This window comes from Mus musculus, chromosome 13, assembly GCF_000001635.26.
Source record: "Mus musculus strain C57BL/6J chromosome 13, GRCm38.p6 C57BL/6J".
NCBI classification, from domain to species: Eukaryota; Metazoa; Chordata; class Mammalia; order Rodentia; family Muridae; genus Mus; species Mus musculus.
In genome coordinates, this window is record NC_000079.6 from 3462305 (window position 1) to 3534393 (window position 72089).

General features: G+C 41.4%; 2 long non-coding RNA genes across 3 annotated transcripts; one reads left to right on the forward strand and one right to left on the reverse strand.

Moving 5' to 3' along the window:
• The first annotated feature begins 15927 nt into the window (after positions 1 to 15927).
• Positions 15928 to 39089, forward strand: 2810429I04Rik (RIKEN cDNA 2810429I04 gene). 2 transcript variants are annotated; one of them, NR_045363.2, is made up of 7 exons: positions 15928 to 16048; positions 17218 to 17270; positions 17605 to 17697; positions 22745 to 22916; positions 35656 to 35852; positions 35971 to 36054; positions 38612 to 39089. It is a non-coding gene; the product is annotated as an RIKEN cDNA 2810429I04 gene (long non-coding RNA). The 2 variants fall into 2 exon arrangements; NR_015522.2 differs by lacking the exons at positions 35656 to 35852; positions 35971 to 36054; positions 38612 to 39089 and adding exons at positions 29878 to 30178; positions 32177 to 32417.
• Positions 39090 to 52609: 13520 nt separating this feature from the next.
• Gm40654 lies at positions 52610 to 57228 on the reverse strand. Its single transcript, XR_873101.3, has 3 exons — positions 57123 to 57228; positions 53885 to 53944; positions 52610 to 52656 (listed from the first exon to the last, which is right to left on the reverse strand). It is a non-coding gene; the product is annotated as a predicted gene, 40654 (long non-coding RNA).
• Between the last annotated feature and the right edge of the window lie 14861 nt (positions 57229 to 72089).

Consider the following 72089-nt stretch of genomic DNA (forward strand, 5'->3'; position numbering starts at 1 on the left):
TGCTATTGTTAGGAGCTCTTAGAAGCTGTCTTGAGAGTTAACAATTACCAGGTATTCCTTGTGACTCTTGTAACTTTGCACTTCCTGTGACTCTTAACTGGTATCTTTGGTATCTTCCAACAACGCCCTCCCCACTTCCTTGAGTTGTGGTTTCTTCCTTTAAATACCTCCTTACCCAGCTACTCGGGGCGCCACGGTCCTCTACCCCTGCGTGGTGTATGACCGTGGGCCCGAGAGTGCTCTTGAATAAAAATCCTCTGGCAGTTTGCAACAAGACTGTTTCTTGTGGGTGATTTTGGGGTGTCGCCTCTCCTGAGTCAGAACGTGGGGGAGTCCTCACGTTGAGGGTCTTTCACGCCACCATGCCTGGTGACAGAGATCTTAAATAAATAATTTAGGCCTTGATCTCATGGAGGTTGTGGCAGGGGACAGTACAAACACTGTACTGGATATTTTCTTTATTTACATTTCTTTTGGTTTTTTTTATTTAAGATTTATTTATTTATTTATTTATTTATTTATTTATTTATTACATGTAAGTACATGGTAGCTGTCTTCAGACACCAGAAGAGGGTGTGAGGCAGAAATGCCAAAAAGCTGCTCATGAGAAATGAATTTCTAGGACTCTCCTCCTGGATGTCTGGCGAAAGCCAACTCTCCAGTTTGGATCGGTTTGTCAGGCTAAAAGCCTGGAAGCTGTTTCACGAGGATAAGAGTTCCATGGAAATTTTCCTCCCAGAGTTATGGCATTTCTTTCCCTAACCCATAATATTCAAATTTCCACCACATTAGTCTAGTGCATAGATTCACGTGCACTCTATTAAGCATTACCTTATAGTAAATGCCTTTTAAGATTGTATTCTAACATAGCTAAAGCCTTTTCCCAGTGTTCTTAGATTCCAGATAGCAGCAAGGAGTTTAACCTATTCAGTAACTAATTAAGCTCTACCATATAACAATAAAGCATTTGCCATTAACTCAGCAGTCTGCAAAAAGAGACTAAAAGTCTCACTGAGATAGAAATCTTTTACTACAGGCTACATTCCATGTCAAGAATAAGTTGATATGCTACCCTGATAAGGGGGAACTCTCCAGACAGGATAAGTTTTACTAGACCTAAGAATTTAGAGCTCCGTGATAACACATTACTCTTAAGGCCTATCAAGAATTAACAACCCCCTGATGCTTTTAGGATGATCCTAGGCAGGGCTTGTTATCCCTAATGTAAACATTTAATTAGTCCCTGCAAATTCCTTTTTGCTGTAACTGGTGAATTTCAGTGTATCTTGTCTTTTTGTGATTTGTATCCTCTGATAATTCGTTGTAATATAAGTCTGAAGCTCAACCAGAACATTACATTCAGATTCAACATCTCTCTTGTGTGTGCCTGATTGTCACTTCATCCGACTCTTTTGCGCATCTGCCTAAGAAATCCCATTCCTCGCAGACCAGGGACCCAGAGGGTCTGTGGCAAGTTGGTGCTCTTAACCACTGAGCCATGGGTCCCTCCCTGTGTACTATTTGGTTGGTGTTGTAGTTCCTGGGACCTCTGGGGTGGGGGGGGGGAGTCTGATTGGTTGACATTGTTGTTCTTCCTATGGGGTTGCAAATCCCTTAAGCTTCATCAGGCCTTTCTCTAACTCCTCCATTGGGAACCCCATGCTCAGTCCAATGTTTGGCTGCAAGCATCTGCCTCTGTATTTGTCAGACTCTCACAGAGCCTCTCAGGAGTCAACTATATCAGGCTCCTTTCAGCAAGCACTTCTTGGCATCCACAATAGTGTCTGGGTTTGGTGACAGTATATAGGATGAATTCCCAGGTGGGGCAGTCTCTGGATGACCTTTCCTTCAGTCTCTGCTCCACACTTTGTCTCTGTATTTTGTTATCCCTTCTAAGAAGAACTGAAGTATCCATACTTTGCTTTTCCTTCTTGAGCTTCATTTGGTCTGTAAATTGTATCTTGGGTATTCTGAGATGTTGGGCTAATATCCACTTATCATTGAGTATATACCATTTGTGGTTCTTTGTGATTGGGTTACCTCACTCAAGATAACATTTTCTAGTTCCACTCATTTGCCTAAGAATTTCATGAAGTCATTGTTTTTAATAGCTGAGTAGTACTCCATTGTGTAAATGTTATCACATTTTCTGTATCCATTCCTCTGTTGAAGAACATCTGGGTTCTTTCCAGCTTCTGGCTATTATAAATAAGGCTGCTATGAACTTAGTGGAGCATGTGTTCTTATTACATGTTGGAGCATCTTTTGGGTATATACCCAGGAGTGGTATAGCTGGGTCCTCAGGTAATAGTATGTCCAGTTTTCTGAGGAACCACCAGACTGACTTCCAGAGTGGTTGTACCAACTTGTAATCCCACATGCAATGGAGGAGTGTTCCTCTTTCTCCACATCCTGGCCAGCATCTGCTGTCACCTGAGTTTTTGATTTTAGCCATTCTGACTGTTGCGAGGTGGTATCTTAGGATTGTTTTGATTTGCATTTCCCTGATGACTAAGGATGTTGAACATTTCTTTAGGTGCTTCTCGGCCATTCAATATTCCTCAGTTGAGAATTCTTTGTTTAGCTCTGTACCCCATTTTAAATAGGATTATTTTATTCTCTAGAATTTAACTTCTCGAGTTCTTTGTATATATTGGATATTTATTAGCCCTATATTGGATGGAGGATTGATAAAGATGTTTTCCCAATGCTGGTTGACGTTTTGTCCTATTGATGGTGTCCTTTGCCTTATAGAAGCTTTGCAAGTTTATGAGGACCCATTTGTGAATTCTTGATCTTAGAGCATAAGCCACTGGTGTTCTGTTCAGGAAAATTTTCCCTGTTCCCATGTGTTCTAGGCTCTTCCCCACTTTCTCTTCTATTAGTTTCAGTGTATCTGGTTTTATGTGGAGGTCCTTGATCCACTTGGTCTTAAGCTTTGTACAAGGAGATAAGATTGGATAGATGTGCATTCTTCTACATGCTGACTGCCAGCTGAACCAGCATCATGTGTTGAAAATGCTTCCTTTTTTCCACTGGATAGTTTTTAACTCCTTTGTCGAAGATCAAGTGACCACAGGTTTGTGGGTTCATTTCAGACCCAGTCCTTCTAATAACTTCGATTACAAACTGATTTTAGATGATTCATCAATACAAGCTAAGGGTCAGAAAACAACCTTATGTTTATGTTAGATTCTGATTTACTTATAAAAGGGTGTTTTCTTATATATTTCAATTAGAAATAGCTAAGAGTAGACAAGGTTTAACAGTTCAGATTACTATATGTATACATACATATGTATATATTTATTTTTCAAAAACATCAGAAACCCACAAAATGTGACATTTAATGTCATTTAATCATTTGACAATGAGAGATAGTTGCTCCTGACAGTATGCCTTTCTTGATTCAAAGAAGATATTGGGCATCTTTACCTCCAGGCGAGGTTGCTTATCATGGCAGGGTGGCCACTGGGTAGAAATTGCCTGTTTCATCTTCAGACAGGATGCTGTCCAGGGAAAGGATACATTATGCAGAATAGTAGACTGCTGGCTCTACCAAGTCAGGGTAAGCAGTCCTTAATAATTCTGCTCTGCAAAGGTCTATCAGATGATCCTGGGCCAGAAGGCTGAAGACTGATGCTCCAGCATTTTGAGGAATTGGGGGCTGTCAAGGTAGTCAGCAGTCTCTACAGTTGTTTAAGTTTGAGTAGCTATGTCTGTTGCTTCCTATATATACAGGTAACGTTTAAATCATTCTCATATTTCTGACTGGGTTAAAGAGTAATTTTGGTCTTATAATCAAACTCAAGTTGTTTATCATTGAGAGAGACGTTATAGAGTGGAGCACATGGTTTTCAGGTGGCATTACAGGCTAAAATCTAATCATAATCTAGCGATAGGATCATAATTCCTTCAGTTACAAATGATGGTAAAGTACTTTATCTGATTAACATATATGATGGACTGGGTGTTATTTGTATATCATACTGTGTAATTTCATGATTATTATGGTTTTTGTTTTTGTTTCTTGACAGAAAAGATGAGGTATAGGGGTTTTTTTGATGCCAAGTTCCTGTTCCCCGATTGGTTTGTGATTTGTCGGTAAAGAAAGCCATGGGCCAATTGAATGGAAAGTACAGGTGAGAATTCCAGGTTCCTGGAGGCAGGCCAGGAGACAGAAGGATGAAGAAGGAGTTTTGCCAGGCTTTGGAAGGTGAAGAACCCAGTAGGCATGTGATGTTTTGAGAGAACCCGGGGCCTGTGGCTACTACTACAATGCTGGAGGTCAGGGAGTAGATGGGACTAGTTACTGAAGTTTAGGGCAGATTCAAGAAGCAGAGCTAAGAGCAATGATAAGGGCATATTTTCCAGGCGAGAGATAGTAGAACCCAGGAATAGTGTTCAAAGGCAAGTTGAAGAGGAATAATTGTGTATGTGTCTTTTATCTGCATATTCAAGTGAAGTTGAGTGGGGGCTGGTAGTGCAGCCACTTCCCAGAGCAAAAGTGGGTAGTTCAAAACTACTCACAACAGCATGCTACATTGGATCTGTTCCTAGGGAAATCTCTAATATATCCTTCCTCTGATATCTCTGACTTCAGAGAACATTGTTACCTGCTTGAGGACAGGTCTTAGAATCATGTAATACTCAACCTATCCTTAGCATAGAACAGGCATTTGGTGCATGGGGTCTAGATGGAATCAAGTTCACATCACTGAATTTTGTTATAAACCCATGCACAAATTTCTCTTTTTATCATCAGTGTGTTGGTCATCTTAACATGGTTTTCCCACAAGATAATGTTAACAAAAATTCTTCATAAATGAAAGGTTTGGACATTAAAAAATATGCTAACATATAATACTTAACTTCCAGAAAATTAGTATTATGCGAAGGAAAGTGGTTGCTGTACTGTCCATTCAACAATTTAGTATCATATACTAGCTTTTCTGCTCCTGTAGGAAGTAGTAATGGACCCAAAAATAGCTTAATAAATTCTTTCTTCCTGGTTCTATTATAACTCTTGAAATGCACTTTTTTCACAGTCATCATTTTAGTATGTAAGCCTGCTCAACATCCAGGAGTTGCCTTGTGCCCATAACATGAGTTTTATTTTCCCTTGGAGGAAGTGATTTAGCTTCTTGAGTCACTTTATTGTCATGGATTGCCTTCATTTCTCTCTGTCCTACCACTGAATTACGGCATGAATCCAGTTGACAACTGAGTGTGACATCATCTAGAGTACAGTTTCTTCGACTGTGTTTTCAACTACATATGGCAAACAAACATAAGTGTGGTGGAAAAGTAGATGATACCAAAACATACCTGTAAGTGCAAGAGACAGTAACACAAGATTCCTGCCTAAGAAAATTAATTCAAGATCACATGTATGATGAGTCTCAGGTGTCTGAGAAGCACTCAGAACCATGTGACAGAACTTTGCTTACCAGCAGCTGTGGCTCTGAAATCTTTCTGTACCGTACATGCCATCACTCTATGTAGCACCAGCACACACTGTCTAGAACTCCTCTGATCAGGCCCAAGCTGTTGTTTCCACAGAGCATGCATGGTTTACTGACTCTATAGAAATGTAATGGAAAACTAAGAATTTGTATTTTCCTACCATCAGGCCTCAGCATACATCAAACTAGTGAATATCTTGGTTATATTTAACATTTTAAATTTGTTTGAGTTACTGGTTTGCACTTCATGGAAAAATGAAATCAGGCAGTGAACCTTGGCTGGAGAGTAAGACGGATTATCCAGCAACATTTAAGTTGGGCTTACGTGTTGTTCCTCCATTTTGTACCATATTTTTCAGTATTAAACATTATGAAATCTAAGTATTAATCAATTATGAAAGTGGTGAAGGTGGTCCATGTCCTCTTATATCAAAAATTGAGCCAAGAATTAAGTCTTCCTGTAAAAATAAATGAATTGCTTTAAGATAAATTTGCTTCCAGTTTACCAAGGAATGTTTGAATTGTTGCTTATTTTGTATTCCTGTATGTCAGAGATTGTATAAAATTTTCTTTGTCACAAGGGGAAAGAGCTTAAGCAGTGCATGTGTACATGATGACTAGGAAGAAAACAACTGATAAGAACACTGAATGAAGAAACCACCTGACCTCAAACACTGGACATGGGGCTGATCTGAGTTCTGTTCATGGTCCATACTCTATGATACTCACAGCATTACATGCTTGTGGGACCAGCCACTTGTCTTTGTACATTCTCCAGAACACATCTGGAGCTATTCAGAGGAGTCAGTTTCCTATTTGTGGAGAGTCTCAAGTCTCCTAGGCACAGCACCTCTGGGCAACCCTGGGAACTACCCCTCTCTGCTAACCAGCACCTGCTTATACATTTTTTTTGCCTCCCTTTTCAGCAACAGCTGCCCCTTCAGAGCATCCTTTGCCTCCCTTGCTTTCTAGTGTGCCATGTTGGTATCTCCCAGGGCTGGCTATGTCTGAATGCTTGGCTTCTGGTTGCATCTGGATATGGAAATAGCAACTGACTGTGTTGCCCAATCTGGTCTCACATTCCTAGTGTCAGGAGAATCTCCTGCCTCAGCCTCCCAAGTGCTGTGACGATATGTGAGTGCCATCATGTTGGTTAGAAAATAGGTTTGTACTCTGGAAATCAGTCTGGCGGTTCCTCAGAAAATTGGACATAGTACTACCGGAGGATCCAGAAATACCTCTCCTGGGCATATATACAGAAGATGCCCCAACTGGTAAGAAGGACACATGCTCCACTATGTTCATAGCAGCCTTATTTATAATAGCCAGAAGCTGGAAAGAACCCAGATGCCCCTCAACAGAGGAATGGATACAGAAAATGTGGTACATCTACACAATGGAGTACTACTCAGCTATTAAAAAGAATGAATTTATGAAATTCCTAGCCAAATGGATGGACCTGGAGGGCATCATCCTGAGTGAGGTAACACATTCACAAAGGAACTCACACAATATGTACTCACTGATAAGTGGATATTAGCCCAAAACCTAGGATACCCAAAATATAAGATACAATTTCCTAAACACATGAAACTCAAGAAAAATGAAGACTGAAGTATGGACACTATGCCCCTCCTTAGAAGTGGGAACAAAACACCTTTGGAAGGAGTTACAGAGACAAAGTTTGGAGCTGAGATGAAAGGATGGTCCATGTAAAGACTTCCATATCCAGGGATCCACCCCATAATCAGCATCCAAACGCTGACACCATTGCATACACTAGCAAGATTTTATCGAAAGGACCCAGATGTAGCTGTCTCTTGTGAGACTATGCCAGGGCCTAGCAAACACAGAAGTGGATGCTCACAGTCAGCTAATGGATGGATCACAGGGCTCCCAATTGAGGAGCTAGAGAAAGTAGCCAAGGAGCTAAAGGGATCTGCAACCCTATAGGCGGAACAACATTATGAACTAACCAGTACCCCGGAGCTCTTGACTCTAGCTGCATATGTATCAAAAGATGGCCTAGTCGGCCATCACTGGAAAGAGAGGCCCATTGGACACGCAAACTTTATATGCCCCAGTACAGGGGAACGCCAGGGCCAAGAAGGGGGAGTGGGTGGGTAGGGGATTGGGGGTGGGTGGGTATGGGGAACTTTTGGTATAGCATTGGAAATATAAATGAGCTAAATACCTAATAAAAAATGGAAAAAAAATAGTGCTCTGTGCACCAGGGAAAAGAGTCCAAACATGGATAACTAATACCTCTCAGACCAAGCTCAGTGGTTCAGTGGCTAAGAGCACTTGACTGTTCTTCCAGGTCCTGAATTCAATTCCCAACAACCACATGGTGGCTCACAACCATCTGTAATGGGGATCAGGTGTGTTCTGATTGTGTCTGAAGACAGCTACAGTGTGATGACATACATAAAATAAATGAGTAAATCTAATACCTCTCAAAAAAAAAAAAAAAGAAAATAGGTTTGTTCAAGTCCAGTGATGGTCCTGGCTACATCCAACAATGGGGACACCAAAATTCTGAGCTTCCAGTCATCTTGGCCTATGTCTAACAGAGGGGTCTCCATGAAGACACTGTCACTCTGGCTGTGGCTGTGTTAAGAGAAAAAAAAAGACAAAAACCCCCCAAAAAACTAGGCAGCATGTAAATTTCTCAGAGGTTATAAACAATACTGCTGGGCTGAGGTCATTCAATGATAAGGTACTTGGCATGGTGAAAGCCCATGTTCCATGCCATTACACAGATTGGACAACAAAGTCCAGGAAGATCCCAGGCTTTCTCTCCAACTCCCAAGGAAGTAATTTGAAAAAATGTGTAAGCACACAGGCCAGCCTGCCTCCTTGAATTGCAGGCAAGAGGATGCCACTACCATAAACAATTATGTGGTAGAGAAATGGAAGAGAAGGAGAAGTGGAGAGGTCTGCATGGTGTGGAGATGCCATGGCAGTGAGGACCAGGCAGATGTGAATGGCCTGTGCTGCCACCTGAAGCCATGTTGATGTATGAGGGCCCAGCTACCACTGGGGGCCATACTGATCTGGCTGTCCTGCACTGCTCTAAGGGTAATGTCTTGGTACTGTCCCTGTTGACAGTCAGGTCTGGTTCTTCCACAGTTGGGGGCTGTGAAGATGTCCACAGTCTATGCTGTGGCCTCAGGCCAAGTTGATTTTGTGGGCAGTGTTTCTACTTGAAGCCATGATGATATCTGAATCAGGTCTGAGTAGATGTCCATGGCCCCTTATAACACCAAGGGATATGTGGATGTCCATGGTCTGACTGCAGTCTAAAAGCACGTTGATGTCAGTGGGCTGTGCTGACTCTGGGGGCCATATTGATATGAGTGCTTTGCACTACCACTTGAGGTCAAGCTGATGTGCAGGCTGCCTCCAAGGGTCTTGTCTGGTTCTATGGTCCTACAGCAGCTGGGGTCTATGCCAGAAAGCATGTAGAAGCCCCTTTTTTCCCATTATCTGTAAAGAACAAGGAAGCTACTTTTGCAGTGATAGTGACAATTGATGATGTACTGTTGAGAGGGAGGGACATAAATTGCTTCTGTGATACCTTTCTCCATTCCAACCACTTTCCCAGGAATGGATAACAGCCTAAACAGGAAGCCATCAAAGAGAACTCGTAGAAAGTATGATAAGAGCCAGGCGTGGTGGATCACGCCTTTAATCCCAGCACTTGGGAGGCAGAGGCAGGAGGATTTCTGAGTTCGAGGCCAGCCTGGTCTACAGAGTGAGTTCCAGGACAGCCAGGGCTTTAAAGAGAAACCCTGTCTAGAAAAACAAAACAAAATGAAAAAGAAAAGAAAAGAAAAGAAAGTATGATAAGAATGCTGAGGTTGGCTTTGCACAAATTGATGGCTTCTGGAAGAGGAGAGGAAGGGGAATGACTCAGTTCTATTCCAGGGGTATTCAGGGGTTCTATTCCACTGAGAGTCTGCCTATGCTCCAGAGAGTGTTTGGATAGCACAAAGTAGACATTTTTGTTGAGAGGAGAGCATTACAAGGGGAGGCAGACATGGAAGGACTGGGAAATGATTGTGATTGGGATGCATAATGTGAAATTATAAAAAAAATCAATTCTATCTATCTATCTATCTATCATCTATCTATCATTTATATGTCTATATACTATATCTATCTGTCTATCATCTATATGTCTATATACTATATTTATCTGTCTGTTTATCATCTATCATCTATATGTCTATATACTATATCTATCTGTCTATCATCTATATGTCTATATACTATATTTATCTGTCTGTTTATCATCTATCATCTATATGTCTATATACTATATCTGTCTGTCTATCATCTATCTATATGTCTATATACTATATCTATCTGTCTGTCTACTCTTTTTTTTTTAAGGGAAAAACATCTGATCTGTAGGAGAAAAGAACTGGACATAGAGTCTCACTGAATACAGGATGAGACTAGACACAGGAACCAGCTGGATTTGTGTTCTGTTCTCTCTGCCCCATCTCTATGCGCAGCAGCTCCCTTTTTCTGGTTGTTTTTGTAATAAGAATGTAATCCTTTATCCACCTAAAACACTACAAATGGCCCATTAGCAAACCTTACTGGCTCTGTTTTAAAGCTATCTTCGAAGTGTGTCTAGTCCTATCAGCCTTAACAGCTAGACATTTACACTGTTACTTCTTGCCTGGCTTTACTTATTTTTTATTATTTAAAATTTCTTTTCAAACATTATATAGTTTGACCATTTTTTTCTCTCTGTCAATTCCATACAGATCCTCTCTACATCCCTACTCACTCACCTTTATATTCTTTCATTCTCTTTAAACACACATGTAAATAAACCAAGAAACACACACACACACTCACAAATGGTAGTAAAAATAAACAAGCAAAACACCAAAAGACAAGGTTGGCCAAACAAATCAAAATGAGAACAAAAAGTGTACAAAAATACCATTGAGTTAGTTTTGTGTTGTCTACCTGCTCTTGAGAATGGGGCCTGCCAAAAGAGGCCTTAATATAATCACCTGAGTTTACTTTTTTGTTTCTCATTTTCTATAGTTTCAATCCAGAATTTGTCATGCTTCTCTACAGGATCTATCCAATTAGTAACCACATATTGTCAAGTGATTTGGCCATTTCCAGTCCTTACTTTGAGTTAACTGTAGTAAATGATTCTGTTGGTCCTTCATCCTTGAAACATTACCTCCTTTTGTAGAACTGTGTTGTTGTTGTTGTTGTTGTGGTTGTTTTCCTGTTTTCTATGACTTTAACAGTTCAACCTTTTAACTCTGCTTCGCTGGTCCTTCATCATCTTGACAACATCTGTACAGGGTGCTTCAAATTTCATCATGTCTTTTTTTCTCTGTTATTCTTCTATCAACTTTTATGAGTATTAACTTCTATTAAATCTACATGTCTTTAAGAATAATGTGCTGTCTCTAGCCAGAACTCAGGTATACATAGTCTACAGAACCCTCAAAATTCATCTCTGTACTTTTTTGATATGGCATGAATGAAGATGTATTACCATTTGGTTGTTGATCAAGTTAACTCATCAAAAAGGCAGTTGTCTTATACCTGCTCAAACAAGAAGCAAAAATTCGTCCTTAACTGATCTGTGTACCATGCACATTCCATACAAATATCTTTATAGAACTAAATATTGGTTGTAAGGTTTATATATTACAGACTAAAACAACAAGAGGGCAGCCCTGACAAGATTCACCTTCAGGAATGCTGAGGTGACCTGCTGTTCCAGCTTCAGGAATGCTGAGGTGACCTGCTGTTCCAGCTTCAGGGATGCTGAGGTGACCAGCTGTTCCAGCTTCAGGAATGCTGAGGTGACCTGCTGTTCCAGCTTCAGGAATGCTGAGCTGCCTGCCTGATTCTGCCTCAGCTGAGGCTGTTTCCAGAGACTTGCTTCAGAAAGGGCTGCTAATTCCTGATGACATCAGTCCATATGGCTTTTCAGATGGTTCCATTCAGGACTTCAGTAAAGCCCTGGACTTTATCAACACATGAAAAGTGACAGCAAATAAAGACAGTGAGCTTTATTTTGACTTATGGACTTATTTTCCCAATGTCCTTTTGGGTCCCCAGAATGAATTCTTTATCCCAAGTCATCAGGAATCAATCCTAAGAAGACCACTGTCCCAGTTCCTAAAGTTGGGGTGGATAGTTTTGGTCATTTTATGGATTATAGATATGCTGTCACTTTTAGGGATAATTTAAAAATAATTATAGTTTTGTGCAGGGAGGAAACTAAATAGAGAGCTCAGACTCAGAAATTGTTATCTTTCCTTTGCTCTTCTCTATCTTTCTTTTCTTTTTCTTCCTTTCTTTTTTGTTCTTTGTTTTCTGCTTTTTGTTTTTGTTTGTTTGTTTGTTTGTTTGTTTGTTTTTTCCGAGACCAGGTTTCTCTGTGTAGTCCTGGTTGTCCTGGAATTCACTCTGTAGACCAGGCTGGCCTCAAACTCAGAAATCTGCCTGCCTCTGCCTCCCAAGTGCTGGGATTAAAGGCGTGCACCACCACACCTGGCTTCTAACCTTCTTTCTTATGAAGAGGGAAGGGGGTTGAAAAGAAAGAAGGGGCATAGAGTAATAGTAAAAGAAATTACACATAAAGGGATAGATGATTAAATTTACTCTTAAACAAAACATTTTACAGTCATAATCTTACATTGGTAGAAACCTTTATATTTTGGTGCAGAATTGAAGTTATATTTTTCTTACATTGGTAAAGAATTTAAATATTGATATAGGTTTAAGGTTTCATTGGTATAAATCTTTGTATACTGATACAAAATTTAAATTAATTTTGTTACCTTAGATAGGTACTTAGATAGGCAAATGATTTAAGAATAAAAGGTTTAATCCCAGTCCTTTTATTTATTATTATTTTGTTTGTTTGTTTGCTTTTTCGAGACAGGGTTTCTCTGTATAGCCCTGACTGTCCTGGAACTCACTTTGTATTCCAGGCTGGCCTCGAACTCAGAAATATGCCTGCCTCTGTCTCCCAAGTGCTGGGATTAAAGGTGTGTGCCATCACCGCCCAGCCCTATCCCAGTCCTTTTAATAGCAGTTATTGCAAACTGTTTAGGATAAACAGTCAAACTCATGGTCACATCAGATTCTCATTTAGTTAATTATAATAACATGTTTTCAAGGTTATTCAAATAGTAAATAGTGAAAAACAATTGTTTAATAATTCAGTTATGCTATATGTAGATAGCTTCAAAAGCATCAGAGATCCACAGAATATGGCATTTAAGGTTATTTCAGTATTAAAAGATCGTGTGACTATAATTTTCATAACTGCTGTAATTGTATTCAATTTATATTTGAATAGGAAGTTTGGTCTTTCTGTCCATTGAATTGCTAAGTGTAGGCCCCTAAGCCCTGGAGTCAGCACAGAGACCTGTGACCCTGCCCCCAAGTTATTTCTGATTGATAAATAAAGATGTGAACAGCCAATAGTTGAGCAGAAGAGACACAGGTGGGTTCGGGCTTCCCAGATTTGGGGTCCAAGGTAAACCATGAGGAGAAGAAAGTGGTACATGAGGGAGAAGAAGAAGCTGCCATGGGTTAGGTGAGGGATAATCACATAGTTCTGAGGGCTGACAAATTAGAGTTAAGAGCAGCCCAGATGAAACTGAACAAATAGTAAGTAATAATTGGTGTTATCAATAGGAAGTATTTTCTAATAACAAAGAGGTTAGGTATCATCCCAGCTTTTGTGCTGTTTGAGTCTTATTGTAAATATAAAGGCTGTGTGTTTATTTTATCAAGAAGCTAAAGGTTTGTAGGTGGGTTAGAAGCCCGGTTCGGGATTAAAAATTTCTACAACAATCTGCTTTCGGAGTGCTGACATTAAAAGTGTGCTCTACTATGAAATTTCATTAAAGAGGAATAGCAGCCAACAACCACAAAAGGAATGTGTAACTAGAAAAGTATCATTTGCAGCTCAGTAAAATAGTTGATTGAAAACAAGATTATCATTAGAGGCTGAAATATTAGATGACAAGTTGTTGGTGAGAACATAAGGTTGGTCAAAGCATTGTCAACTTATGGCCAATATAGAGGAAAATATATTTTATACTTCAGTAAGGAAAATATCTGGCTGCCACCACTCAACTAGGTAAGACCACTTGTAGTGAGGAACATATCCTTTTCACTATGATAGAATAGTGTAGAGCAGTGTGCCTGACAGTTTCCTGCCCATGTAGAGCTGGAAACAATAGTGATATCGTTCTAAGGTCCTAAGTTTGAGAAGTGGTACATTGACCAGGGGCTACAGATATCCCATTACTAAATACATATCTTAGTCTTGTTTTTGAGTTAAGTATTTTATTTATTTATTTATTTATTTTGGTTTTTCAAGGCAGGGTTTCTCTGTATAGCCCTGGCTGTCCTGGAACTCATGCTGTAGACCAGGCTGGCTTCAAACTCAGAAATCCACCTGCCTCTGCCTCCCGAGTGCTGGGATTAAAGGCGTGCGCCACCACGCCCGGCTGAGTATATTTATTTTTTGCCTGTTGAGTTACCAACCTGTTAATTTATAAATACTTAAGTTACGAGGCCTTATTTAGTTGTAATAACAGAGTTATATATTTATTTTGGCTCATGGATAATATTTAAAAAATTATTGAGCCATTATTGCTAATAACAGAAGGCGTTTGTGAACCCCAGTTAGTAGGGTAATCACTGTATTAGAATTTAGCACGTTGGATGATATTCATACTTCTGACTTGATGTCATCAAAATGACTTCTTGAGTCACTGTCTCCTGTCCTAGAGTTCACTTATTTAGCAATTTGATTGTTCGGCTTCTCTGGAAATCCTGTTTCTACTTCATGAGAGCTGGGATTACAGGCTGCATTTATGTGGTTGTTACAGATCTGAGTTCAGTTGCTCACGGTTGTGTAGCAAATACTTGACCCACTAAGCCTTCCAGCCAGCCCTAATAACTGATGGCTTCAATATGTACAGAGATGAACCATCTCTGCTCTGAACTTTCATCTATTTAAACTTCTCCTTTAAAATGACTTTGTCCTCCATTTTATTATATCTCATGGCTGCAGCCAGAGTGAATTTCTAAAGTTACTTTTATTGTTTAGCCCTTTCATTGATTTCTTACCCAGTAGCAGAGTCAAAACAGGTCTCCAAACTTTGCAGGACCTTATTCTCCCACCCTCCTTTTGCCTCCCAAGCTTCCTTTGTCTGGATACACTGATCTTTGCAGCCTAAGTCACTCTCTGCTTCATGCTTCACAGTTGAATGACCTTCATTCTCCCACCCTCCCTTTGCCTCCTAAGCTTCCTTTGTCTGGATACACTGGTCCCTGCAGCCTACCTCACTCTCTGCTTCATGCTTCACAGTTCCTAGGATGTTCCCTGGCCTCCATTCTCTGCCCATGTACATGCTGCTCTGGTGTTTCCCTACCTAACAGAACTAATTATTCAGCCTGGATTATTACTTTCTTGACATGGTATAGCTATGCCCCTCAAGGATTATACCCTCAGATGGTAGCTCTGAAATTATCCTGCAGCTGTTGCCTCTCTCACCATACTAAACGTGTTTTGAACACAGGAAATCAGTGTGTTTGTCCATTGGCACAAAGGATGAGTTATAGTGAGTGATGGACAGGATGCATGCTATGACTAATTATTGGGTTACAATGAATTTTGTGAACTGTGTTGGAACATATGCATTTTTCAATCTCAAAAGCAAAGTTTTGTCAGTTTTCTTAGTGGAAATAACTGCTGTGTAGAGATAATTTGTCAAATAACATTCTCCCAGATCTTCAGTTTCTTCCTTTCTTTGTTTCTTCGCAGTGGTATTTCAGGTCATGACCTGCTGGTGGTGTGCCTAAGAGCTGTCTGTAACTCCTGAAACTAAGCCCTACCTATGTTTTCAGTTGTGGGTCCAGAGAAACATGTAGCTTTCTAGGGATAGACTGAAGTTGAATTTATGAAGGAGAGTGAGAAAGGGAGAATGAGAGCGATTTTATTTGAATATCTATCTCCTGTCTTTCTGGGAGAAAAACCTCAGGTTTGCAAAGCCAGTTTTGAAAAGAGTACTGATTATTTGTTTGCAAACTCTTTTCAAATGTCTAAGGTGGAGGAACGAAACTGTTGTACTTCGGGAGAGAAGTTGTTTGGCTTCCTGTTTGAGCATTCCAACAATAGACTATTGTAATAACAATGGAGTCTCAGATTGGATACCACAGAGGCCTCTTTTGCCAGCCTGCAATGTACCACCAAGGCTATGCCACCCGCAACTGGGCAGGAGGACCAGGACTGGGTCACCTTGCCCTCTGCCCTTGCAACCCTCTTGCATGGTGCCTACTAACTGTGAGCAGCTCACAGCCCGCTCAGGAGTAGGATGGGGGCTGGGCGTGCACTAGAGGGGCGTGGCGGAGGCGAGGAGTGGGGCGGAGCCATCCTGGAAGCGCGAATCTGGTACCGGGACTTGGGGAGCGAGGGATGCAACATGGTGCATCTGGGAGGCCTGCTAACTGGCTAACTTCTCCGGCGTTCCTCCCGGCCGAGGCGTGGGCACAGAATAGCGCAGGTGAGGCCCAGATATGGTGTCTCGATACGGCGCGGAAGGTAAGCGACCCCCGGGCCGGCGGGTCGGGGAATGGTGCTGACCTTGGAGGCCTCGGTCCGCCACGCCGCCCTTGAGCCTAAGGTCGCCGAACGACCGCCGCCCCCCACCCCTCCACTTCCGCCTCAGCATGGCCACCCTGACTCGACTACCTGCACTGCATGGTTCACCGACCTGTGAGCCCACGGATCTGGCTGTGAGCCCAGCCTTCGGCATCACAACTCATTCCTTCCTCCAGCGCCGGTGCATCTCGGGCCATTCATTCCCTGCGCCTTCCAGCATCTGCTCCTCCAGCTTTTGCAGATCATGGCAGGGGCGCCTGCCCAGCCCCCCCCCCCCCCCCCACCACCACCACCACCACCGGGATGCGGTTCTCCAGCTTCCTCTCGCTGCTCATCCCAGGTGCACCGGTTTCTGCCTCTGCCTTGTTCTCAGACATTCGGAGTCAGTATCCCAAGGCAATGTTTTCCTCGCTTCTTTTTCCTCGTTACTTTTCCTTTATATGCAGGGCACCTCTCCTCACGTGTAGGTGCTCTGTTCACACTTCTGAGTGCTGTTAAAATAGCAGTCCGGGTAGACAGAGAGGGGCACTTCTCTCAGTTTGGAAGCACTTTCTTCCTGGGGCTGGTTTGGAAAGCTCAGACCATCCTGTAAGAAGTTCCTTTATTGTTTACAAAACATGTCTAGGATTTTACTGCTTTCTTTCGACCAGGTATAATGTAGAATGGTATGTAGATAAAAATAGGGACACATAATATAAAGGATTTGTAACTTTTAAGGAGTATGTAATAACTCTTAGTTTTTGCCTGGAGAATGCGTGTTCCTCCTTTGCGTAGAATAAGACATACCTTAATCTAGTTCCTATGGAGTGCACATTAGCTCAGTTTAACGTTACCTCGATGGGCTTTCTAAATGTTTGAGTCTGTTATCTCACACTGACTGGGCTTTGCCCAGGGAAATACTGCTAGAATCTGCCCTTCCTGTGCGGCCTGTCCTGGACACTTGGAAGGTTACCTGAATGAAGCCCTCCATCCAAGAATTCAGTCTACTAGAGTGCACTCAGCTTACTGCTTAGCCTAGTTATTTGCCATTTTTCCTGAATTACTCTTGTTTTCTTTTTTTGTGTCTTTTAGGTCAGTATGTACCTCGTTTTGTATATTGTCTTGAAACTTTACTCCTTTGTATGGTAATTAATGCATATTTGTTCACTTTTTAAAAGGTGGGATTCACCTTAAAGATTAATTTCTATGATTCTCAGGTAGAAAAATACAAATTTTCAAAGCTAATGTGCTTAAATATGTAACTTCATTCCTTTCATCCCAATTGAAAACTAACATTCTAAATAGTGAGAAAAAACTTCTCAACAACCAATCACTGCTAATAAGTTCCAATGACGACATATACCTATAGAGTCAAACATACACCCTTCAATAGCTTTTGAAGTGGAAAGATCAAAGACTTAGATATGGGTTTGAATTATGTCTCTGCTGGTTGTATGACTTTGAGCTTTTCATTCATAGTTTGAAGACATCATTTTCCAGTTTTGGAGCCGACTAATGAACTAGTTCTTAAGTGAAAGGCATTTAACACGACTGTGCATCTACAGGTACTAGGTAAGTGTTTTCTGTGGCATACTCTTGTAGCTATGTACTAAATAGGGCCTGGTATGCTAGAGAGAAGAATACAATGAGAAGAAGACTAATCACGGGAAACCTTAGGTACCTGCTATCTACAAGTGAACAGATCCTGAAGGCTGGTATGATTCTTAGTGTTTTATTAGAATATAAAAGACTGTAAATCATAGTATAAACTGGGCTTGGTTAATCTCAGCACTAGGGGGCAGAGGCAGGAGGATCTCTGATAGTTTGAAGCCAACCTGATCTACATAGTGAGGTGCAGACCAGTTAGAGCTTGCATAGTTAGACCCCATCACAAATAAAAACTAAAATAAATCATAGGGGAACAGAATATTGAAAAACAAACAACCAAAAATACTTTTCACTTCTTTTCTAGTAAGAACAGTGTCAACTGAAACATCAATGTAGATATTAGTAGATTTTTAAAATTTAAATTTCCTTGAACACAACTTAAGAGTATGAGAAGAATGATAATTCAGAAACAAGTAGTAGGTTCCTTTAGTATCTCATCTCCTTGTAAACCATGCACAGATTCAAGTCTTAAGTTCTAGTGTTATCTTCCTTAGATTGTTGGATTAGTGCCCTCACTGGTGCCCTTAATTTGCTTGCTGGTCCTCACATAAGAATAAGAATGGTCTTTTGAAAAAGAACTTGGATTGCACTTTTTGTGCTCAGAATCCTCGAAACGCTCTGGGTTACATACAGAATTGAATCTAAGCTCCTTCTCCCTGCCACCAGGCAGCCGCCAACTTAACCTAAGCTTTATCCCATGACTCTCACTATTGGGCTTCAGGATGTTACCCAGGCAGATAGATGTAGTGACTTCTGGTTGGTGGTAGTTGCTCTTGTCTTCAATTGCTGTTCTTTACTTGTGAGAACTTCTGGTTCCTAAAATAGAAGCAAGTCTCTCTTTTCCTGTTGTTTGACTCTTTTGTTTGGTATTAAATTACATATTTTTTCTTTTTCTCATTTGTATTTATTATTAGATATACTTTTCACTTGTTAGTTATTCCCATTGGACTTTTTGGCCCTCTCTTTCTAACTACAGGTAGAGATCGCATTAGATTTATTCATAATTTTATCCCTAGTACTTAGAATTGTGCCTTGTACCTAGTAGGCTCTTTGTAAAAATTGCTAACTAAATAAATGCTGTAGTTGATTTGGATATTTGGTATCTTCAGTCCAGATTCCGCCTGCTCCCATTTACTGATTGCATGACCCTGGAACGGTTAATGACTTCTGGTGCTTCATTTTATTCAGCTGTATATGATGACTATAGTATTACCTACTTCATAGCATTACAATGAGTTATTGAGTTAATACATGTTAAAGAACACAGGTCTGAGTTTCCCAAGCTTTGTGTAGAGGTCAGATGTCTATGTCTGATATCTTCCAGTTGCTCGTTACCTTAATTTTGAGTCAAAATTTTTCACTGTACCTGGAGCTTGCTATTTTGGCTGCACTGATTGGCTCCTAGGATCTGTCTCTTGTGAGACAAAGTGTTGGAGTTAGAAAGAAATGTGCAGCACTGCACCAGATTTTATGTGGATAAGAATCTGAACTTAGGTCCTCATGCTTGCAGAGCAGGTACTTCATTTATTGAGCATCTTCCTAACACTTAGAAAACAACTACCCAACCAACCCAAACGTCTAAAAATTTTATTTCTTCTCCCTCTCCGTTCTCTTTTTCCTCCTCCTCCTCCTCCTCCTCCTCCTCCTCCTCCTCCTCCTCCTCCTTCTTCTTCTTCTCTCTCTCTCTCTCTCTCTCTCTCTCTCTCTCTCTCTCTCTCTCTCTCTCTCTGTCTTTTTTTTATGCAGGGTTTTTCTGTGAAACCCTGGCTTTTTCTGAGTAGCCTATATATCAGGCTGGTTTCTAAGTCATGTGATCTGCCTAACTACTTCTGTTTCCAGAGTGCTGGGATTAAAGGTGTGTTACCATTGCCTGTCTTCTGACAACATTTTTTATTGTTGTCATAAGATAAAATAGAATTCATTTTTATATTTGTTTTGTAAGTGAAATATTGTTGCCTACCAAAATTTATTTATTTAACTTTCTAAATAGTTTCTCTGTATGTATAGAATAAAATAAAAATAAAGTGCTGAGAGCGAGAAAGCCACCAGAGTGGCTTTCCTAGGTTTTGCTTTGATGTTCTACTGGAAATACGATTGTGGTGATGAAAGAAGTTACTGGGGCTTCTTGTTTCCAGCCAGGAAAACTCAAAGATCTCAGGGAAGTCTGTTTTTTGAAGTGTTCAGGGAGGAGAGGTGTTTTATCATCTTTAGTGTGATGGTTTCTATCATTTTTGTACAAGGAGTTTTCCCTACATATTGTATTTTGGTTCTCAAGTTGGAGTGTAAAGCAACCTAGTAATATTCTACATACCTACCTTTGCTCTCTTTTTTTAATGTTATTTTTTTCCTTTATCATTTATGTAACCAAAACCATATACTTGTAATAATAAAAACTTTGAGGTAATGCATCAAGTTATTCTTACAAACTTATGATTCTGCCTATGGCAATTATATTTCAACAATACTAGGTATTTTTACTTAGGTTTGTTCTTGGCAAAATGGCTTTTTGTAATTCCTTTGATATTTCAGTCTCAACTTTAAGCCATAAGTGTCTAAGCCTTGTGCCTGACACTTAAAAATGAACATGAAACACTACTTGTCTTTAACTTTTGTTCCAAAATTAAATAATAATTGATAATTACTATGTATGTGCTATGTTCCAAGACTCTTTGTTAAGTGGTTTCCCTTTGAATATCAAAAGTACCATAGAACTTTGGCACACTCAACAAGAAACAGATTTGTAGAGATAATAGTACTTGGTTGGGTTACAAGGTACAAAAGGAACCTGGATTTTCATTTCCTTTCCTTTGATTCATGACCAAGATCCTAACTCTTTTGTGAACTACATTTAAAAAGGACAAAGTTTTGCATTTTTGCTATATATTTGTATGTATATGTTCCTCCAAATTAATGGCAGTTTTTCAATGTAGAAATAATGAAAATTATTTCATAGAAGATGTTGTCTAATTCCTGGAAGCTGTAGTTACGGGTGTTTGCAGGATGCTGGGATTTGGATTCCAGGCCTCATGATTGCACCCCAAGTTCTTTTAACCTGGGAAGCATTTTTCTAGATCCCAGAACTGTAGTTCATAAAGTGTTTAATATAGATTTAAACATGGACATTGTGGGAGAAGAAACACACATGCAAGCATGACAGGCATGAGATAAGGAAAGGTAGATGTGGAGAATCGAGCTGTGTAAACCAAAGACAGAAGTGAGTCTGGGCTGAGATGCCAGATCAGCTGGTTGTGTCTGTGAGAAAGCTTTGGAAAGATAGTTGCTGTTTTTTCAGTTTTGAAGGCTGCTTCTCAGGCAGCCGTGATTTTGGGTCCTTGAATTTTCTCTCAGGCCCAGGGAACCCCAACTGTGTTGTGACATTGGTGAAACCTTGTGTCCCAGCTCAGGGCTGGGGCCTAGGTTTGCTTAGGGTTTGGGGAAGGAACCTCTCAGTCAGCTCTCTGTAGACCCCTTAGACTCATTACATGTTTAAATTCCACCCTGATGCAGCTTTAGAGTGAAGCCCTAGTTGTTTATACTGGGGAGGTGAGGGGTGGATTTTCATCTCAGTTTAGTTCGGTTTTAAGCTGGACATAAGGTGTGCCAATTTGTTGCTAAAATTTCCAACCTTAGTAGCACATATAAATGACACACAATCTAAATATTTTAATTATAAGTCATAATCTAGATTGGATTCTGGGAGCCTCCCAGCCAGGTCGCAGGGTAGTGGTGGAGTCACAGGGTAGGACTCTGGTGATGGCTTTAAAGTCTGAAGGGCTCTTTAAAGTATTTCTAGCTCTCTAATTGTACTGAAATGCTGATGATAACTTCTAAAAGGTCCTAAAAACTGTTTTGCTCTTTCTGAGGGTAAAAGACTGCTGGCTTAGGTGATTAACACCTGTAGCTTAACAGAGGAGGATTAAGCAATGCAGCCTTTGTTCTATCTCAGCAGGAACTGTTGGGCACAAACTTTCATCCTACTAGTAGGAAGTCATAGGAAGAGAAGACACTTAGAGAAGTGATTACAGCATTTATTACTAAGTTGTAAAAAGTTTCCTATGAAAGCTATCTAAGGGGAAAAGCAGAAAGATTCTGGGGGTCGGGGGGCGGAAAAATTCTTCTAAGTGGGAAAAAGGAATAAATTCTTCTCTCTCGATCACACTCATCTCTTTGTCCTCAGTACTTATACATCTTTCAGAATACATGATCACATGTTACAAAGTTCATCACAAGTTCACAGAAACAAATTAAATCATAAATTGAAATAGAAGTTTACAACAGTGAATATTTACAAGCATATATGCAGAGAAAGTCTGGTTACTATCTAAGAGCAATTAACTGGTGACACTTGGGAGACTGGCAGAGTTCTCATCCCAGTTTTACTATCATAAAGGACCTAATAGCAGTCCCATTATTAATGAGCTTAATGTTCACTGATATAATTTTAGGGATTCTTATAGAAACATCATAAAGACTTAAGTAATCTATTTATCTATATAGAATAATTACAAGACAGAGATCTGCTCTAAAGGTGTGTGCTATTAGTGATTGTTTATATATATATATATATATATATATATATATATATATATATATATATATATGTATATATACACACACACATATGTTTAATAATAACAGGAAAAGCATATTAATAGCAGGAATCTTGTAGCCTCCCCTCCCCAGCCTGAAACCTGTTTGTTCAGGTTTCAGTATTAGAGAGCATGGGACAGAGCTTGCCACCCTATCGTCCTGCCACTCCCACTGCCTGCCTTCTAGCTGTTCCGGAGCCATCATGTGCTCACCTGCAACCTTACTCCAAGATGATTTGGCGGGAATCGGGCCCCTTCCCCGCCTTTATAACTGAGTGTTAGAAATAGTAAAATTGAGCTTTGATCAGAATTTTGTCTTAGCTACATCTTTCTTGCCCACCTAGCTCCCTCTTCTCTTCCAGGTTTCCAAGATGCCTTTCCAGACTAAAACCCACACATGTGAGCCGCTGGCCGGACAAACATCTGGCACCTAACGTGGGGCTGAAAAACAGCAGAGGACATTTGGAAGAAACACTGCTGGTTTGGAGCTCCATAGAAGAAGAAAATAATTAAAGGAAATTCATACCAGAGAAGGTCAGTATGGGCTAAGCTGAAACAGCGTTTAACCTGAGCGCTAATTCGCTTAGGTTCAGCAGTGAGGCATCTCAGGAGCTAGGAACGTAACAGGCGGTTAGCCATAGCTCCCAGAAGCTACATTTTTAGGCGTGAGAAAAGAAAGGGTTTATTAAAAGGAAATTAATAATAAGGCGGACTGCATCATGCGGGAGGAAAATGTCCCAAAAAGCAGAGAGAAATTTCCGGAGTGCCATGCTTTGTTCTCTCTGGGCTTTACAGCAGAAATACTCTGCCCCTTTTGTGTCTTGTCTAATGTCTGGTGCACTGAAAGACCCACAACATGAGGACTCCCCCACGTTCTGACTCAGGAGAGGCGACACCCCAAACCACTCACAAGAAACGGTCTTGCTGCAAACTGCAAGAGGATTTTTATTCAAGAGCGCTCTCAGGCCCACGGTCATACACCACACAGGGGTAGAGGACTTTCGCGTCCTGAGTTGCTGGGAAAGGGGGTATTTAAAGGAAGAAACCACAACTCAAGGAAGTGGGGAGGGCGTTGTTGGAAAATACAAAGATACCAGTTAAGAGTCCCAAGGAAGTGCAAACTCACAAGAGTCACAAGGAATACCTGGAAATTTTGCAGGTTATCTCTCAAGACAGTTTCTAAGAGGCCCTAACAATAGCACATTTGCATAGTGGGTTCCGCCAATGGTCAGGGTGACTTTCTTTGAATGAACACTCTTTGAACCCAGGAAGCAGGTGGGTAGAGGAATGTCACTATCTGTTTTATGATTAGCATACCTTGGAGCATTAAGTCACAGAGGTCACATTCCCAAGCCTGGGCCTAAAGGCCTAGAATTTTGTTTTTATGTTATACTTTCAGCACCAATCTGTTCACATGTTCAATTCATGTATGTTTGTGTCCAGTCTGTATGAATGAATGTTCTATGTTTTATGTTGGATAATAAAGATGGCAAAAAAAATAAAAAACTTTATCTGCAAAGCCGAGAGCTGCCACGTGCTACAACCAGGAAACAGACACATGGCAGGAGGGCCCCTGCTGAAAAAACTGTTATAGGAAAAAAGGGCGAGTCTACAGCCTCTCAGTTTCGGGGTAAAAAAAGCTGATGAATGTTTTTTTCCTGGAGGGTTCTCTACAATCGTGATTAATATGTTTGGCAAATGATAAAGTGCTTTTTATTCCATGATTGTAGCTAGAAAAATTAATATTCTCTGATTGGTCTAAATGTAACTGCTTCATTTGGTTTTTTTATTGGTAATGTGCTCTGCGTGTTTTCACTATCAGGTCATAAGTTATGGGTTAAGATTAATAATTGTTACATTGCTACAGATGGTTAGTCTTAAAATTGATAACTCAAGTTTAATGTCTTTCCAACACATGGCATAAGGCAGGCCGAGAGGCTGGGTCTCTAAAGATATTTCTAGTTAAGATAATAATTAATGTGGTTCCTATCCTAGAAAGTAGAATTTAAGATAAGAGTTAAAGCAATGTCTCTTTATTAAAGCATTAAAGCTTACATGTATTCATAGGTATTAATTGGCAGCCAGGCTTCGTAATATGATAGAAATGCTTCTAATATTAATTCTATGAGTAATAAATTGTTTTAAAATTAGGCTTTACTTTCCCAAAGTTAATGTTGCAAAAGAAACTTAATAATTCTTTACAGATCTAGCCAGATGCTGTTTTAATGAAGTTCAAGTTCATAGTTTGTAAAGAGTCAATCAGACCGTAAAATTTATCAAGGCATTACAGTCTGGTTTGCCTACCTTTTATATAGTTATTTTAAATCCGAAGGTTTGTTTCTTTTTCTCTCTCCTTTGCATCTTAATGATTGTAAAGGTTTGGCCTCTAGTGAGTTTGTAATAACCTAAATATTTTGCCTCTAATATGGCTAAATATTGATCTACATTATGTAAAAATTTTTTATCATTTCTGCTTCTATACAAGAAGCCAAAATTTTTTAATCTTTCAATGTATATTTTTTCCTAAGTGAAAAATGTTTTATTAACTAATGCTTCTCAAGGGAAGTTTACTTTAAATCTTTGCTCTCACCCAAAAGATTCAGAGACAATATCCTTTTATTACTTAGGGTTTTAGTTTACTACAAAAGGTTTTACAAAAAATAAAGAAAGCTTTTATAGTTGTTGTTAACTATATTCATTGGCAATTAAATATTAGCTGTGCCCAAGACAATTCCTTGGCCAGAAAAAACATTGTAAAGTCATTTTTCTGATCCTTCCAGCCGATCCTTGGCCCATGTGAGCCCAGCTAGCTGCTGGCTGCTGTGGGGCGGGGCCTTGAGACACACAGTTTCCCCCTGTTTCAGCACAAATAATCTAGTTGTGTGCTGTAGATGGTGTTTTAAAATACTGAACAATCAATCCTTAATTTGTATATTGATAGTCAATGCTATATCTCAGAGCTCACAATTGCTTAAGATTGTCCGTCCCTCAGATACTATTAATTCTCAAATTTGCAATTGCTTATGCATATATAACTCATAGAAAAAAATGCTGTCCTTTTAAGAAGACGGTTTTTAGACATTTATTAAATTGTCCTAATTGCCTGGACATTTTAAAACAATGCCAGGATAAATTTATATCTCAGACAGTCTATAGATCGTCCATATAAAATAGATTGGATATATAACCTTGTTCTTTATATATTCATAACAGTTATGGTTTAAGATAATGTTTTAGTATTCTTAAAAATTGTGCATGTATAATTCTTTCTTTTTAGTGTCCTCAGTTATTACTTGTTTCCACATAATAGTGTTAATTCTTGAGGACTTTTACTTAATAATTTGCGACAAATAAATGCTCTTATTTCTAGTTAATAAATTATGCACATGTGACTCTTAATAACTTTTCAAGCTTTCTAGTTACAACCGATCCTTAAGAAAAATGATTTCCCCCAAGCCAAGGTTAAAGCCCACTCATCTACGGATGAGAAAATCATTTGATCACCTCAGTTAAGTGTGGCCTTATTATACTTAATTAATAGGGGGGGAGAGAGGTTGGAGACCGTACTGTTAGAAGGGCAAGCCCTTCACAGCCTCCCACCCTAAAAAGCCAATTGGCCTTGTACTAAGGACCTGGTCGTCATCCCCTCCTCCCTGCCTGTCATCCAAGAATGCAGAGGAATATCCACTTACTCTCCTTCAATGTTATTCATAATATAGTGCCTTTCCGCCCTGTAGCTGACTACTTAAAATTCAACTAGGAAGTTACCTATTCAGTACTAATTAGCATTATAAAGTCAGAGCCTATAGCTCAGGGCTAATCTGCTACTTGTTTATTAGGACAGAAAGGACAGTCTTATCCAGATACAGTATACCATAAGAAAAATTAAGAAATCCCACTGAGACAAGTTTCTTCATTAGGCCCTAAAATTTAGGCAGAACTATAGAGCATAAATAAATTTTATGCCTCAGCCCAGCCTTTTCTTTTTTATATTAACAACAGGGAGGAGATGTAACCTCCCCTCCACAGCCTGAAACCTGTTTGCTCAGGTTTCAGTATTAGAGAGCATGGGGCAGAGCTTGCCACCCTATCGTCCTGCCACTCCCACTGCCTGCCTTCTAGCTGTTCCGGAGCCATCACGTGTTCACCTGTAACCTTACTCCAAGATGATTTGGCGGGAATCGGGCCCCTTCCCCTCCTTTATAACTGAGTGTCAGAAATAGTAAAATTGAGCTTTGATCAGAAGTTTGTCTTAGCTACATCTTTCTCTCGCCTGCCTAGCTCCCTCTTCTCTTCCAGGTTTCCAAGATGCCTTTCCAGACTAAAACCCAGACATGTGAGCCGCTGGCCGGACACAACAGGATCTTTTCTAAAATGAATCCCTACAGCCTTGATTAATAAGGACGCACCTGCCACAGATTATATAATAATCTGAAGCAGGCCGTTTCAGAATGATCACCTGCTAGTTATTAGCTTGTCCCATTATGGCTCCTGACAATTGGGCAAATCTAATACACTACTAACTTATTTCCCAACACTATGACTCCTTATTACTTATGGTTTCTCCTGGACACGAGGTTCTGGTCCATATGGCTTCCTCCTCCCCTCTTCTTTCTTTCTGTTTTTTCCTCTACCAGCCACCCCCTTTTGAGCCTCTGGTCCAACCTTTCCCCTCCAGTACCCAATCCTAGGCTCTAACTTTTTATTGACCAATTAAAATAGAAAGAAGGTTCACATGGCATCACCTAAGTACATGATGGCCTGCGTGTGGGGTCTGACTTTTAATACAAATCTAAATAATGTTAGTTATTTAAATGTGTGTCTTACTATATTTCTTTTGTTTTTGTTTTTTGAGACAGGGTTTCTCTGTGTAGCCCTGGCTTTCCTGGAACTCACTCTGTAGACCAGGCTGGCCTCCAACTCAGAAAACCGCCTGTCTCTGCCTCCCAAGTGCTGGGATTAAAGGCATGCGCCACCTCTCCCCGGCTTCTTACTATATTTCTTACACAGCTGTTTTCCAAATGTGCATTTATCTAGTCTGCTGTAGAAGCATAGAATATGTATTGTTAATGGTGTATTTCTTGCCAGTCATCCTTTTTTTTTTTTTTTTTTTTGTAGACCAGGCTACCCTCGAAATCACAGATCTCCCTGCCCTTAAATATATTTAAGTGGATCTTCGCTTCCTCCTCTATCCTTTATCCTAACAGGCAGGCTTCCTCTGATTTGGGACTAAATAGGCTTTCTTTTTATTGTTTCCAGTTTGTGTTCTTTCACGTGAGTTGGGTGTGCTCAGAATTGGCTGTCATACTGCATGAAAGATTCAGCCAGAGTCTGAGAAATGGGTGGGGATTTTGTTCAATTGTTTTTGCATATATCTTGTATGATTTTTCTATGTAGTCAAACCATCATTACCAAGAAGTCAAGTTTGCACTAGGATGAGGACCTTAAGACAATATCTGGTAGGGCCGTAGTCTGACCCTCAGTCTGGAGTTGGAAGTGTAGTTAGACTAACGCTGTAGACAGACATTTGAAAGAGTGAATTACTAATGTAATCCAGTTTTGGATATTGTTACTCATATATCTCTATGAAGATAAATGAATTGTTTTACTAATGTCACTTAAACAAATTTTGTACTTGTTAATATTACTTAAAAAAACATGTAGAGTAGACAGGATGTGAATCTAGTATACCATTTGCCATAGAAACTGCATTTGTATGCCTGTGTCCATATATTTGACTTTGGATATTTATAGCATCTAAATACATATTTTTTGCATTAATTGTTCAAGTACTGTCATTTTTCTTGTAAAAAATTTTACTGAGCTAATACTGCATACTTGATTCTTACATCATACCATCCGGAATAGTAGTAGGCTAGCTGGTTTGTGGCTGAATACAGGACTTCAATTCTATATGTTCGGGTATTGGGTTTAATGTCTTAGAAAATGGCTTATATAAAAAGCAAATTTAGAACCAGAAGCAGAGACTCGAGGAAAATGTATTGTTCATTTTATGAATATATATATATTCATATATATATTCGTATATGAATATATATTATTCACATATTATCTAAATGACCACTCCTATGTTAGAGATGATAGGTTCTAATTAATCTTGTAGAGAAAGTTAAAGAGCACCAGTGGATATGCCTGTGTATGCTTGTAATTTCAGTAATTGATAAATGTCAGTAGAAGGGCATTTAAGAAGTAGGCAATTTAGACCCTATTTTTAAAAAAGATGAAAAACAAGAAAAGAAAAAAAAATGTTCATGTCTTTAGTTTGGGCAAGAATTATCCTTTGTTCAAACAAATATGCTTATGGTTTAACTTTCTAATACTTAGTGGGGAAATAGTAAGTAACAAGGAGAATTTGTATTTTAAGATTTTAAGTTAGATATATGAGCTTCAATTCTTTTTTCTTTATTGGATATTTGCTTTATTTACATTTCAAATAATTATCCCCTTTCCCGGTTCGCCCGCACCTCCACCCCTGGCAACCCCCTATCCCATCCTCCAGTTCCCCACTTGTATGAGGGTGTTTCTCCACCCACCCACTCACTCCCACCTCGCTGCCCTCAGTTCCCCTTCACTGGGGCTTTTATCAAGCCTTCACAGGACCAAGGACCTCTTGGACGGATGGCCCTAAATAAAACAGGAGCCTAGTGTGAGGCTGAGTGCCACGGAAACTCAGGCCAGACAGAGGAAAGCAGAGAGCTGGCCAGAGCTGCATGGGCATTTCTTGAAAAGCAGTGTTTGCTGTTCCAGTCTCCCATTTGATGCTGTGTGCCCCAACATTTCAAAGAGGCTAGATTTCATTGGTCTACAACTTCATAAAGTCTCAACAATGATCTGTTTATCCAAGGACATGAATAGTAAAACTTACGTAAACACAACTTGACTATAACAAATACTCAAAGCATTAAAGTGGCTCTGTAATTTTGTATAAAATACAACTGTGTTTAAAAATATGATTTTGTACCAATTTGTACACTGCTGAATACATGAATGTTTGGATGTGGTGTGCGTGCATGTACACACACACACACACACACACACACACACACACTAGCGCTCATATGCACACCCCAGAGAAGGAAAAGGAAAGCTGAAATACAGGATGTGAGTAGTGGAGGAGCAAGGAAAGTGTTGCTTTCTATGTTCTGTGTGTGCATATGCATGTCTGTGGGCACATGTACATGTATGAGCGTACATTTAAGTAGGGGCCAGAGGTCATCATTCTTAGGAGTCATCTTTCTTTATTTTTATATAGGGTCTCATGCTAAGACGTCAAGCTCACCAATGAGGCTAGAATAGCTGGCCAGAGAGTCTCACAGATCACTTAGTCCTGATATTTCAAGCATATGCCACCATACCTGGCATTTCATATAGGTTCTTGGGAATTGAAGTCAGGCCCTCTTGCGTGTGGGGCTAGCACTTTACTGGTTGAGCCATCTAACCAGCTCCTGTTTCACTTTTTTCTTCATTCTCCTAGAACACCCCAGTGATGGCTATTCTTGGTCATAAACTTCACTACATATGGAAATACTAAAACCCAATCCATTGGGGTCCAAACCAATGGAGGGATCGTTCTTGATTGGATCATTCAAGATGGAAAGACCCACCTTAAATCTGGATCATTTGACCTGGATCAGAAGATCCACTCTAAATATGGGCCACACCTTCTAGAGACAATGTATATAAAAGAACAGAGAAAAAAGCCCTTGTTTTTGCCTGCTTCCCTTCACTCTGACTGACAAATTCACCCATTCTGCTGCTGAGGCATTCCTTCACTGGTATTAGAAGCCACTTCTTCAGGATTCCAATGTAGACTGAAGACCAGCTGAGACATCCAGCCCCATGGATCAAACAATTATTGGATTCTTGGACTATCGTATCAGACTAGACAGACTAGAGACTTTAAGCCTCTCTAATAAATTGTACATACAGAGATAGAGATAGATAGATAGATAGATAGATAGATAGATAGATAGATAGATAGAGTGTGCATTCGTGTGTGTGTGTGTGTGTGTGTGTGTGTGTGTGTGTGTTGTCATTGCTCTTATTACCCAGGACTTGATGGTAAAATGGTAAGACACTATTGCTGAAGACACCACATACATAGACATGGAGAAACAAGTTGGTTCTTGCCTAAAGTTTTCATCCCTACTGTCTAGTTTTCATGGTGCTAAAGAATAATAGAAACCAGGCTTACTCAGTTGTGGATGCTGTAAGTTGCATTAGCAACCAGTCTGGCAATACATACCCACCAATGTAATGATGGCATGAATGTCATGGCAGTGACCAACCAGTTTCTGTTTAGACTTAAAGCCTGCTCCAAAAGAGGGAATCCATATCTGATACTATTACTGAGACCACTATAAGGAACTATCTCTATAAGGATATAGTATTTTCTAGACTCAACAAGACAGTCGCAAATATAAACTCACAGATTTATTATGACATGACAAAAGCCTATAAAATCCCAAGCTAGATAAACTCTCAGAATGGAGAGGGGAGGTGGGCAAAAAATTCCATCCCTACCTGAGGTGCTTCTGGTAGTTGATGGTGCCTGTTAGATTGAGTTTGTTTCATTTAAGGATATGGCCCCTGGTAGGTCAATCATTGTCTTAAGGTTGCTATTGTGATAAAACACCAGGAAAAAAGCAGATTGTGGAGGGAAGGGTTTGTTTCAGGTTATATGTCTCAATCACAATCCATCATGAAAGGAAGTGAGGGCAGGAGTTCAAGGCAGGAACCTGGAAGCAGGAACTGAGGCAAAGGCTATGAAAGAACACTGTTTACTGGCTTGTTCCACATGACTTAACCAGTATACTTTCCTATACCATTCAAGATCACCTGCCCAGGGTGAGAACTGGCTCTCTGTGGGCTAGCCACATCACTCAATAAAATGCCCCATGAGCCTGCCCACAGGCTGTTGTGTGGCAATGGGTTGGGGATTATTGATTGATATTCCTTCTTCAATGACATGTGCCAAGTTGACATAAAATACCCATAGAAAGAGTTACAGAGAGAAAATTCAGAGCTGAGATGGAAGGAAGGACCATCCAGAAACTGCCCCACTTGGGGATCCATCCCATAAACAACCACCAAACCCAGACACTATTGCATATGCCAGCAAGATTTTGCTGACAGGAGCCTGATATAGCTGTCTCTTGTGAGTCTATGCCAGTGCCTGGCAAATACAGAAGTGAATGCCCACAGTCATATATGGAACACAAGGCCAACAATAAAGGAGCTAGAGAAAGTACCCAAGGAGTTAAAGGGTTCTGCAACCCTATAGGAGGAACAACAATATGAACTAACCAGTACCACCACCACCCCAGAGCTTGTGTCTCTAGCTGCATACGCAGCAGATGATGGCTTAGTAGGACATCAATGGGAGGAGAGGCCCTTGGTCTTGTGAAGATCATATGCCCCAGTACAGGAGAAGGCCAGGGCCAGGAAGCAGGAGTAGGTGGATTGGGGACCAGGGTGGGGGGACAGTATAGGGAACTTTCAGGATAGCACTTGAAATGTAAATGAAAATATCTACTAAAAAAAAATAGCTAGCAGAACCCCAGGACACTCAACGAAGTTGAAAGTCGTTTTTGTTTTTTGGTTTTAGTTTTTTCCAACGGTTAAAAGTACCCTACATGCTTTCAAAGTAAGTCATTGTATTTTGCCATTTTTAAATGTCAGCATTTGCTACTAAGTTATGGACAAGGTTGTTGTTCTTTTTTTTTTTTTTTTTTTTCTTATCAGAAATCAATCTATATTTCTATTTCTCACAGAATCCCTAAGTACTGTAGAATACAGTTTGGAAACATGATCTTCACCCCAGTGTTTCTAGACCTTGCTGTCTATGAAGCTCTCAAATCCCACCTGATAGTGTCTACTCAACAATGAAGAGCTTCATCATCATCGTCATTGTTGTTCCACCTCCAAGGCTAGAATTTTCTTCTTCCACCATTGAAGGTCTCAAATACCTGCTCGACACCCTCCTCTTATGACATAAAGCCTTCACTGTTACTAGTATGTAGTTCAAGGTTTCATTCCTCCACTGAGATAAAGTACAAATAAGCATGTTCCCCTTTAATTTCCTACATGGTACTGAGTTCAGAAAATATTTGCCTGAGGGTGCTGAGTTAAGCTTGAGGCTGTCCTCTCTGAGTATACAAAGGTAGATCCCTAAACCACACCACAGCAATTCCGGTCCCTGGCCTCTCAAACCTTCTTCAAGACCACACTCTGACATTGTTCCTCTCCCTGTCTACCTCCCACTGGCACTTAATCATGTCCAAAATCGCTCCTGACTGAAATACCCCTCCCCTTCATCTGCCACGTCACCCTCGGTCTCGATTTGGAGACAACAAATGCTACAATGTGTTCTCATCTCCCTTTCACTAGCAAGTCTGCTCCAATGTAACCGCTGTCCCCTGTCCTTCACCTAAATATTCAAGTGGACAGCCAGCCAGGCTGGCACTCTTCCTTTGGGTTTAAAAATAATTTATACTTTGTAAAAGTATCGAAGCTTTGAGAACTCTAAAGATGGATCAGAGGATAAAGCTCTTGCCGTGCAAGTGTTAGACAAGGGTCAGATTCCCGGAACCATGCCAACATCAGACACATTAGCACACTTCAAAAATGACTGGTACAGTGTTAGCATTTGTTGGCAATACAGCCATTGCCTGATAAACAAGCCCTTACAATTCCCAAGGCATGATTCAAATCTAAATAAAGTCTCCAGCTCCCTGCAAGTGCTGTAGGTTTACAGCAGGAGAAAGCCCCTAGAGTATCAAACTTGCAGCTTTTATATGGTTTGGTAGCACTTGGCAGCTCATTGTAAAATTCTCACTCAAAGGATTAGATGTTCAAAATCCCACTGGGCTGTTTTTACTGTGGTGAATTTGGGAGGTTTGAGAGATGATAGATCAGCCATGAGGTTTTCAGTATACCAAGTTATTAAGGTCTGAACATGGGCTGTGGCAGTGCGAAATGATTTCGAAATGATGACGAACACATCAACAGCCATGAAAAATGGCATCTGATGTGTTCGTCATTTCTTTGCCTTGACTTCCCTGAGTCTCCTGATGACTCAGGAGAAAGTCTGCCATCAGAATAAAGTACCAGAAAGCCTCTTTCTAACTCTGTTCCCCCCCCCCTTTAAAAATATCTTTGCCATGAGAGTTTTTCACTCCTGGGAAAATCCAAACTGATCCCATAAAAATGCTTAAGCTGGGCTTCTCTAAAGACGCTCCCTCATGCACACGATGTTGGGCCCGGTTTTGTAACTGTTTTTATGACTGATTTATGGAACTTCTACTTGGCAGGTCCCACTGTTACTGTTAACTAGTTACTATGGATCTTTCAACATACCACTCTGGCATGCTGCATTAAAAATAACTTTCTAAGACTGTACAGAATGCATAGAGCAATGGGTGTAGAGTCAGCCTTGGAGTCCAGGGTCTGCCCTTGGAGCCTGTCATCCACAGGGACTAGGCAATGAGGAGGAAGAAAGTCGATGCCTTAGAAAATATCCAGATTCGGTGTGTGTCTTCAAAGTTTTCTCAAAGAGGAAGCTTCCAGAGAGTAACGAATTTCTTAAAATAAAGAAAATTGAGGGAATGGAATGCGTGTGCGCGTTTGTGTGTGTGTGTGTGTGTGTGTGTGTGTGTGTGTGTGTGTGTGCCCGCATGTCTGTGCATATGTAATACTTTCTCCTTTTCTGATAGTATCAATGCATTTGGTCCAAGGCCACTAAGATTGGAGCTGGTTGTATTACCCACTGCAGTGCTAAATAGCATTCACTCTGGGGCAACTATGGGGTGCATCAATACGAAGATGCTAGGAGAAGGCTGATAATGGGCTCGGATATTGGCTGTTTAATTTGAGGATACTCAAAGTCCATTGAGTAATGTCTAAAGGATAAATCTATGATTAGGTTTCTTAATAAACCTAGTATATGGGGAGATCAGACTAGAGTGCAGATAACGCTCAAATTGTGAGGAAACCATAGTCCATTACAGTGGCAACAAGTCACAGTATGTCTGCTCATTCATGCTTACAGGGTCTTCCTCCAACATAGAATAGGCTTGTCAAGGGAGGATGTTCTGTGAGATAGTTCATATCACAAGCTGTGCATGCCAGGCCAGCTGGCAGCAAGGATGCCAAGCTGATTATGAGGACATGAAGGAATTTTAACAGACTCATCACAGTTCCCCATGGTCGAATGCCTAGTTGAAATCAATCCACTCTATCTGAAAGTAAGCCACAGGGTACCGTCCTCATTTCTATCTGGTCAGTTTGCTTACTATTGAAACCATGAGACTTGTGAAGGGATATCAGATATCATTTTCATGAGTAGCATAGACCCTGATAAGCAGTACATGCACAGTAAATAATTTCCACTCCATGCTCATGCAAGAAATCCTTATTAAAGTCAATGGGAACCAGAGAGAGGCAGGGAGAGAGATAAAAACAGAGAGTTGGTATCAGAGAGGATAATGGGGGTAAAATGATCAAAACTTAGTATATACAGGTATGAACTTGTCAAAGAATCAAGAATTCTAGACAGATCATATATACATTAGGTGGTGAATTCTGACCTTTAAAACCTAAGGCATTAATGACGACCTGATTCAAATGGGATGATTTTTAATAGAAACTAAAGGAAGGCCTAAATCTGGACTTGAAAAACATCAGTCCACAAGGACAGGATGGGAAAAACCTGTTTGAAAAGCAACAGGAAGGACATATTTAGCCGATGGTCTCATTACAGCTAGTAGTGGCCATGGAAAAGGTGACATACATTTGGAGTATAATAATGGAAATGAGCGCCAGGAGATGGTGGCACACGCCTTTAATAAAGCCCAGCACTTGGGAGGCAGAGGCAGGCGGGTTTCTGAGTTCGAGGCTAGCCTGGTCTACAAACTGAGTTCCAGGAAAGCCAGAGCTATACAGAGAAACCCTGTCTCGAAAAACTATAATAATAATAATAATAATAATAATAATAATAATAATAATGGAAATAAGGAATTTTCAATAAGAAGATAAACATTCCTAATCTTTTTGCACTAGTCTAACAATACATGGCACCCTGCATTCAGATCTAGATAAGTAACAAGCACACTTTAAACAAATGTTTATTGGCATATAAACATACATATCTCTGGGGTACAGGATGGTAATTCAATATGTGTAGGTAACATACAATGATCAAAGCAAAACTGTCAGTCCCAGGTCCTGAAGCGTGTGATGTTTCTTGTGTCAGGAAGCTGCAGCTCCTCTCCTCTGGATCTTTATGACCACACCAGGAAGCATTGTGATCTGCAGTCACTGCCAACCTGCAGGATAACACAGCTTGTTCCTCTGGGAACTGCCCTGCAGTGTCTGCATACAGCCACCCTCGACCTGTCTGCCTGGTCTTTGCAACCTCTAGTGGCTGTTGTTCCACAATGTGTTGTGAAGGTAAGGTTTTGTGTCCTTGTATGAGTGAGAACATCGTGTCTGACTTCTTGTGTCTTATTCATTGATCTGATGTGCCGTGATCAGAGAAAGTGGCTGAGAGTCTCCTTTCTCCCTTTAGAGACCTGAATGGTTTGCACCAAAACACAAACACAAACCATTGGGAGAGTGATTGGTGAAGTGATGGACATTTACTCGGGCAAAGGTGAGGCTGAGTAAATATAAAATCTGCCTTCAAGTATTTTTGCATCAATGAACAGAAGTATATCTTTAAGCCAGTTTTTGTGTGTATGTGTGGTTAAAAGGTCAATGATGAAAATGGCACATAATGCTTTTATTTACTATTGATTTTTGTCTTCAGTTGTTGTTGTTGTTGTTGTTATTGTTATGGAGGTGGAGGTGAGGGTGGGGGTGGTAGTGGTTTTTCTAAGACAGGGTCTCCCTGTGTAGCCCTGGCTGTCCTGGAACTCACTTTTTAGGCCAGGCTAACCTGAACTCAGATATTTGCCTGCCTCTGTCTTTTGAGTACCAGAATTAAAGGCGGCAGGCACCAGCATTGGCCAGCTTACTTACTTACTGATCCTAGACACAGAGAGATTCGTGTATCCCAGGCAGGCCTCTTCTCACTTGCTATGTAGCAGTAAAAGACCTTACATTTAGGTTCCTCCTGCCTGTCCCTCCCAAGTTCTGGGATTACAGGCATATATCACCTAACCCAGAATATGTGGTACAGAGGATGGAACCCCAGGTGTTGTGCATGCTAGGCAAGTACTCTACCAACTGAAGTATGACCCCAATTCCAACTCCAGAGACTGCTTTTCACACACACATACACACACACACACACACACACACACACACACACGTCAGGCAGGGAAGGTGGGTCACACAGTTACATAGTCACACTCAATTTTCAAGTGAGAGAGCAAATACACGGTAGCTGAAATTCTTCAGGAAGAAGATGAGAGGTCACAGATAAAGTCACTCCAGGAGAGATTCAGATAACGAGGCTGGATAAGTAACCCCTTCATTGTGGCTTGCAGGTAGTAAAGGTCTATATTATGACATTCTTCTGATATCGTCCCAGATTCTGAATCTGCCCGATGTTTCCAGTTGAATGAATGTTTTCTCTAGATTTTATAGAACAGCGTCAAGACCCATGAACCTTAACTTTGTTCTCAGACAATTCAATTATTTTAGACTTGGCAAATTGATTTAACTTTATGTCTACTACCTACTTATACCTACTTGTATCTTAAATTATTTGCATGGACATACATATTAAATATTCAACATTATAAACTCGTTTCAATGGCTAGATGAGTTTGTGCCAACCTCTAATTTTGTGTCAAGACTAGATGTAACTTTACAATATACCTCTAGTTTGATAGAGTTACAAGTGTGTGTGTGTGTGTGTGTGTGTGTGTGTGTGAAAGAGAGAGAGAGAAGAGGATGTGGGAGTAGAGGAAGGAAATGGGGATAGAGGGGGGAAGGGAAGAACGAGGGAGCAAGAGAAGTGCAAGAAGAGAAGGGGGGTGGCAAGCATCCCCTTTTATAGTGGGTCAGGCCTACCTAGCCATTGTCAGGTAACTGTTGGGTGGAGCTTAGTCAGAATGCTAACAAAAACTGCCTGTAACTCCATCACCAGGGGATCTGGTACCCCAGTGGACTCCTGCATACATGTATGTGACATGTATGAACTCATACAAGGCTCACCACTATACACTTGATATTGTAAAGCAATCTTAAGGGGCGGGGAATGAGCTCCTGAAGCCGTAGAGGGCGCATCTTGACAAGACGGAGGCAGCAGCAGCGAAGGCTGCTATCTACGTCATGTTATGCATTCATTTGTTCAGTCGGTGAAGAGTGACATGTTATTTTTAAAGGCCACACCTACATGGCAATACGTGTGCATAATAGCCTCGGTCAGTTACCTAAGCCAATTGGTTCTGCAAGCTCAGAAACTGATCCTGACAAAAACAGATACATATTGTTAATATAAATCACTTAATTTTAAGGCTGTGCCGTTCTCAAGTGAAACGTGTGGATGTCAGTCTATGGAATGTTAAAAATGGCGTTTCTGGAGGCACCTAGCTTAGCAGTTTATAAACTGCTTTTGAAAAGTTTAATTGGTAAAAATATTACTTACAACCTGTATTAATATTTTTTATAATTTTGATAAAATTTTTAAGAGGAAAAATGTTTTGTGTATATGACTTAAAAAGAGGCATTCTAGAACACACCAAGGGCAAAGTACCTGAAAAACTTGAGAAAATGAAGCTTAAATTACAACTTCCCATAAAGGTATGATACAGACCAAGTGTGCAGAAACGAGTGTGTGTGTGTGTGTGTGTGTGTGTGTGTGTGTGTGTGTGTGTGTGTGTGTGAGTGTGTGAGTGTGTGTGTGTGTGTGTGTGTGTGTGTGTGTGTGTGAGTGTGTGAGTGTGAGTGTGTGTGTAGCAAAATATATTTACTTAACTTAGGTCATATTTTATATGGGTTAAGAAAATTCACTTTTCAAAGAACACAAGACAGCAGTAAGGGGGTCTATTCTAATAGACTTAATATCGGCCCCTTCGAGGATGCTGTGTGAAAGTGTTCAGAAAAGGAGGTCACTGGATAAAAACAATTAACATATGTGAGGCTCGTGCTCATAAAACCTGAGGGTGAAATAACTCCCAATCACTCCGTTAATCCTCTGGGCATTCCTAGCTGAATTAAGTTTGTCCTTGCTAAAGAAATTATCTATTTCCTTCCCTCAGGCATGCATGTAAAATAGTCCCTATCTGGATGGACCTACGCCTGTGGCAGGAAGTTCACTGGTCAATTACCTGCTGACTGAAGTGGCCTATTTTCTTCTGACCCCCTGCTTCTCTCTTCCCCTCTCCGCCCTGAAAGCTGTTTGGGCATAGGGAGGTCTTGACCTGAGGAAACCATCTTGGGTAACCAAGGCAAGGAAAGGGAATATGCAACACCTAGGAGATTTCAGCAAACAGTAGAATCATGCCAACGTAATCTGTGTTAAAATGCTTGGAATGTGGGAGCCGCCGGTGATGTCTGTTGTCTGTGTGTCTCCAGTAATCCTTTCTTTTTTAAGTGCAGCAAAGCCAAGCCTGGAAACCAGGCCAAGCGCCTGCCACTTACCTTAAATTTATCAGCCACTTTGAGATTAAAACCCCTGAAAGCTGCTGCACAGTGAAAGCAAGGCCTCCTTCACATTAAAGGCAAATCGCAACTCTGGGTTTGCTGTGATCTCTCTCTCTCTCTCTCTCTCTCTCTCTCTCTCTCTTTCTCTCTCTTCTTTTTTCCCAGTTTTTCACAGTGTGGACTTTTTTCTCTCTCCTCTTCCCATTTATGCTTCCATGTAGAAGCCAATAGTTATAGCATCTTGGCCAAGCATTCATTAAGGTTTATAAGAACAAAATTTATGGTTATTAAGAAGTTGGTGAAAGACCGTGAGAGGAGCCCCTCGCTCAGGCCTTGGGACAATAACAGACACCCAAGAACTCATGAGAGACCAAGCTTGATGCAAACCACATGAGGCTTTATTCGGGGAAAGCCAGAGCTCTGGGGTCGACTCATATCCCACACAGGGGTACAGGAGTCGACCCTGAGGAGAAAGGGAGCCCAGTTTTTATAGGTGCTCAGGGGGGAAAGGGAAATGGGGAGAGTCGGGGATTTCCAGACCTAAACAATGTCTATTCTCAAGAAATGGGTATGGGAGGGGTACAAGGAAAGAGTCTGGTACAGGTGCAGCAACTCCAGATTGACCCTGACTATGGTTGCTGGGGAGATTTTCCAACTCTATCCCACCAACCAATATCACAAACACCTGGCAGTGAGGTGCAGCAGTGGGCACACATCTGGGTTCAAGGAACGGTCAGAACATTGGCAGACACACGGGTTCAAGGAGTGGCCAGAGCATTGTGCACCTCTATTTTTCTAAATCAGTGATGCTAGTTCTGCTAACAGTGACATCTATCTTGCCAATTTCAGGGCTTCTGTGACCTTTTACATTCTGTCAGGATCTTTCATTGGCACAGAGGCCGATTGTTGCTAGAAAACACACACACACACACACACACACACACACACACACGAGAAATACAACCCTAACAATGGCCAGTACTATAGAGCAGCGGTCTGAGGGAAATTAAATACTATTAGAAAATACTTACTCTACTGTTCTGGGTCTTTTCGTTTTATGGATCTGTAGGTTTTGGGAACAAGTATTCTGATGAATCCAGGAGTTTTGTTTTTATTTTTTGTTTTGTTTTGTTTTTGTCTTGGGTAAATGCTGCTGATCTCAATAGCTGAAGGTTGTAGAAATCAATACTGTGTGGGGTGATACTCCAGTGGATAAGGTATAATACATGTATTCAAACATCTTGTACATCTACATACACAATGCATATGTATGATTAGACCCAGGGCTCACCCCTGAAAAGCCTCAGGGTCTTCTTAAGTAGAACATACATAATGGCAAGTCCTGTGTACCCCAAAATGTAGCACAAGAAATACACCCCCTTAATCTCTGAAATCAGGTAGTGATGTGAAACTGAGCTGTGATCTGGAAGTCTACAGTTTTCCTCATGAATACTTAGGATTTTTCTTCCTTTTTAAAAAATGGTTTCTCTGATGTCCTTCAGTAGGGGATTAAGACGCTACCTTGGGCTTTTCTTTTTGACAATGTTTATAAAACATTTTACAAGTTTTTTTTTATTTCTACTAATTGTTCAAGAGCAATTGGACACAATTGTTTATGGAATAAACAATTCTCAAAACATTATTCTTTTTGTCCAACCACAAACCCATTCTTGGGCTCGGGACAATGACTTTCTATGCCCAGTCATTCACCTAGGACTGTTCAGGCCACTTGTCATAGTGACACGGCCTCCTTATGTAGGGAGATGGCTCTTTCTTTTGTTCCTACCATCTTGCACACACTGAGTCATTTGTGCCTTTCTCCCCATTACATTAAGTTCAGCTCTTCTGCTAACTCAGTTCAGAAAACCTTTTACTTCATTCTTTTTATTCTCTAAGATCTGCATCACCTCTGCATGGACACAGAGTTTGCGGACTTGCTGTCTTTACCTTTTGCTCTGGAAGTGACCCATCAAAGCATACTGTCCCCCAACTGCACACACCTGAACTCTCCCAGAGCAGAGTTCCTGACCTCTGTTATTTCCCAGCCACAGTTACTACAACATTCTGTTCCGACGAGATGCTCATTAAGTCTAGACAACAGAATATGAACAGAATCCTGAATCATATTCTTCCACAAAAACTCCAAGTAAGGTTCCATTCGCAGACACTACCAAGCATTTCTTGAGGAACCTGTGTGGAAGTTGTAAGAAGTAATTTCTCCATTTTGTAGAGAGCCAGAACCTCTGTAGAAGGAAGTACACTCCAAGTTTGGGAGCTAATCTGCTTCTGGTCTGTTTCTGCCTTTTCAATCCAGTTTGCCTGGCAGCTTTGCTGCTTAAATTTCTATCACATCGGATAGACTTTTATTTTGACTACTAATTTTAACTTAACCTCCTAGTCTTCACATTTTGTACTTCATATTCTGGTTCTTTTGTATTTTGTTGGTAATCAAGATTTCATGTAGGGCCTGGGGTACACTTAATGTCATCCAAGGTTAACAGGAAATTCTCTTTATATCAAGAAGTAGTTGGCAAGAAAACACAAAACGAACAACTATAGCAGAGGTTTACTTTGTATTTTGTTGTGTGGGTTAATGATCTGAGGGCAACTGAAGAGAATCATAATAGAGTACTCTTTTATAATGAAGCACTCAGTATATCAATTCAGGGTCTGCCTCAAAGCAGTCACAGACTGTACACCTGGGTGGGGGCAGGAGAGGTTCTCCAAGTCAGGACAATGGTCTGAATAAAGACACAGAGGTGAGGATGAAATGGGCAGCCCCCAGATTCTGTATGTACAGAAGTGGTAGTGTGTGTGTGTGTGTGTGTGTGTGTGTGTGTGTGTGGTGTGTGTGTGTGAGAGAGAGAGAGAGATTTAGTGGGAAGAGGTAGGGCAGAAGGTGAACCAGTGCCCAACTAATGAGAAGTCCAAAAAGCCAAAAATGAACGGAATCCTGGCAAAACCAAACCAAAAATAAACAAACAAACAAACAAAAACCCTATTTGAGTCCAGGATGGAAACATTGTAAGATAATTATCACTTTTGAGCCCAGGATCTGAAACCAGGGAAAACCAGGGTTCCAATCTTCTCTGTACCATTTTCAAGACTCACGAACTTGCGCTGGTTACTGAGTCTTTTAGAGCCCTGATTCTCACGTTTATTATATGAGGGTAGCCGACTTTCCAGACCTTGCACACCATTAAGTTCCTACTGGTGTACTGGTGTGGGGAAAAGAGTGTGTGTCAAGTGGGGCTTAGGTGGAGTGTGTGGGGTGGGGGCGGTGGGGGGGGGGGTGAAGGCTCCTGAAAATGACTGGAAGAAATGAACAACAGAGATACACAGAGTCTAACCTATCAGCAACTAGTTTATGGGTTTGAAAAATGCCAATTTCTTTCTCTGAGGCTGCATCTCCTTATCTCTGCTTTACTGTACAACACCACTTATTGCTGCTTTCTCTCTTACCATGCTTGCTTTTGGAAAAGAACAGAGTTTGTCCTTACACAACCCTAGAAGCCCTTGCTCTCTGTTGCACTCTCCCCTCACCGACTCCCCTCTTACGCACTTTTCTGTTGACAACACTTCATAGTGGTGTGTGTCCTTGTGTTCTGCAGAAGCAGATCCAGAGCCTCTGCTGGCTTGAATGTGAAGAGTTTTGTTTCGCACTCAGAAGAATTCTTGAGAGTTTTGTTGCCACAAAGTGATGCTTATGTTTTGAGGCTTTTGTTTTTGTTTTGTTTTTAACATTTACTGAGAGGTTGGCTGTCAGTTCTAGCCAAAATAACCACACATGACAAAGAATAAAAGGTATGTAAGTTAGGAAAAAAGAAACACTTTGTTTCCAGGGAGCTGGAGAGAGATCTCAGTGGTTAAGCATGCATACTGTCTTCTGGAAGACCAGAGTTTGATTCTCACTTATCCACATCAGGAAGCTCACAAATACTGCTACCTCAAGCTCCAAACCTCCTCATCCATACCTGTGGGTTGTACTCACACAGGATTATAATTAAATAAATTAATAAAAAAATGTTGCTTTTGACATAGACTAACAGACTGGCTACACAAACAGGACCCAACATTTTGCTGCTTACAGGAAATTCATCTCAGAGAAAAAGGTAGACACTACCTCAGAATGAAAGGCTGGAAAACAATTTTCCAAGCAAATGGTCTGAAGAAACAAGCTGGAGTAGCCATTCTAATATCTAATAAAAATCAACTTCCAACACAAAGTCATCAAAAAAGACAAGGAGGGGCACTTCATACTCATCAAAGGTAAAATCCTCCAAGAGGAACTATCAATTCTGAATATCTATGCTCCAAATACAAGGGCAGCCACATTCATTAAAGAAACTTTAGTAAGCTCAAAGCACACATTGCACCTCACACAATAATAGTGGGAGACTTCAACACACCACTTTCACCAATGGACAGATCATGGAAACAGAAACTAAACAGGGACACAGTGAAACTAACAGAAGTTATGAAACAAATGGATCTGACAGATATCTACAGAACATTTTATCCTAAAACAAAAGGATATACTGTTGTGTCCGGCCAGCAGATCACAGCCTGGGTTTTAGCCTGGAAAGGCATTTTGGAAACCTGGAAGAGGAGAGGGGCTAAGTGGCGAGATAAAGAAATGCAGCTAAGACAGGCATTCTGACCAAAGCTCAATTTTACTGTTTCGCACGCAGTTATAAAGCAGGGGAAGGGGACCCGATTCCCGCCAATTAATCTTGGGATCCAATAGCAGGGTGACCACGAGCATAGCTCTGAACAGCAAAGCGGCAGGTTCCAGCAGTGGGCATGGCAGAACGATTGAGTGGGAAGCTCCACCCCTGAGCAAGCAAGTTTCAGGCTGGAGGAGAGGAGACTACAATATACCTTCTTCTCAGCACCTCATGGTACCTTCTCCAAAATTGACCACATAATTGGTCACAAAACAAGCCTCAACATATAAAAAAAAATATTGAAATTGTCACATGCATCCTATCAGATCACCATGGACTAATGCTGATCTTCAATAACAAAATAAATAATAGAAAGCCAACATTCACGTGGATACTGAAAAACACTTTTCTCAATGATACCTTGGTCAAGGAAGGAATAAAGAAAGAAATTAAGGACTTTTTGGAGTTTAATGAAAATGAAGCCACAACATACCCAAACTCATGGGACACAATGAAAGCATTTCTAAGAGGAAAACTCATAGCTCTGAGTGCCTCGAAAAAAAGAAACTAGAGAGAGTACACATTAGCAGCTTGACAACACACCTAAAAGCTCTAGAACAAAAGGAAGCAAATTCACCCAAGAGGAGTAGATGGCAGGAAATAATCAAACTCAGGGGCTAAATCAACCAAGTGGAAACAAGAAGAACTATTCAAAGAATCAACCAATCGAGGAGCTGGGTCTTTGAGAAAATCAACAAGATAGATAAACCCTTAGCCAGACTCACTAGAGGCACAGGGAAAGCATCCTAATTAACAAAATCAGAAATGAAAAGGGAGACATAACAACAGATCCTGAAGAAATCCAAAACACCATCAGATCCTTCTGCAAAAGGCTATACTCAACAAAAATGGAAAACCTAGATGAAATGGACAAGTTTCTAGACAGATACCAGGTACCAAAGTTAAATCAAGACCAGGTTAATGATCTAAACAGTCCTATATCCCCTAAAGAAATAGAAGCAGTCATGATTATCACTGGAAGAAGGCAGGCATTGACTTATTTTGGAAAGGAGCCAGATATCATTGTCCAGCCTTACAGCGTGAGTCAGGACACTTGGCTGAAACAGCATAGTACAGATTGGTTGCTTGCGCAATTAGGGTTTGAAGGAACTCTAGATAGCCACTACCCCCAAGATAGGTTGATAAAATTCTTAAATGTGCATGATATGATATTTCCTAAGATGACTTCCTTACAGCCTTTAAATAATGCTCTATTGATTTTTACTGATGGCTCCTCTAAAGGGCGAGCTGGATATCTTATTAGTAATCAACAGGTTATCGTAGAGACTCCTGGTCTCTCGGCTCAGCTCGCCGAATTAACAGCAGTACTGAAGGTTTTTCAGTCTGTGCATGAGGCTTTTAATATTTTTACTGACAGTTTATATGTTGCTCAGTCAGTACCCTTACTGGAAACCTGTGGTACGTTTAACTTCAATACGCCGTCAGGATCTTTATTTTCAGAATTACAAAACATCATTCTCGCCCGGAAAAATCCGTTTTATATTGGCCACATACGGTCTCACTCTGGTCTTCCTGGACCTCTGGCAGAGGGTAATGATCGCATTGACAGAGCTCTAATAGGAGAAGCCTTAGTTTCAGATCGGGTTGCTTTGGCCCAACGTGATCACGAAAGGTTTCATCTTTCTAGCCATACCCTAAGGCTCCGACATAAGATCACAAAGGAGCAAGCGAGAATGATCGTAAAACAATGTCCTAAATGTATTACTTTATCTCCAGTGCCGCATCTAGGAGTTAATCCTAGAGGCCTTATGCCTAATCATATTTGGCAAATGGATATAACCCATTATGCAGAATTTGGAAAACTAAAATATATACATGTTTGCATTGATACTTGTTCAGGATTTCTTTTTGCTTCTCTGCATACAGGAGAAGCTTCAAAAAACGTAATTGATCATTGCCTACAAGCATTTAATGCCATGGGATTGCCTAAACTTATTAAGACAGACAATGGGCCATCTTATTCCAGTAAAAACTTTATTTCATTCTGTAAAGAATTCGGTATTAAACATAAAACTGGAATTCCTTACAACCCCATGGGACAAGGAATAGTTGAACATGCTCATCGCACCTTAAAGAATTGGCTTTTTAAGACAAAAGAGGGTCAGCTATATCCCCCAAGGTCACCAAAGGCCCACCTTGCCTTCACTTTATTTGTCCTAAATTTCTTGCACACCGATATCAAGGGCCAGTCTGCAGCGGATCGCCACTGGCATCCAGTTACTTCTAATTCTTATGCATTGGTAAAATGGAAGGACCCCCTGACTAATGAATAGAAGGGTCCAGATCCAGTTCTAATTTGGGGTAGGGGCTCAGTTTGTGTTTTTTCACGAGATGAAGATGGAGCGCGGTGGCTGCCAGAGAGATTAATTCGTCAGATGAACACAGATTCTGACTCTTCTGGTAAGTATCATTCTAAAGACTAAAATTCCTTTTGTGCTTAAAATTCAGCTGAGAGCAACAGCTCTCAAAGCTGTTCTCCAGCTACTCTCTGAACCAGCTCCCGACAGGAGGCCGGAGACTAGCCTCAGCTTTACAATTTGCATTTGAATAAAGTACCTAGACTTCCCCGAAAGAAGTTCTGCTTTCCTACTTTCTCACTGTCTTTCAAGATTTTGTCTTTCAAGCAGGTAAATCAACATTCTCGAGGCGGACCAGTGGATGTGCATCCCCGCCCCCCTAGAGCACACAGGTGGCAGCTGTTACCCCCAGTCTCAGGACATTTCCAGCACGTGGTTTTCAGTCTGAGTTAAAAATTTAGGTTTACCTAGAGGGCTAGAAGAGTAGATATTTCTATATTAATAAAGATTGGTTTTTATTTTGATAGACAGGCTTAGCCCCTTAGCTGACCTCTGGCTTTTCACCCTTGCTGTTACTGCAAGGTGTCCTTAGCTCAATAGGCTGTGGAAAAAACAGGGATGAGGAGGAACGACTTCCAGCTCCTATTTTAGCCACAAATCGTGGTGTTACTAACGACATAATTCTTGCTTAGGCTTTGCTAATTCTGAGGTTGATAATTCTCCTTTAGGAGCTGCACAGCACTCAGAACTGTGCATACTGGTTTGTGATTGTACAAATTCAGTATGGGCACCACTTGGTGCAGAGATACTTACTGCAAGGGAAGGTCCGGCTTGACCATTTCTGAGTTTCCTGTGAGATAAACCCGGTTTGAAAGAGGTTGGTACCAAATTTTGGTTAAAAATAAAAAATATTTTCCGGCTCTACCTCGCCTCCCCAAAAGGTACCGAGAGCCACATGTGTGGGTTTTACCCACGGGAGGAATCGGGTCCATGTCCACCCAAGCCAAGGTTAAAAGCCCACTCATCTACGGATGAGAAAATCATTTGATCACCTCAGTTAAGCGTTGCCTTATTTAACTTAATTAATAGGGGGGAGAGAGATTGGAGACGTACTATTGAAAGGGCAAGCCCTTCACTGCCTCCCACCCAAATAAAAGAGCCGGTCGAACGCCTTCTCCCTGTTTCCCAGCTATCTTCCAAAAATGCGGAGGAATATCAACTTAGTGTTATTTTCACATCGTTTAGTCAAACTTAGCCAGAGTTCCAACGCCCTACTTAAAATTCAACTAGAAAGTTACCTACCAAGTACTAATTAGCATTATAAAGTCAGAGTCTGCAGCTCCAGGCCTTTCAGTTAGTTGTTTACTAGAAAGGACAGTCTTAAGCCAGATACAGTTTACCATAAGAAAAGTTAAAGAATCCCAGTGAACAAGTTTTTTCTTTAGCCCTAGATTCCAGGCAGAACTATTGAGCATAGATAATTTTCCCCCCTCAGGCCAGCTTTTTCTTTTTTTAATTTTGTTAATAAAAGGGAGGAGATGTAGTCTCCCCTCCCCTAGCCTGAAACCTGCTTGCTCGGGGTGGAGCTTCCTGCTCATTCGTTCTGCCACGCCCACTGCTGGAACCTGAGGAGCCACACACGTGCACCTTTCTACTGGACCAGAGATTATTCGGCGGGAATCGGGTCCCCTCCCCCTTCCTTCATAACTAGTGTCGCAACAATAAATTTGAGCTTTGATCAGAATGAAATTGTCTTAGCTCCGTTTTTTCTTCCGCCCGTCTAGATTCCTCTCTTACAGCTCGAGCGGCCTTCTCAGTCAAACCGTTCACGTTGCGAGCTGCTGGCGGCCGCAACAATTGAAATTGTCACATGCATCCTATCAGATCACCATGGACTAATGCTGATCTTCAATAACAAAATAAATAATAGAAATCCAACATTCACGTGGATACTGAAAAACACTTTTCTCAATGATACCTTGGTCAAGGAAGGAATAAAGAAAGAAATTAAGGACTTTTTGGAGTTTAATGAAAATGAAGCCACAACATACCCAAACTCATGGGACACAATGAAAGCATTTCTAAGAGGAAAACTCATAGCTCTGAGTGCCTCGAAAAAAAGAAACTAGAGAGAGTACACATTAGCAGCTTGACAACACACCTAAAAGCTCTAGAACAAAAGGAAGCAAATTCACCCAAGAGGAGTAGATGGCAGGAAATAATCAAACTCAGGGGCTAAATCAACCAAGTGGAAACAAGAAGAACTATTCAAAGAATCAACCAATTGAGGAGCTGGGTCTTTGAGAAAATCAACAAGATAGATAAACCCTTAGCCAGACTCACTAGAGGCACAGGGAAAGCATCCTAATTAACAAAATCAGAAATGAAAAGGGAGACATAACAACAGATCCTGAAGAAATCCAAAACACCATCAGATCCTTCTATGAAAGGCTATACTCAACAAAAATGGAAAACCTAGATGAAATGGACAAGTTTCTAGACAGATACCAGGTACCAAAGTTAAATCAAGACCAGGTTAATGATCTAAACAGTCCTATATCCCCTAAAGAAATAGAAGCAGTCATTAATAGACTCCCAACCCAAAAAAGCCCAGGACCAGATGGGTTTAGTGCAGAGTTCTATCAGACCTTCAAAGAAGATCTAATCCCAGTTCTTCACAAACAATTCCACAAAATAGAAACAGAAGGTACTCTACCCAACTCATTCTATGAAGCCACAATTACTCTGATACCTAAACCACAAAAAGACCCAACAAAGATAGAGAACTTCAGACCAATTTCCCTTATGAATATTGATGCAAAAATCCTCAATAAAGTTCTCGCTAACCGAATCCAAGAACACATCAAAACAATCATCCATCCTGACCAAGTAGGTTTCATCCCAGGGATGCAGGGATGGTTCAATATACAGAAATCCATCTGCATAATCCAGTATATAAACAAACTCAAAGACAAAAACCACATGATCATCTCGTTAGATGTGAAGAAAGCATTTGACAAAATGCAAAACCCGTTCATGATTAAAGTCTTGGAAAGATCAGGAATTCAAGGCCCATACCTAAACATGATAAAAGCAATCTACAGCAAACCAGCAGCCAACATCAAAGTAAATGGTGAGAAGCTAGAAGCAATCCCACTAAAATCAGGGACTAAACAAGGCTGTCCACTCTCTCCCTACCTATTCAATATTGTACTTGAAGTCCTAGCCAGAGCAATTAGACAACAAAAGGAGATCAAGGGGATACAAATTGGAAAGGAAGAAGTCAAAATATCACTTTTTGGAGATGATATGATAGTATATATAAGTGACCCTAAAAATTCCACCAGAGAACTCCTAAGCCTGATAAACAGCTTCAATGAAGTAGCTGGATATAAAATTAACTCAAACAAGTCAATGGCCTTTATATACACAAAAGATAAACAGGCTGAGAAAGAAATTAGGGAAACACACCCTTTTCAATAGTCACAAATAAGATAAAATACCTTGGCGTGACTCTGACTAAGGACGTGAAAGATCTGTATGATAAGAACTTCAAGTCTCTGAAGAAAAAAATTAAAGAAGATCTCAGAAGATGGAAAGATCTCCCATGCTCATGGATTGGCAGAATCAATATAGTAAAAATGGCTATCTTGCCAAAAGCAATCTACAGATTCAGTGAAATCCCCATCAAAATTCCAACTCAATTCTTCAACGAATTAGAAACGACAATAGGCAGATTCATCTGGAATAACAAAAAACCTAGGATAGCAAAAGCTCTTCTCAAGGATAAAAGAACCTCTGGTGGAATCACCATGCCTGACCTAAAGCTGTAATACAGAGCAAATGTGATAAAAACTGCATATATAGCGACAGACAATTAGACCAATGGAACAGAATTGAAGACCCAGAGATGAACCCACACACCTATGGTCACTTGATCTTTGACAAGGGAGCTAAAACCATCCAGTAGAAAAAAGACAGCATTTTCAACAAATGGTACTGGCACAACTGGCGGTTATCATGTAGAAGAATGCGAATTGATCCATTCCTATCTCCTTGTACTAAGGTCAAATCTAAGTGGATTAAGGAACTCCACATAAAACCAGAGACATTGAAACTTATAGAGGAGAAAGTAGGGAAAAGCCTCAAAAATATGGGTACAGGGGGAAAAAATCCTGAATAGAACAGCAATGGCTTGTGCTGTAAGATCGAGAATCGATAAATGGGACCTCATAAAGTTGCAAAGCTTCTCCAAGGCAAAAGACACCGTCAATAAGACAAAAAGACCACCAACAGATTGGGAAAGGATCTTTGCCTATCCTAAATCAGATAGGGGACTAATATCCAATATATATAAAGAACTCAAGAAGGTGGACTCCAGAAAATCAAATAACCCCATTAAAAAATGGGGCTCAGAGCTGAACAAAGAAGTCTCACCTGAGGAATACCGAATGGCAGAGAAGCACCTGAAAAAATGTTCAACATCCTTAACCATCAGGGAAATGCAAAACAAAACAACCCTGAGATTCCACCTCACACCAGTCAGAATGGCTAAGACCAAAAATTCAGGTCACAGCAGATGCTGGTGAGGATATGGAGAAAGAGAAACACTCCTCCATTATCGGTGGGATTGCAAGCTTGTACAACCATCTGGGGTTCCTCAGAAAATTGGACATAGTACTACTGGAGGATCCCGCAATACCTCTCCTGGGCGTATATCCAGAAGATGTCCCAACCGGTAAGAAGGACACATGCTCCACTATGTTCATAGAAGCCTTATTTATGATAGCCAGAACCTGGAAAGAACCCAGATGCCCCTCAACAGAGGAATGGATACAGAAAATGTGGTACATTTACACAATGGAGTACTACTCAGCTATTAAAAAAATGAATTTATGAAATTCCTAGGCAAATGGATGGACCTGGAGGCATCATCCTGAGTGAGGTAACCCAATCACAAAGGAACTCACACAATATGTACTCACTGATAAGTGGATATTAGCCCAGAAACTTAGGATACCCAAGATATAAGATACAATTTGCTAAATGCATGAAACTCAAGAAGAACAAAGACCAAAGTGTGAACACTTTGACCCTTTTTAGAATTGGGAACAAAACCCCCATGGAAGGAGTTACAGAGACAAAGTTTCGAGCTGTGACGAAAGGATGGACCATCTAGAGACTGCCATATCCGGGGATCCATCCCATAATCAGCCTCCAAACGCTGACACCATTGCATACACTAGCAAGATTTTGCTGAAAGGACCCAGATATAGTTGTCTGTCCTGAGCTATTGTTCCCACCTGCAGGAACGCACACGGGACACAAGATCCTTCCATAGGTATTTGAAAAGAGTCTCAGTATTATTTATATTCATAGAAATGTAAATTAAAACCGTGACAAGATATACCTCACATCTCTTCGAGTAGCTAACATCAAGTTAAAAGAAAACAAGTATTGGAAAGGGTGTAAAATTAAAGGAATCTTTATTCACTGTGGGTGGGAATGCAAATTCGTCTATGTATAATGGAAAGCCCATGGAGAGTCCTACAGAAGTGAAAAAATGAAACTACCATATTATCCAGAATTAGTACAATGTATGGATAGAGTACCTATATGCAAAAGAAATGAAGCTACATCTATACACCCCAAAGAAATTAAATCCATGTATTGAATAGGCAGCTGAACTGTGTTCGTTGTAACATTATTCACAATAGCCAAGAAGGATGCTGGGTGGTTTCAAAGAGATGTCCTCTGTAAGGCCCAGGTACTTGATTCCCAGTTAGTAGCTGTTTAGGGAGGGTTAGGAGGTGTGGCCTTGCTGGAGGAAGTATGTCATTGCAGCAGGCTTTGAGGTCTCAAAAGCCTTGCTTCCTTTCCAGTTAACTCCTCTTTCTGTTTGTAGATGAAGTCATGAGCTCTCCGTGGTTGCTCCAGTACTATGCCTGCCTGCTGCCATCTTACTGTCTTTTTTTTTTTTTTTTTTTTTTTTTTTTTAAAGATTTATTTATTGATTATATGTAAGTACACTGTAGCTGTCTTCAGACACTCCAGAAGAGGGAGTCAGATCTCTTTATGGATGGTTGTGAGCCACCATGTGGTTGCTGGGATTTGAACTCCGGACCTTCAGAAGAGCAGTCGGGTGCTCTTACCCATTGAGCCATCTCACCAGTCCCCCATCTTACTGTCTTGATGGTGATGGGCTCTTATCTTTCTGGCAAAACAAGCCCCACACAAACCCTATAAGTTGCATTGGTCATGGTGTTTTATCACAGCAACAGAAAAGTAATACAGAAGTAGAAACCAGTTGTCTGTTGTCTAATAGTGGATTGAGAAAGGGTAAAGTCTACAGCTGTACACAGTAGAATACTATTCAGCCTTGAGAAAGGAGAAAGTCTGGGGCCAGGGAGATGACTAAGTCAGTGAATGCTTACTGAACAAACACCAAGGTCTGGGTTTCCTGGTGCCCATATGAGAAGCCAAGTATAGCTGTGTAGGCCTGTAATCCCAATACAGGGGACATCAAGAAAGGAGAGTCCTGGAGCCTTGCTGACAAGCCAGAGAAGCTGAATTGCTGGGCTTCAGGCTGTGAGAGATGCTGCCTCAATCAATGAGCTGGAGAATCAGAAAGATGCCTTATATTGATGTGTAGCTTCTAAATGTATGCACACAAATACTCTCGCACACTACCCCCCCCCCAACCCCACATATGCAAACTAAGAAAATAAAGAAAGGAGAAGGAAAAAAGAAAGGAAAAAAGAAAGGAAAAGAAAGGAAAGGAAAGGAAAGGAAAGGAAAGGAAAGGAAAGGAAAGGAAAGGAAAGGAAAGAAAAGAAAAGGAGGAAATCACATTTGCAAATGCTTGGATGGACCTTGCAGAACTTATGCTATGTGAGTTAGAACAGGTTCAGAAGAAGAAAAAAAAAAAGCATCAAATGACCTTACATATGGGATGTAACAGAGGTGAACTTGAAAAAGCAGAGAGCCAGCCAGTTCTCAAGGCATAGTTGGACAAAATCGAGGGATGTTATAAGGTATAAGACAATTACCTCCTGGACTTCTAAGGGTCACTACTGTTAAAAATACATTGAAGGGCTGGAGAAAAGACACAGAGCACGGTCTGCTCTTCCAGAGGACCCAGCTCTTTCCCATCACCCACATGACAGTTAACAATTGGGTAACTTCCGTTTCAGGGCTCTGCCTCCCTCTTCTGGCCTCTGAGGGCACAACATGCTCACTATACAGACATACATTGAAGCAAACACCCAGGCACATAAAAATAGAAGTACACATTTAAAGACACACTGAACACTTGAAATTCGCTAAGGAGATGATTTTAAGTGTTATTACCACTCAACCCTGCACAGAAATGGTAACCCTGCGCCAGTACGTTCCAGTGAGCTTCACCGTGGCAGACACTTCACAATGCACATGTATTTAAAAACATCACATTGCATATCCTAATGTGTATGACAGGTCAGTTGTCAATCAAGTCAACTTTCCTGAAAAGCTAGGAGAAGAAAAACGTTCCACTTCCTGGAAGTTTCAAAATCTCTCACTAATTCTTTCATTCTTTTTGGTCACTGGTTCTAACAAGATCCTTCCTCCTCCTGCTCTTCCTTTTCTTCCTCCTGGTAGACTCTAAGAGCCTAGAGTTTAGGCTCCCACACAGCTACATAGCGTGGATAAGGAGTTGTGACACTCCATCTGCACATTCCAGAGGAATTTCCTGAGAGGCTTCAGTGGGTTGACTGTGGTTGTGGTTCTCGGGAAAGGCAATGTTACACTGGCCATCAGCACAGAGCTGGCCCTTTAACTCTAATCAGTGGCATGAGCCACTCACCTCTCAAGAAGCTGAAGACAGGAAACATCTCTGCTCTCCATCCACCTTGGCTGCCTGTTTCTGAAACAGAAGCCAGAGATGTCCTTCGATTATTTTGGAGGCAGTCTTCTGTTTATGTTTGTCCTGTCTGTAGATCTGGAATAATTAGGGGCCTTGAGATAATATCTGAGGCATTTTATTGAACAGGCTCACTCCAACTGTATGGTTGTTTGCTTTTTATTTAGCTCTCTAAATGCACTCAGTAATTGACAAATATGTAGAAGGATAGGTTTACGGCCCCGGGGAGCTTAGCTTCCCATGAAGACAAACAGCAGAGTGGGAAGGAGCTTAGCTGGGGAAGACCTGGCAGGGAGGGAGGGGCTGGTGAGGCTGGAGGGAGGGAAGCTGTCAACTCTCAGAACATAGATGGAAACCCTCTGTAGTAAACAGGCTGTTTCCTTGGTGTAACACCCTTGAAAGGAAGAAGAGATTAAGAAAAACAGTAAAGGCAGGTTGGTGCATTAGTCCTTCAGCAGCCACTGAAGTGTGGAAGCTACCACATGCCCGCCAGGCAGTAGAACAATGAGTGGGTCTGTGCTGCATTCCTTATAGCTCCTAGAGTCAGATTTCAGCAGTGTCATGTCATACATGGAAACAGGTTCAGATAAGTTAGCTTCCTTGTCCAATGGGGGCAGAGCCACTGAATAGAAGAGCATCAACGTGGTAAAGATAATGCTAAAGAACGAGGAACCAACGTGAGGTTAGGATTGATATCCTGGTTGTCTCAGAACTATAATCAGACTCTCCTAGTACCCTTGACAAAACATCCTTGTATTTTTCTTATAAAAAGTTTATAATACTACCATGAACATGTTTGTATTGGCTGACTTTGTGTATCAAATTGTCACAAGTTAGAGTCATCAGACAGGAGAGAGCCTCAGTTGAGAAAAATGACGTACAGTTGGATCTCATAGAGGCATTTTTCTCAATTAGTGATCAATGAGAGAGGGCCCAGCCCATGGTGGGTGGTACCATCCCTGGGCTGGTGGTCCTGAATTCTATAAGAAAGCAGGCTGAGCAATCCATGAGGACCAAGATAGCAAGCAGCATTCCTCCATGGCCTCTGCATCAACTCCTGCCTCCTGGTTCCTGCCCTGCTTGAGTTCCTGTCCTGACTTCCTTTGGTGATAACAGCAATGTGGAAGTGAAAATGGAATAAACCCTTTCCTCTTCATCTTGCCTTTTGGTCCTGGTGCTTTGTTGTAGCAATAGAAACCCTAAGACAACACTTTTTGCATTGTTGTTGATACATTAGCTGTCCACCAGCGGAAACATCATTCTAATAGTCTGTGCACGTGATGTTTTGTTGTATTTTAAAAGTGCCATGATAATTAATCTCTCAGCATGTTTATATTTTAGCTTAAATCTTCAGTTTTAATTTTTGCCTTTTGGTGATTGCTGAAGCAGGGTCTTAGGGAGTCCAGTCTGACTTCAAATCACGATGTGACCGAGCATGACCTTGAACTCCTGATGCTCCAACCGAAGCCTCCAGAGAGCTAGGCTTCCAGACCTGTGCTTTGAGCTCAGCCAAGTTTGTATTTAATTAACAAATAATTCTGCATATCTATAGTTTACAATATTATATTTTTTAGTAATGTATCCCATTGAATGGTTATATCAAGGTAGTCAGGATACCAATTGCTCACATACTCATTGATTCTGTGGTAAGAATACTTAAAATCCCAGCAGTTCCCAGCAACCTAATGTTGCACTCTAACACACTTGAGTCAGCTCATGGAGCAGTAAGCCTTGAACATACTTTTTTCTTGACTGGACATCATGGACTTTCCCTTGTCGATACCCTTCTCTCTCCAGCCTTTGATAACCAGCACCCGATTTTCTACTGGGCATTGTGCTCTTTCAACACAATATTTGTATTGATTATTTGTGAATTTCACATTATGTTCTCCTTCACACTCATTTCCCAGTCCTTCTGGGTCCAGCCCCTAATTTTAAGACCTCCCGCTAAGAATACGAATAAGAAAAAGGAGAAGGAGAAGGAGGAGAGGGAGGGGAGGAGGGGAATCAGCAGAAGAGAAAAAAGAAGAGGAGGAAGGAGAAGAGGAGGAGGAAGGAAGAGGGGAAAGAAGAGGAGGAGGAAGAAGAAGAGGAGGAAGAGGAGGAAGGAGAAGAGGAAGATAAAGAAGAAAATACCCCCCCCCAATTAAGTCCACATCCAATGTATGTCGTATACCTGCTCACTGTTACATGGTCATACTTCAGTGCCCAGCCTCTTAAAGAAAACTGAGTCCTTTTAAGATTTCATACATAAGTGAAAATAGCATTTGTTTTTCTGTGTCTGGTGTATTACACTCAATATTGTCCTCCATGTTCTTCCATATTGCTACAATTAAAAGAATTTCCTCCTTTCAAAGATCAGAGGGTGTACCATTGTATATACATGACATGAAATCAGAGAGAGTTTCATTGTATGTGCACACCATGTTTTCTATTTCAGTATCTCTTCTTCCATTGGTGGATGCTAGGTTGATTTCAGATCTTAGCATTATGGATAACAGCCTATTTATTTAGAGAAACTGTACTCCAGTAGGTACAGGATGCATTTTGAAACCAGGCATAATGAGTTTGTTTCTAGATCTACTATTCTTCTGCTGTATGATCTTGGAAAAATTATAGAGCAGGCCCTGAGCTTTATCATCTCACCTGTAGAGATTCTACAGACACGTGAACTAGGCAGTGTCTGTTAAATACCTGGTGGCTGACGTATAGAACCTACAATGGTAGTTTTCTTCATTTTTTAAAAAATATTTAGTTTATGTATATGAGTACACTGTCACTTTCTTCAACAGGGGAGCTGGAATTTCTGCCTTACAGGTGCATGTGGGTCTTTATCGCTTTGCCTCAGCCCCTTCCTTATAAATGGCCTCTGCCATCTTCTTCAAATTCCGAATTCCAAATTTTGAGAACATAAAATATAGATGTGCCAATGTAATGAGAGTTTGGGTCCATCCTTAGGAGTATTTTGTTTCTATGCCAAAGAACATTTCAAAAAGAAAATAATAGCCTTCCCTCCAGCAACCCTCCTTGATGACCTTCCACTTACACACCTAGAAGTTCTTATTTCTTTGTTTCTTTTCTTTCTTTGTTTCTTGAAATAGATAAGGATACACTGTGTCAAAATGATAGCCCCCCCCCCCAATTTAATCTCAAACTCTTCACAGAGATAAAAATCACTTACCCAAAGCATGTAAGCTGGAGGGGTTTGAGGAAGGGTGATAACTGAGTCATGTGTTTATTTCAACACATGAATGGGAAGGAACGGCTCTGACCTTTCTAGGAAGGGAGCTTCAGAGGAAAGCAAGGTGGTTCCTGCCTGCAAATAAAACAGATGGTGAAGTCTATGAGCAAGAATGGCTGACCACAGGCTCTGTTAACTCACAGCTTCCTGCTTTTATCTATCCTGACTTGTGTTTGTCAGGAAAAACCCATCGAGACTTCTGTAATTCCCATTTATGCGCTGCAAAGTGAGACATGAAGTACTCAGGTCTTCATCAGTCACGAATATTTGTCCTCTGACTAACTATAGGAAAGAAAAGGAGCAGGGCTAAGTTCTCGTATAAGCTGAGTTACAGCGGCAGGGATAGTTGGGTTTATTCTGTGTTTAGCATTCAGACTCAGTTGTATTTGAGGACAGGCCCCCCCAGTACATGGTTCTGATGAGACCACAGTAGAGTGGAGAGGCATTTTTTTTTTCTTGCCTTTCTTTTAGGTACAGAATGCACTAATGAGGTGGGCAGAGGTCATGGCTGCCATCAAAGAGAGAAATGTTATCCTGACAACAGTAACCAAAGCCATGTTTAAGAATCCTTTATGGCAGTAAGATTTACATGGATCTAGACAGTATAGCCAGCAGAACACAGTTCCAGTGCTTACTCTGGGCTCTCACTTCTTATTGTTGAGTCCCTTCCACTTCCTCTTTTGAGATGATTCTCCAGCCTCCACTTGATACCTTTTCTCTGCTGCCTTGCAGCTGTGAAGCCAGTCTGAGGAAATGTAAACACAATTCCTCTTTCCTCCTGTCTCAGGAACTTCGCCTGCCTTCATTTTGGGCTTCTACTCCTACAGACTGGTGTCTAGGGTTTGCCACAAGGGGAAAATGTGACAACTCACACCCTTTCTTTAGTGCTTAATCTGGGAGCACATTCATAACTTCATAGACTGTCCGGAGCCAGCCACAGAGCCTAGGAGAGACATGGTCAGAGCAGCCAGCATAGAGCATGCGAGGTTCCAGTGACTCTGGAAGCTCAAATGGAAAGGTGAGTTGAGGCTAGATGTTCAAAACCAGCCGAAGTACAACAGTGAGGTTTTGAATTAACCAAAAGAAGAGGGAGAGGAAGAGAAGGAGAAAGAAAGAGGAGGGGTAAGGAGAGAAGCAGATGTGTCAGAGGCAGCTTTAGTGCTGTGTTCCTAGTGCTCCAGAGACAGAGACAGAGGTGGTCCAGTCTTGGTGCTACCTTAGAGAGCAGGAAGGTGTGGGTATGTAGCTTCTTCTACCACTAATGAGATTGAATAAACACTGCAGAGCTTCCCGAATGGGTGCCAAAGGGATTGAGCGCAGCTACCTAGAAGGATGAGGAAACAAACAGCTGCCAAGCCCTGACTAATGGAAATATGGGCCGAGGATGGGGCTGAGCAGACACACTCCCTCTCCTGCATCTTCCCCCTGATACCTCCTCAAGGCTCTGTCATCCATGCCCTGTGTGCAGTATTCCACCTTAGGAAGAATCCCATTTTTACCATTTCTTTTTCTTCCTCCTTCTTTCTTGCTGACCTAGGGTTGTGTTTGCAAATAGAAACATTGACATTTAACCCATGTTCCAGGGTCTGCTTCTCAGGGAACCCAGAGGAAAGGAAAGCTTTCTATTAAATATTATACATGCTTACATGAGGTTAAAGAATGCCAGTTGCCTTCAAGATTTACATTAGTGGAATGGAAGAACAGAGATTAAAGTGCTTAGAATGAAGAGATAATCATGTGCTGTCAGAAAGGATGCTTGGTCAGCTTTCCATCAACAAGTTAGGGGAGGATGCAGAATTTCGGGGTCTTTGAGAGCAAAGTAAAAATGCAGAAGCTGGCATTGGAAAGAGGGCTCGGCAGGTAGAAGAGATTGCTCTATAAGCCCTCAGAGCACATAAGGAAGTAGGTATAGCCACGAACCCTAGTGCTATGGAGCTTTGGGGGCAGAGAAAAGAGGATCATTGGATCTTGGTTCAATAAGTCAATCTTTCTCAAATGAATGAGGTAGAGGACAATGAGGCAAGATGTCTAATACCCTCCTCTGGCCTCTGTGCACATACACAGGGGCATGCACCTGCACACACATAGGTGCATAAATTACAGACGTATACCACAATACTACACATTCTCTCTCTCTCTCTCTCTCTCTCTCTCTCTCTCTCTCTCTCTCTCTCTCTCTCTCTCTCTCTCTCTCTCTTAGTTCTAGGAATTCAAATCAGCAAGCCAGGCAAATGTTTTACCACTGAGTTGCCCCAGTTTCTATTTTTTTTTTTTTTTTTTACTATAAAGCTATCTTAAATATATCTCTCTGGAAATTTCCACTAAATTACTCAGGAGTCAGGGTACACATGTTGGCATTGAAAACCTAATGTCTGTGATTAAGGAAATGTAACTGACACCTACTAGAATATTGGCTACCCATCTCTTCTGGTAAATGGCTAGTCCTCCCACAGGTGTGGACTGCTGGCAGCCAGATCTCTGCCATGGGATCCTATCCCCTTACAGTTAGTTGGTCAAAATGGACAATCAAATTACTCTAGATAGCCTAGTTCTCATCCCAGGTTACTTTTGCCCCCTAGGAACACTGGCAGTATCTGGCAGATTCTTTGTTAAGTCAGTGGGGTCAGAGGAGTGACTAGTAGCTGTATCTGTAGGTACTTGGTTAAAAGTCAGTGGGGTCAGAGGGGTGGCTGGAAGCAGTATCTGTAGATACTTGGTTAAAAGTCAGTGGGGTTAGAGGGGTGGCTGATAGGGACATCCAGTGACTATAAGTCAAGGATACTGCTAAATACTCTATAATACACAGCATAGCCCCACAGCAAATGATGATCTGACCTAACACATCACAAAGTTTCAGTAATGTAAATCCGGTTGATGAGAATTCCTGGCCCTCGTCACACATGCAGGAGAAACAGGCAAAGCCACCTACAGAGAAGATGTGGAAAGAGGAGCTGAAGTTAGAGACAGTTTTCTGATTCCTCCTCTCTTCCTCTACCCAGCCCTTAAGAAGTACAGAAGATTCAATCTAGGGCCTCCAGCATATGAGAGCAACACTCTACCACTGAGCTGCTGCCCAGGTTTCCTAAGTCCCAATTTCAGCTCTTTCTGCATGTTTGTTTTTTCTTCCTTTCAACAAAGAGTAATGCACCATTCTGCTCTTAAAAGATACACAACCTAGAAACAATTCAGAGCAGAAAACACCCAGTTAGAAGACAGGGTGGACCAGTCCTAGCACTCAGAACGCAGAGGTAGGAGGATCATGAATTCAAGGCCAGACTCAGCTACAGAGAAAATTTGAGGGCAGTTTAGGATACATGAGAGATCCTGTGAGAGAAAAACGAAAAGAAAGGAAGGAAGGAAGGAAGGAAGGAAGGAAGGAAGGAAGGAAGGAAGGAAGGAAGACAGACAATAATAATCCAAACAAACCCGGGCTGCTAAGTACTAAGAGACAGGTGATAACAGGGTATTTTGAGACCCCAGAATAGTAGAATTTCACTGAGCTAGGAGAGGTAAGGAGAGAGTCCTATAAGGTGTGACATCTACACTGAGAACTCAAGCAAACAGGGAGAAAGCATGGCTAAGTAGGAAACAACAAATATGTGTTGTTTTAAAAAAAGACCCCAACCATTCAATTTTGCCAAATGAAGACTCAAGAGTGAGACACTAGGGTGAAAGCCTGCTAGGTCAGAGAGGCAGCGAGAGCACCCAACTGACCTCCTCAAGTGATGTCCCAGAAGGAAAACCTCCTCCTCCTTCTCCACAGGGTCCTAAACACCCTTCACCTCAAAGCCCCTCCTTTCTGTTTACTTATGCTCACTCCTTGGTAGCTGGTCATTTGCTCCACCTCTTGACGTAGGGTTGATTTTATTTAGCTCTTGGATTAAAGGTGTGTGCTAGGGCTGAGCCACACAGCAAGTAGTTGTTTACAGTTAACAGGAAGCTCTTGGGTTAAAGGCTGAGCCATACCACAACTAGAAAGTCTTTTGCAGTTCACAATCTCCAGGTTCACAATGTGATCAAATATCCTGCAAACAAGTATGTGTGCATACATTCAGACAGAGGAGCATATGTCCAGAGTGGACACAGCGTAGAGAGTGCCTGGGACGAACAAAGGCTTGGTGTAGCAACAGTCTGTCTGCTGTCTCTCCGTTCCAGTTCTGCTTTCCTCTGCACTGCAGGGGACAAAACGCCGACAAGTTGCATTCCCCAGATCTCTGCCAACTGGCTATTGGCCAGGCTTTGCCAGTGGAAAGCAGTGAAGGAAAACGGCATTGGATGGTCTCTGTGAGTGTGAGTGTGAGTGTGTGTGTGTGTGTGTGTGTGTGTGTGTGTGTGTGTGTGTGTGTATGCATGTATGTGTCTGGATGTGTGTGTGTGTGTGTGTGTGTGTGTGTGTGTGTGTGTGTGTATGTATGTATGTGTCTGGATGTGTGTGTGTGTGTATGTGTCTGGGTGTGTATCTGTGTATGTGTATGTATGTGTCTGGGTGTGTATCTGTGTGTGTGTGCCATGTCCCTCCACATTTCCACTAGTGGCAGCAGTGGCAGCCATTGAATGAGTCCTCCTGGGCTCACCAGCAGCTTCATTGGCAGTGGTGGTGATAACAGAGGATACCTTTGCACTCCACTCAGCAGCACAGAACTCACAGTCAGAACTGTTTGCCAAGGCTGACAAGCATCATTTTAACACTTCTCCAGCCTAGCCGCATGCAGCTAAGTCTCTGGGGAAACATATATTTTTAACACTCCCAGTTATCCTATTGTCTGTGTTTTAAATATCTTCTGACTGGACCCTGAAATAGCAACTGAGTCAGAAAGTAAGATGGGGTAGAACAGGATTGTGGGGAGATATTTGGTTCAATAGGCAACTCGGCAGCAGATGGTGCAAGCTTGCATTAAGAAATGATCGGGTATTTGGAGTTTGTCTTAAGAGCAGTGGAGTCCTCCAGAAGACTTAAAGACATATGAAAGATTGAACACAGGGTCTTCCCCATGCTTATGCACACAAGTGCTGGACCACCAAACTACATCCTCAGTGCAAGGGTTTTGTTTGTTTGTTTGTTTGTTTGTTTTTGTTTTGTTTCGTTTTTTGGTGTTTTCAAGACAGGATTTCTCTGTGTAGCCCTGGCTGTCCTGGAACTTACTTTGTAGACCAGGCTGGCCTCGAACTCAGATATCTGCCTGCCTCTGCCTCCCAAGAGCTGGGATTACGGCCCCCAATGGAGGAGCTGGAGAAAGTACCCAAGGAGCTAAAGGGATCTGCAACCCTATAGGTGGAACAACATTATGAACTAACCAGTACCCCGGAGCTCTTGACTCTAGCTGCATATGTATCAAAAGATGGCCTAGTCGGCCATCACTGGAAAGAGAGGCCCATTGGTCACGCAAACTTTATATGCCCCAGTACAGGGGAACGCCAGGGCCAAAAAGTGGGAGTGGGTGGGTAGGGGAGTGGGGAGGAGGGTATGGGGGACTTTTGGGATAGCATTGGAAATGTAAATGAGGAAAATACCTAATAAAAAGTATAAAAAATAAATAAATAAAAGTTTCTCACATACGCTCCACTGCTGAGAATAAAACATAAACATAAATACCTCGAAGAGCTTTTGAGCTGAAGCAAATGAGGGACAGTGTTGGTTTTATTGAAAATAAAAATGTATAATAAATTAGTCCTGGTGGAAGCACGGAAAGGAAAAAGAAAAAAAAAAAAAAAAAAGAGCTGGGATTAAAGGCATGCGCCACCACCACCCGGCCTCAGTGCAAGGTTTTAAGTAGATGTGTACTTTATAAATCCCTATCTCCATGATCGTGTGAAATGGTAATTTTAGAATCCTTGTTTAGGAAACAAAACAAAAAACCAAACCCCACTTTTCAAAACCTCCAGAAGAGCTGGTACTAGATCCTTGTCTTTTCTTTTGTTTCTAAGACAGAATCTCACTATAGATAGTCTTGGCTGACCTCCAAAGGAGAGAGATCCATTGTCCTTTGCCTCCTGAAGGCTGGCATTAGAGGTGGTTACCACCATGCCTGGCCTCCATCTGTTTCTTCCCTTTTCCCTTTCTTTTGTCCTTCTTTCCTCCCTCCCTCCCTTCCTTCGTTTCTTCAGTACTAGCAATTGAACTGAATGCAGGGCACAGTGAATGACAGGTAAGCACTTTACCATTGAACTATACCCCCACCCCCTTTCCCATCGAATTTAATCCTATCTGATCCTGGCTGTTTGCCCAAGTCTCCCGTTGATTCACCTCCCATGTACTCAGCACTTTTCAGAGTGTTGGAAGCCTAACTGTAGACCAGACTGATATCCCTGCCTCCGTGGACTCTGACATTCTAGTTGGCAGGCGGAGAACAAGTGAGAAAAAAAATCATTTACTGTTTAATAAAGTAATGGAAAGCAAATGGGCAGAACACTGACAGAATGTTGCTTGAGGAGAAGTAGGAAGAGCTAGCTGTGTGAAAATGCTCAGTGAGGAAGTGGAAGTTGGTAATTACAGAACCCAAAGGAGTACAAATGTCTTAGGTGGTTAAAAGCAAGATTCTAGGCCCTGAAAAACTAATGTGTTTGGACTGTACTCATCAAGAAGCAAAGACAGTACAAGACAGATTGATGAGCCTGCCGAGGTTAGAAGAAGCAATGCCCTGTGTATTATGGGCCTTGTCTTTTTTTCCCCCCAATATAAAATATATGCAGATGTATGGAAATGATCAGACTCATTTTTTGGAAGACAATGGATTTAGAATATAGAGGGAAGACTGTTGGGAAAGCCCAATAGAAACTTTTACAGTGGCCCGGGAGTGGGGAGGCTGACCTGGACTAGCGCTCACTCATGTTCTTTCCTTAAATTCAGTTTCTTCCTTTGTAAGGTGAGAATGGCTAGTAAAAACAGATCAGCCAACAGTTCCTCTCAAGTGCTCAGCTATGAGGAAGACTCCGATTTGCTGCCGCCTGTCAAGACTCAAAACATGCGTAGGATTGATGTATTTACCGCCTACCTACTTCCCCTTTGTCTGGTTTCACAGCAGCAGGAACTAAGAACATCTGTAGCCTTGCAAACCACTGAACCAATCAGTGGCTTTAAAGTTGCTTCGCCATGGATAGCTTTTGTTGCTTACCTAGTTGTTTATTGACGGGCTTAGGTAGGAATGTAAGAACTGAAAATGGGCGGAGTTGTTTGTGGTCAGGCTCAGTCTGGAAAGGTTTGTTCAGTTTAGGTGTTTGATTTTGCTTCTTTTCTGCGGGGCTACTGGGCCCATACTGAGAACAATGTGAAACTTCCGCGCAAAGGGCCCTTGCTGGCCTTAATGTCAGTGTTTGTGTCCCAAGGCCTTTATGTTTCTTGATGACTGTCCCTTTGATGAAATACTGTTCAGTCAAAGCAACATGGTATAATTCAGCTATACACATAAAAGCCTCTTTAATATTCAAAGGGTGGTGGCAAACTAATTACTACTGTTCACTTAAAAATGGCCTTCTCATGTCAGTTCAAAAGTATGTGTCATGACTCTGATGCCTTAAAACCCGGTAATTGGTAAATTTTTTCTTTTTTCTTTCTTTTCTTTTTTCTTTCTTTTCTTTTTTTCTTTCTTTTCTTTTTTCTTTTTCCTTTTCCGTCTCTTTTCTTTCTTTCTTTTTTTTTTTTTCTTTTTTGAGATAGCGTCTATTTAGCCCTGGCCATCCTGGAACTCACTCTGTTGATCAGGTAGGTTGGCCTCAAACTCCCAGAGATCCCCTGCCTCTGCCTCATGAATGCTGGAATTAAAGGTGTGTGCCACCACTGCTTGGCTTGATGGCACCTTTTTTGTTTTTTATTTTATTTTATTTTAATTAATTAATTAATGTTCCACTCTACATCCCACTCATTCCACACCTCCCAGTCACCCCTCCCCTTCTCTCCTGAACACTTCCCCCCACCCCCAGTTATCTCCCCACTCTGACACATCAAGTCTTTGTGAGACTAGGCTCATCCTCTCCCACTGAGGTCAAGGCAGCCCAGCTAGGCTTTCAGAGACTGAACCACCAACCAAAGAGCATACACAGGCTGGACCTACCTAGGCCTCTCTGCACATATACAGCAGATGTGCCACCTAGTCTTCATGTAGGTCCTGTACAACTAGAGGGTGGCTATCCCAAAAGCTGTTCAGTGTACCTTCTTAAGACAACAGCTGTTTTAGAAAAAAAAAAAAAAGTCAGTGATGTTCTCTATTAGATAATTAGGTTTAATATCCCATAATTTTGCACTTAATTTTTTTCTTATAATAATTTATTTGGCCTTCAACATGTCTTATCAACTTAAGGTTATATGTAGCTTTATTTATTTATTTAAACATATTTATGTGTATATATGTGCATTCACCTTGTATGAGAAAGGGTCTCTCACCCACCTGGAGCTTTCCAAGAATGCTATACTGGCCAAGCCTAGGGTCCTGGAGGTGGGCCTCCTTAGTGCTGGGATAACAAGCATGTGTCACCGTGCCTGGCCTCCTCACAGGGTTCCTAAGGATCAAATTTGGGTCCTTGTGATTGGTTGGTAAGTACTTGTCTTAATCAGGGTTTCTATTCCTGCACAAACATGACCAAGAAGCAAGTTAGGGAGGAAAGGGTTTATTCAGCTTACACGTCCATATTCACATGTTCATCACTAAGGAAGTCAGGACAGAAACTCAAGCAGGTCAGGAAGCAGGAACTGATGCAGAGGCCATGGAGGGATGTTCTTTACTGGCTTGCTTCCCCTGGCTTGCTCAGCCTGCTCTCTTATAGAACCAAGACTACCAGCCCAGAGATGGTTCCACCGACAAGGGGCCTTCCCCCTTGATCACTAATTGAGAAAATGCCTTACAGTTGTATGTCATGGAGGCATTTCCTCAACTAAAGCTCCTTTCTCTGTGATAACTCCAGCTGTGTCAAGTTGACACAAACCTAGCCAGTATAGTACTTTACCAACTGAACGATTTTATCAGTCCTACTGTTTCATATAGCTTTAAATAGCTATCTTCTTCCTCCTCAGAGAGCTCTGCTATCCAATAACATACCTCCTTAAACCCTTTTTGGAGTGCAGAAATGTTAAAAAAAAAAAAAGTCACAAGTGTCACAATTGCTGGACAGTTGCCTGTGCTTGTAATTCTAGCCCTTGGAAGGCTGAGGCAGGAAGGTAGAGAATTGGAGGCCAACTTTCATAGCCTGATCCTGACTCAGAAACAAAGGAAAAAAAAATCCCTAAAAACACACATCCTTTAATCTGAATTCTTCAACTATGAAAAAGCATTCTTCCAAGATTTGCTTTGAGGAGCGACTGTCCAGCTGTACTTGAGAGTAAAGTTTGATTGAAATCCTAAATCTTTATTAAATCAACTGTGTTTGCAGATCACATGCAAGAAACACCAGTTCTCCATTAGAGAGCCATGAGAAAATCGTTTATTTAGGCCACAGGGTCTTAAACCATGGGTTGAACTCTGTGTGGAACTGCCTAACCAAATGTAGAAGTTGTAGAAATTTTGGCAAAAGTTAAAAAAAAAAAGTCTGAATGTGAAAGTATCAAAAATCAATTTAAAATTAGACACAGTGTGACAAATGAAAGAGTCTCAGGCTGTGCTTGACTGTGTTAAACCATACATATCCAATGTAGCCTGGTTGGTTGGGTTTGGTTTGGTTGGTTTGAGACAGGGTCTGTCTGTGTAGTTTTGGCTATCTAGAACTTACTATGTGGATCAGGCTGGCCTCAAACTCACAGAGATCCTCATGCCTCTGCCACCCGAGTGCTGGGATTGAAGCTTGTATCACTGTGCCCAGCCAGCCTTGTCTACGTGTGCACACTTCCTGGTATATGCCAAATGAGGGCTGCCCCAAACACATCAGCTCAGAAGGGGGACCAGTGTATGTTACAAAGTGCAGTGTCTTCAGTGTGCATACAGCGTTTTCTGCTGTTGTAGGAATCATGCTTTAATTGTGAAAACAGAATCTTTCAGCGTTCTCTACCACCTTTCATCATCATTAAGTATCAAATTAATGTATCTTTGGGTTGTATTATTAGAATGCTTGATGATAAAACTTAGGGACTGAGTTTTAGATTTGAGTTCATACCAAAACATTGAGTGCATTTTAACATGGGATTAGGACAGAATTTTCAACACTTCTGAGATGGTTCCAGCTATACACCTGTCAAGTAGTATTACATACTTATAAAAGGCAGTGCTCTCAGCAATGTTGATCATAAAAATCAAAAACATCAGTCAACTCTGAAAAATGAAAATGTTGAAGATACTCTTTGTAATATCAATTTGCAGCACATTCATGTCATTAGTACGCAGGTTTGCTTTAATCTTTTAATAAATCGTAAATTTATATGTATACCAAAAATTGTCTTAAAATAAAATTCTTTATATTTTATCTGTAAATGATTTGCAAACTTGTTTTATGTGCCAGTTGCATAAAAATTTGTCAGGTAAAAAAGGGCTACTAGTGGGAAATTTTTAAAAAGCTAGTTAGGTGAGGTGGTGGGTCTCTATACATTTGAGGCCAGCCTGGTCTACAAACCAAGTTCCAGGCCAGCTAGGGCTACCTAATGAGATCTTGTCTCAAAACTGAAATCAAAACAAAACAGAATAAACAATAAATAAAAAAAACAAAAACAGAAGCTGGGCTTCCTCAAGGCCCTTTCGGATAAGCATGCTTACCCATCTTTTCAGGAACACTGGAGATTCTAGTAACAGCTGAAGAAAAGCAGACTTGGAGGGATGAAGTGGGAAGCACCATGAGAAGTGTCCCCTCTGCTCAAGGCCTAATAACCCTTTCTCCCATTGGGCAGTTGTCATTTCCTGTACCTGATTGCCTATATCCTTCAGTAGTTGAAGAACTGCTTCCAAACTGCCTCAGGTTTATTGTGCTTCTCACTAAAAGGTGATCTGCAGGCAGCGTGTCTAAGACCAGCATTACCACATTCATCCTCCACTCCAGGAAGCTGCAGGGTGTAGCCTGGGATCTCACTCACCATTCAAGTTTTATCCTTCTCAGGACTGAATGGGATACGTTGTTTGGGGTTGCAGTTGACACATTTGCAACAATAAGCGACAGAAAAGAAGTCCTGAAGACTTTAGATCTTATCTTAAGGACTCTGCCAGTTTGTTGGTGAGTCATTCATCCTTTTATCACTTGGCTCAGCCAACTGTCACATGTTAGACAACTTTATGGAATACAAGCTCCCAGTCTCCTGGGAAGGCTGATTGAGCAGATGCAGGCTGTCTCTAGCTATGCCAAAAGGAGGACATATGTAACACTGTGTGGTGTTGTATCAGACAATGCCTGGGTGATACAATTTCCCTTTACCCTGTTGCTGCCACAGACCCTCTGGGTCCCTTTGTCTGCGAGAAACTGGGTCTCTAGTTGCAGGTGGGAAAGGAGAGGGGGAATGACAGACAGATGCACAAAGGAAATTGTGTAGAATCTGAATGTATTGTCACAAAGTGAACATCAGTCTTATATCATACAGAAAATAAAGGGGGTAGGAAGTCACAGCAGGCAAAGTACATTGAAGTTGCCTGACACAAAACAAAGGAATGACTTCAAAAGGACTTACAAGAACCAGGTAAATGTTTAAAGTAAAGATTGCCTAGGGTCAGCTTAATGACAGATAAGGATTTCACACCCTAGTCACGATTAGTACTACTCCTTTGAGCCTTGTGAAAGCTAGCACCAGGGGGTTCTGCTCTAGCAGACCTTCTCATGAATAATGCAATACCACAACCCCCCTAGTTCCTGGGCCCTGATAAATTCTTGTATGAGTGTAACTTTTAAATATCTGGAGACTGTCCATTTGTCAGAAGAATTCACCAACTTGCTTCTAATATGCAATGTAGCCTGTACTGAAGAGTTGCATCTCAGTGGGATTCCCTAGCTCTTTCATGGTATTCCCTTATTTGGGTAAGACTGGCTACTTAGTAAACACTCTGTAGACCAGCCCTGAGCTGCTGGTTCTGTCTTTTGTAATGCTTAATTAGTTTCACTGTCTCTACCAAGCTCCTCCGAAGGCTTAGTTATGTCAGAAGTCAATCTTAAAAGGCACTTATAATAAGATAATACTAAAAGAGAGCACGTGGATCCATACACCAGACTAACTCGGGGATAAGGTATGAATATACAGGTTATGAGAACGCCAAAGTTCCAGGAGGTGTGTTTCCGTGAAACTCTTTGCCTCGTGAGTGCTCCCAGGCCTCTCGGCCTGCCAAGCAAACTTCACTGGAGTGTGTGTAGCATGTTGCCAGTGAAATTTCTGCCTTCCTGAAAGGCTTTGAAAATGCCAGATTAGGTCACTGGAGTGGTGTAATCCAACATTCTGTAGTTCCAGAGTTATGCCTTTGAAGGCTACAATTGCACAGGATATCCTCTGAGCCAAACAGCTGTACCCGCTGGCCAAAGATCAACCTGGGTTTGTCGACTCCTTACATCCCCTCATAGAGAGTCACCCAGACCCTCACCTGAGTATCTAGTAACTCCCAAGCACTTGTTGATTGAAACTCTGACCTAACTGCTTATGGCCTGGGGGGTAGAGGAAGGGCAGGGCTAGAGAATACAGATCAGAGATTAGGGGAGGGCTCTCCATCTGTATAGCTATGGGAAAGTGTAGCCTCCTCTCCCCAGCCTGAAACCTGCCTGCTCAGGTTTCACTGTTTATATCGGGGTGGAGCTTGCTGCTCAATCGTTCTGCCACGCCCACTGCTGGAGCCTGCTGCTTTGCTGTTCCTGAGCCATACACGTGGTCACCCTGCTACTGGACTCCAGGATTATTTGGCGGGAATCGGCCCCTCCCCCTCCTTCATAACTGCGTGTAGAAATAGTAAAATTGAGCTTTGATCAGAATGACGGTCTTAGCTGCATCATTCTCTTGTGCCGCCTAGCCCCTCCCCCCTCTTCTCTTCCAAGTTTCCAAGATGCCTTTCCAGACTAGAACCCAGACATGTGAGCCTCTGGTCGGACACAACAGGAAAGCCATCATCTCTCCTAGGTAAAGACTTTTCCTGATGTGGCCTTGTGGGGGAGGAGCACACCCCCCCCCCCCATGGTAACTCCAACACCTATGCCCAGTAAACTCATTGGGTCCCCAGAGTGAATTTTGGTGAACTCATGCCTCAGTTTGTTCTTGGAACCTTGGTGGGAGGGGTGGAGCTTGTTTATGCATCTTCCCTGGGAAGGAGGGAGCACTGGCTCCCAGACCTCACTGCAGTACACAACTGAATGAAAAAACACCCTTGTCAGTCCGTGTAGGTACTTGGCCTGGGTCCACGAGATTAACTGCAAAAGAAGCTTGTGAACGGTTTGCAAACCTCCACTCCCCATGAAAAGGAAGGCGATAAAATCTTTTGGTATACCTAATGAACCCTTTGAACACTTAGAGATGGACTGCAGTTGTAACCTTAAATGGGTTCCAGTGTGCACTTGTGTGTAGGTTTTCCTGATGGAGGATTTCTCAGGTAGGAAAGTGATGCTATGTTATGAGCTAAAATTCCTAGAAAATGTTGCTGTCATGCCACGTTCCTCCTCCTCCCCCCTCCTCCTCCCCCCTCCTCTTCTTCCTCCTCCTCCTCCTTCTATGAAACAATGACCAGTGACAAAGGAACCAACCTCAGTGAACAAATTAAAAGGCAATTTAGTCAGGTGCTATGAGCACCCTTGAATTGCCATTTCCCCTGTCACCTAATTCTTCTGGACTACTCAAGAAGATTTATGAGTCTTAGAAATTGGAACTTGGGGGCTGGAGAGATGGCTCAGCGGTTAAGAGCACTGACTGCTCTTTCGAAGGTCCTGAGTTCAAATCCCAGCAACTACATGATGGCTCACAAACATACATAATGAGATCTGATGCCCTCTTCTGGTGTGTCTGAAGACAGCTACAGTGTACTTACATATAACAATAAATAAATATGTTTTAAAAAATTGGAACTTGGCATGTTAGTGCCCTTGAGAGGCTGAAGCAGGAGGGTTGCAAATTTGAGACCAGCCTTGACACTATAATGAGTTTGAGGCCAAAGTCATTGCATAGTAAAACCGTGTTTCCAAATAATAAAATTGAAATTGACAGTTATCTGAATGAATTTATGGTGTTGGTAATACTGTTGTTTCAAATAGCAAGCAGGTCAGCTCCCACTAAAGTTTGATTTCTGATAGTCTGGGAATGTCCGTCACTTGAATAGTGCATTTTCTGCTCACCCAAATTCGGATGTATAAGCATTGTAAGGTTTTAGGTTTTGGTTTTGATTTGTTTTTTAAGACAGGTTTGTTTGTTTGTTGTGTAGCCTTGGCTATCCTGGAACTCTGTAGACCAGGTTATCCAGGAACTCAGGGATCCACCTGCCCCTACCTCCCAAGTGCTTATAGGGAATTAAAGGCATGCCACCACCCGGCACATTACAAATTTTTTAGTACATTGTGCCAGAGTCTATTTTCATCAAGTAAAAGTATTTCAGAATCTATCAGGTCATTTCAGGAAATGACATCAGAGAAAGCCTGCCTTTCTATCTGATTGGGAAGGAACCTGCCGAGTTGTAAGACAGGGCTTCATGTAACACATGCTTGCCTGAACCTAGCTTTGTAGCAGATGACCTTTAATTCCTAACTCTTGCCTCCACCTCCAAGTGCTAGGATTATAGGTATGAACCACCATACACAGCCTGATTTCAATTTCTTGTGCATAAGCAGTGTGTGCCTGTGGAAGCCGGAGTTCAACCTCAAGTGCTGTTTCTCAGGAGCAACTGATCTTATTTTCCAAGACACAGTCTCACTGGGTCCTGGGGCTTATGGATTTGGGCAAACAGGCAGGGCAGCAAGGCCCATATACCTGCTCATCTCCACCTCCCCAGCACTGTGCAATCACAAGCCTGTGCCACCACCCCAGGCTTCCTGACGTGTGTCGTGGGGGTT